This window comes from Papio anubis, chromosome 8 (genome assembly GCF_008728515.1).
Source record: "Papio anubis isolate 15944 chromosome 8, Panubis1.0, whole genome shotgun sequence".
Taxonomy (NCBI): domain Eukaryota; kingdom Metazoa; phylum Chordata; class Mammalia; order Primates; family Cercopithecidae; genus Papio; species Papio anubis.
This window is the reverse complement of record NC_044983.1, coordinates 59835044-59907132: the sequence shown is the minus strand read 5'-3', so window position 1 is coordinate 59907132 and position 72089 is coordinate 59835044.

Here is a 72089-nt window from a genome sequence, read left to right as displayed (position 1 = left end):
TCATTTGTTGCTATAAATTTCCCTCTTAGTACTGCTTTTGTGTATTCCATACATTTTGGTATGTTGTATTTTATTTTTACTGGTTTTATTTGTTTAAAGACATTTCAAATTTTTTAAAAATTTCTTCATTTACCCTCTGGTTCTTCAGGAGCATAATGTTTAATTTCCATGTGTTGGAGTAGTTTCTGAGGCTTTATTTGTTATAGATAACTAGTTTTATTCCATTGTGGTCAGAGAAAGTACGTCATGTGATTTTTATATTTATGAATTTGTTCAGATTTGCTTTGTGGCCAAAGATATGTTTTATGTGCTGATGAAAAAAATGTGTATTCGGCAGCAGTTGGGTAAAATATTCTGTAAGTGTCAGTTAGGCCTATTGAATCTAGTGGTTAGTCAAATTCTGATGTTTCTTTGTTGATTTTCTGTCTGGGTGATCCATCCATTACTGAGAATGGGGTGTTATTGTCGCCTAATATTATTGAATTGCAATCTATCTCTTTATTTAAATCTATTAATGTCTGTTTTATATACTTGAGAATGCCTCTATTTGATGCATAGATGTTTATAATTGTTATACTCTCTTATTGAATTGACCACTTTATAGTAACCTTGTCTCATTTTATAGTCTTTGATTTGATTAGTAGTCTGTTTTGTCTGATATACATGTAGCTACTCCTGCTCTTTTTTGTTTCTGTTTGCATGAAATAGCTTTTTCCATTCCTTCACTTTCAGTCTGTGTCTATATAGGTGAAGTGAGCTTATTATAGGCAGCATATAGTCAAATATTTTTCTTTATTCTTTCAGCCACTCTGTGCCTTTTAATTGGAGAATTGAATCCATTTACTTTTTTGCTTTATTTCTTGTGGATTCATAACCTCTGTCTTCATTTCTTCCTTAATGTCTTTCTTTGTGGTTAAGTTACTTTTTCTTGGTATCATTTTTTAAATTATCTCTTTCCATTAGAGGTTTTTGCATTGTGATTACCATAAGGCTTCCAAAAAATATCTTATAGATAATAGCATGTTATTTTAGAGATGACAACTTACCTTAGATCACAATGAAAAGAATAAAAACAAAAACAAAATTCTATATTTTAATTCCATCTTCCCCACACTTTAGTTTTCTCAATTTACATATTTTTATATTGCCTATTTATTAATAGATTGCTGTAGATAATATAGTTTTTGATAGTTTTGCTTTGGGCTTCATAATAGAGTTATGAATAGGTTTCATACCACAATTCCAGTGTCAGAGTATTCTGGTTTTGTCCATGTACTTAATTTGACCAGTGGGTGTTATACCTTTAATTTTTTCTGTGTGCACATTAGTGTGTTTTTCTTTCAGAATGATTAACTCTCTTTAGCATTTGTTATAAGATGGGTCTGGTGGTACCGAATTCTCTCAGCTTTCATTTGCCTGGAAAAGACCTTAATCTTTTTTGTAGTTGAAGGATAACTTTTTTGGATATAATATTCTTGGATGGCAGTTTTTTATTTTTAGGTATTTTGAAAATGTTATTCCTCTCCATTCTGTCCTATGTGTTTTCTACTGAGAAGTCAGTTGCCTGGCAAATTGGAACTCCTTTATGCGTTATTTATTTATTTTCTCTTATTGCTCATCGGATTCTCTCTTTGTCCTTGACCTTTGGGAGTTGATTTATTTGGCTTGAATTTATTTGGTGTTATTTGACCTTTCTGTACCTGGATATTTATATTTTTTCTCTTTATCAAATTTTGGAAAATTTTCTATTATTGCTTCTTTAGATAAGATTTCTAGGCTTTGCTTTCGTTCAGTTCTCTCTTAGACACCAATAATACTTAGATTTTTTTTCTTCTGAGGTAATTTTTATTATCTTGTCAGTGGTCTACAACCTTTTAATTATTTTTTCATTTTTATTCTTCACATATTTTTCAAATAGTCTGTCTTTGAGCTCACCAATTCCATCCTCTACTTGATCTGTTATGGTTTTGAGAACCTCTAATAAATTTTTCATTTAAGCAAATGTGTTTCTTAGTCCTAAGATTCATGTTTGAATTTTTAAAATTATATCAATCTTGTAGTTAAATTTCTCTGATAAACTTTCAAGTTGCCTTTGTGTCTTATCCTGGAGATCGCTGAATTTCTTTAACATAGCTCTTTTGGATTTTTGGTCACAGAGCTCACGTATCACCAACTCATTAGGGTCAGTTACTGGTTTCTTGCTATGTCTGTTTAGGGAGGTCATAGTTCTCTATTTACTATTGCATTTTTTGGATTTATGTCTGTATCTTTGCACTGGAAGGTGAATTATTTATTTCAGTCTTTCCTATTTGGCTGTTTTAGTTTTTACTAGATATATTTCCTTAGAGAGTCTTTACCCCTATCTGCTGCCTCCTTTTAAGCTTAAGTTTTGATTTAATCCCAGGTTCTCCTCAGATCTAGTGAACAATGAAAGCACTGTTTGTTCCAAATGGGGAGGTTCCCAAAGCGGGGTATCCCAGTGGCTTGAAAAGGCTGACTAGGTGTTTGTGCACCAGGAACCTGTGGGAATTTACCTCCTACAGCACAGTGCTGCTAAATGGCCACTGTAATTTGACATCTCCTTTGGCTGAGTTATAAGGCAGAATTTTAAAGACTGGGATGGCAGTTTTACCACTTCTTTTTGTCTCTGGCCATCCTCAAAGATATATCTCCATTTAAGCACTTGTGATGCTTCCTGTGGGTTCAGACAAGGACGAGTTTTTGCCATGGAACCTGAGGTGTTGAGGAAGCTGGTTGTCCACCTCAATCTCACTTTTTCTACAGTGGAAACCATGAGTCAGGGAAAAATTTTTGCACACTTGGTGCCGAGCAGATTGGGAGACAGATGTCATGAATATGGAAGTCTGGTTCTCTTATTGTATACTTGAAGTTTTTTCACTTCTCTGTGATCCTGAGAACTGTCTCTTCGTCATATTTGAGTTCTGGGATATTGCTGGTGACAATCTTGGCACTCTATATTTGTTTTTTTTTTTTATTTTCTAGAGGGTGGGAGGAATGAAGTCAGCTTGTTTCTACACTGCCATTTGGGAACCAGCAGTCTATTCACTTTTACAACAATGAACCATAACCATTGTATTGTGACTAAATATATATATGTATATGTGTATAAACACGTTTTATGAGTCACAGTGCCTCCAGTTCCAGAAACTTAACTCTGTTAGTTTGGGTTTGTTTTGTTTTTAATGGACCTTAGAAAACATTTACAAAATAAAATTTATTTTATAACATAAAAGAAAAGCCATATGTAAAAGATAAGTAAAGTAGGCATTAAAAGGCAAGATACTGTAGTATTTAAATGTCAGTAATTTTTAATTAAGAATCTTATTTATTCTGCAAATACTTAATAATTCTTTGGTGTAATTAATCATGCAACTTTGTGCAAAATGTTTTATGACTTACAGCCAGAATGCATACTTTAAATTTCACATGAAAACTGGCCGGGCATGGTGGCTCACGCCTATAATCCCAGCACTTTGGGAGGCCGAGGTGGTCGGATCACTTGAGATCAGGAATTCAAGACCAGCCTGGCCAACATGGTGAAAACCCATCTCTACTAAAAATACAAAAAATAAATTAGCCAAGTGTGGTGGTGGGCACCTGTAATCCTAGCTACTCGGGAGACTGGGGCAGGAGAATCACCTGAAGCTGGCAGGTGGAGGTTATAGTGAGCTGAGATTTCACCACTGTACTCCAGCCTGGGTGACAGAACAAGACTCCTTCTCCAAAAATAAAATAAAATAAAATAGTAAATAGATACATAAATTTCATATGAAAACAAACAGAAAAGTAAATATGTTTTTTCAAAATATACAAAAGTAACATCAATTATCTATTTATTGTGAGATATTTTGATAGTAGAAAAAGAAAACTCTTCTATGCTATATCAGGTAGTTTAACATTTTATTTTGAAAATATAATGTCACAAATAAAGACTTAATAACATTTTTAAATGCATTGCATCATGCCTCTCAACATAGCACTTGTAGAGAGCAGTAAGTGGCTTACAAATTCTCGTGTATAATGCAATTGTAGTGTTCATTCTATCAGTTCCAGCTTCTTTTTATGATCCATAATGTAATAATATGGAAAAGCTAGGTTACCATCTCCCAAAGTGTGTTCCTGGGAGTACCCATCACAAGTGTTATCAGAAAAGGAGGTTCTATAAATAATGTTAATTACTGGGAACTTCCAATATATAAAAATTGTGCATTGTAAGTTTTCTAGCATATGACACAGTTTCTAGCTTGCTAAAATTATTTTGCAGTGGAATCTCTATTTTTTAGAAAACATATTTAACAATGCATACTTTAGGAAGACTGAACTAGAGAGTAAGTTAAATCCACTTCTGAAATATTAGTATTACTCGTCTTTAACTTTTTTTGGAGTTTTCACTAGTAGCAATGCTTTTACTAAGCATAGCATAGCTAAAGCCATCTTTTCTGTCTCCTTAGGTCACACTGTTACTTCATTTACTACTAATAACACTAACCAGCACTGAGGCATTGTTGATTCAAAACTGAAGAAATTAACTGATGATTCACTCTTTAGGTAACAGAACCTACCTGTACAAATAGCTTTACTGGATGGTGTGATGGCTCCATGAAATAGTATCCTGCAGGTGAGTGAGAAAGGAAGAGCAAGCATGCCTGTAGCTGATGGATGACTAAACCAAGAGTCTAATCGAGAGAAAGAATTAAGTCTGCTTTTGCTTCTGGGGAGAGAGAGACAACTAAATCTGTCATGGGGTTTCAAAAACTACAAGGCAAGCATTGTCAAGCAAAAAGCAAAGCAGGTTATGAAATTTCAGCTTTTGACTTTAGATGCTGAATTGCTAATAATATGTAGGACTGAGTATATGTTATGCATATTTAATTTTTTTAAAAAAACCATGTGATTATAGCTACTGAGTTTCATAAGAAACATTTATTTCATGTTTTAAAAAATTATCCAGGTACTTCAATAAGCTGATTGATTATCCTCATCCCTTGGAAAAGTTTCCTCAAAGTTACCCCATATATTGTAAAATATTACAGCTTTAAATATTATTCTTTGGTACAGACTGATTAGGCAAGTCAGACTTCATAGTGATGATTTCCCGAAACATTTAGTGTCCACTGACCCAGTTTTCTTCATCTGTGAATGAGGATGCTGGGGAGGAAAAAGGAGAGGAATAAAACACAAACAAGGAGAGATTCTTAGGTAATTATTAGCCAGACTCTGCTGTGGCAGAGTCAAAGATAAAAATCACGTGGTTCTTGCCCTCAAGGGACTTTCAATAAAGTAGGTGGAATCAAATACGACACAAAAGTAAGAATAGCATGCTATGAAAATCCAGAGAGAGGAATGATTGTGTACATGGGGGCTACTTGGAAGGGCTTTCTATAGGTATGATATAAATGACATGAAATTTGAATGATTGAAGGAGAAAAAGTTTAGACTAAACAAAATATCTTAGTTTGGGTTGCTATAACAAAGCGCCATAGACTGGGTGGCTTATAAACAGCAGAAATTTATTTCTTACAGTTATGGGGACTGAGAAGTCTAAGATAAAGGTGCCTGATCAGGGCTGCTTCCTGGTTCATAGAGAGCTGTCTTCTTGCTGTGTCCTCCACAACAGAGAGGGCAAAGGACCTCTGCTATACTTTTTTTTTTTTTTATAACGGCACTAATACCATTCATGAGGGCTGTCCTCATGACCTATTCACCTCCCAATGGCCCCACCCACCCTCTGATTCCATTGCCTTAGGGTTTAGGATTTCAACATATGAGTTTTGAGGGACACAAACCATATCACAACCCATAGAACAAGACACTAGTAATGTTGTCTTTCTCCTCATTTAGCTTGAGACTAAAGTAACCTATGATTTGACGGTAAATTTCTCCAACTTTTGCCTTCTACCCTACACTGAAGGTATTTATTATTTTCTAGCCTAGACTGCTATCCCATCTGTCTCTACAAGGATTTTCTATTTCTGCTTAACCTATTCAGATTGACAATATTCCACTAAGCTTTTGGTGGCCTCACATCTCATGATGTTGCCTCTTGTATGGTATTGCCTGTACTTCCACTCTACTTTGCCTCTGCTTCTAAACATCTGGGACACTACTGCTTGCCTGGGAAGTCTAATTAGACAGGTGGTCATGGACTTGAGCAATAAAAAAATACCAGGAAAGAGAGCTGTCTTCTAGGGAGAACTACTGTTGCATTTGGCCAAAAATCATGGCAAAGAAAAGGGACTAATGGTGTGAAATAAGGTCTGGAGGACAGATGGGAGCCCTCTCATGAAATTCTTGAATGTTTGTTTAGCTAAAATGTCAGAATTTTTTTGTAAGAAATGGGAGCATATTTAATATATTTTATCAAGGAAGTAATGTGCTCTAGATGTTTTTTATTATGAAGGTTAATTTGGTGGCTACGAATAAAGTGGATTGGCAACAGAACAGGCTCATGCAATAGTTAATAGAAGTTGATCTAGAGTCATAAAATTAGAAATAAGACAATTTTGGAAGTAAAGCCATAGGATATTATGATAAATTAAAAATGAGTCTGAGGAAGAAGCAGCACTTATGTAATTCCTAAAAACTGTTGGATAATAACAGGAGTAATTGAGACCCAGCAGATAAAACTATTAAAGAGATACAGGGAAGTTCACGTGAAGGACATGGTTTAATGCCCATAAGAGTTGATGTGAAGTGGTAAGAAATAGGCTAAATTTGGAAAGAGAAGCTGAGGTTTGTGTCTCACCTTGGACAAATTGTAACTTTTGTGAATCGAATTTGTCTCAGATAATACCTCTCTTGCAGACTGGTTAAATGAATAATATGAAAGAGTTATGGAAGTTCCTTCACATAGTTGGTGCTTTACAAAATTCTGCCTGAAGTTCAATCTCTGGGTGGGAAGGGGCCTTTTAATTCCGGTTCAGCTAGATCAGGTACCCTTCCTATGCTTAAATATGTTCCCCAGCTTCTGTACTGTGGCCATTCTGCTCACACATGGACTCCTCCAGAGACAGAGAGCTTCACACCTTGCCGTTTAACTCATTTTGCCCTCAGACAGTCTTGTATGCAAACAGTTTTGTACATGATGTGAAATGTCTTCATAAAGACAGTTTAGGAAGTGTCAATTCTCAAACCTTACTGTGCATGAGCACTGCTCCAGCAACTTAAGGTCCCAGTGAGATCTGTGCTGCGTTCATCTGTGGAACTGCACAGGAATTTGTATTTTAAAGAGTTTTCTAAGTGATTCTGATGATGAAGTTCTTAGATAAACATTATCCCAGAACTTCCCCCAAATGTCCTATTTTGGCCTCCAAATGTTATATAGAATAAACTTATAATGATTCAAGGAAATTGCTAGTCAGTCTCCAGCGACTTTCTTTTCCAAGTATAGTGTGAAATTATATGTAAAAGTACTTTGGAAAAACAAAAGAAGCACATAAAATTACTTAAAATATTATCATGAGGTGGAAGAATATTTTAGTGAATGTATAAATTGCAATTCTTATCATCACAGTTAATATTTATTAATGGTTTCTATATGCCACCTGTATTGCATACCTTATTCTGCCTAACATTCATATTTCATTATTTTACCATTATACAGTTGAAAGTTAGAAAAGTTATCTTTCCCAAGGTCACAAAATGGCATGGCCAAATTTTAAACACTACATTTCATTGCCTTATTTAAAAACCAATGAGATTTTTTTTTCTTTTGTAGCCAAGACCATCCTCAAGGAGGTTAATGAATGTGGCACCACAAGAAAAATATGCATCAACATTGAAAAGTAAGATGAATTATTTTACCTGGTAGTATTTCTTTTGTTAATTATACTTTATTTGTTTACATTAATATCCTTATGTTGTCAGAGGTGCATTAAGACAATAACAGTTTTGCTCCGAAGAAAAAGTCATTGGTGCTTTCTCCTGGAATATTTTCCTATGACCTTAGTTCTCTGGAGAAGCTTGTGTGGTGAGCCTGTAGTAATGAGATTTGAGAGGTAATGGGAATGGAATGTGAAGCAAGGGAAGAGTAGGGTACCGAAGATTCATAATCTGAAAATTTTGCTTTGAACTAGCTGGGACCTGAGTATCTACACATAAGGTCACACCAATTAATTCTGAATTTACCAAGAGTTGTTTTACATACTGCAAAGTTTAGAATAATAATATATATATATGTGTATGTATATAAAAATAATTTTATTTTTACAATGGTATGCTTCTTTTCAAGTGTCTGCTTTTTAGAGACTTGAGTCAATAACAAATTAGAAAAAGTGACCTGACTTCTAATTTTTCAATTCTGAAATATTCCTATTGTGATGATTATTTTTATGGGGTAAAAGGGAACTGAGATCTAACCTTCCCAATCCTAGATACATTTTAAAATCATTTGAAGAAATTCAATACTTATTCATGCTAAGATTTTACTGAAAACCAGTTATAATCAGAATTCCCAGAAGATTTTAGTGTGTAAAGATGGAGTTGAGAACTACAACATAACTCCATGTTTGGAGTCAAGCACAAAATTGGATCCAAAACTGGATCCTCCACACTTATTTATGAAAAACAAGAACAACAACAAAACAAAACTGAGCTATCAATAACTGTAATCATTAATAGAAGTACTGGCTATTGAGGGTAAACTGAACACTTTATTTGGGTCCACATAATAAATTTATAAGATTTATGTGATGAGGAAACTATTTTTAGGTAGAAATGTGAATGCTTCTCAGAGAAAGAAATGGTGCTCAGACAACTCTTGAGAATCTGAGGACAAAATTATCACTGAAACTTCACCTGGTAAAATCTAACTTTTTAATATCTTCATAGTAATGAATTTGAGTTTATTTTAAACCTGATTCTTAAAAAGTTACAATTTTATTTATTGTTATAATTTTATGGAAGCTCTGTTTCTCATTATAAACTGTGTAAATTTTCTTGAGGAACTAGATTGTGGATATTTTTATCAAAATAAGTTAGCGTGGTTATTGCCCTGAGTCAGTTTCATGACCAAAGAAAGTTGGAAAATTGAAGAAAAAATAGAAAAGGTACATTATGTATTTGATTGATTCCTTCAGTTCACATTTGTGGGGATTATTTTTGTTTATTTTTATTTTTTTTTTTTTGGCTTGTGAAGTTCTGGTCACAACATACTACTTAGCTTCACTGAAAATGAGAGTATTTTGGATATGCCAAAATCAAAATGGATTCTTCTACACACGATAGACTGCTTGTGGAAGTTGCTTTCAAGTCTTAGTTGAATGTTGAAACTTTAAAAAATATCTCACCAAGGTTTGCTTGAGTTAAACTTATGTGAACTAGCTCTTAGGCAACTGTTCACGTTGTGAACACATCCTAACTATCTCAGCATGCCAGTGGTACATCATAATGGCCACTGTAAAGTCACACAGCCTGGAATTATTTTGATAATGGGGAGCGGTTCCCAAGGAGTACCTGTGATTGACTCCCACAAAGCTAAGAACCGTCTCCACTGCTGAGAGCATTTGCTATGATGCACTCTTTAAGTGGTCACAAAAGGACGCTATGGGACTGAAAGGGTGTTTAGATTCTCTCTTGCCAAGAGCCATTTCTAGTTTCAGTGTCATTATGAAGACCCTTAATGCTCCCAGTCTTTTCCTCACATACATCCTTACTTTTGTTATCTACTTTTACCTCATTTATTGTCAAGGAAAATTGGTTTGGTACCATTTGATTTCCTAATTGTTAAACTTTGTTCCCATTTTTGTCATAGATTACCTCCTCCTCTTCCTCCCTTTCTCCTTTGCTTTTCCTTTTCTCCTTCTTTCCTTTCTCCCTTCTTTCTTTTTTCTCTTCCTCCCTCCAATTGCTGGTAGTAATTAGAATATGACTTAGTCTAGGAGTATCTATTGAATGCTTTAAGTCTACAGTACTGACACTTCCCAGTTGTTAGGTTTGTTTTGAAGGGCATAAATTGAGCTATTAGTTCAGAGTGTTTGAGCTTCTTTCCTTTTTTTTTCTGATGCTTTTATCTAGCTTCTGACTTTTAGATCCTTTTGCATCATTTTGCAAGGTTTTTATAAAGTCATCCCTTTGTGAAAATGTACTGCTTTGTTGAGTGTCGTGGAATTTTTATTGATTTGTGGTTCCTTCATCTTGGAACAAATCCTCAGTTACCTCAGATGATATATGTTTTGTGTTAGCATTCTTTTTATTATTTGCTATGTATGTTCTCTTTGACATTTTGATTTTTCATTTTTCAAGCAAAGGTTTTATCTTGAGTTCTCTGTGTAGTTTCCAATACTTTATGTTGGAATACTTTTCACTGAGGTTAAATTTTTTTAAATAAAATTATTAATAGCCCTATGGCTCTTTCCTTAATTGGTACTATTGGGTAGAGTTTACAAAGCTTGTGACAGCTGGCTGTGTTTCTCTTTATATGGCTAATGATCTGGATTTGTCCCTTTTTAAAAAAATTTTTTGGGGTGTGTGTGTGTGTGTGTGTGTGTTGAGATGGAGTCTCTCTCTGTCACCCAGGCTGGAGTGCAGTGATGTGATCTCGGCTCACTGCAACCTCTGCTTCCTAGGTTCAAGTGATTCTTGTGCCTCAGCTTTCTGAGTACCTGGGATTACAGATGCCCACCATCACACCTGGCTAATTTTCATATTTTTAGTAGAGATGGGGTTTCATCATGTTGGCCAAGCTGGTCTCTTAACTCCTGACCTCAAGTGATCCTCCCGCCTCGGCCTCCCAAAGTGCTGGGATTACAGGCGTGAGCCACTGCTCCCGGCCTGGATTTGTCCCTTTCTCTGATACTGCATCTTGACGCCTGAGTTGTTATGTAAGTCAAATGCCTTTTCTACATATTTCACAAGTTTGTTTTGAATCTTAAATGGTACATTATATGATAACTCTTTGTTGACTCTAAAGCACTTTGCAAAAGTGAAAGATTGCTATTACCTGAAGAAAATACACAAAGATGTATTTTACAAATCTTAAATTTAAGATTTTACAAATATCAAAAAATATAGTGAAATTATAGTGTTTTGTGCAACAAAAAAAAAAAGAAAGAAAAAGATATATAAAAACTCAGAAAAATGAAAAAAGGTGAATAGTACTTTCTGAGAAAATGTCTAGAAATGGATTTGGATGTGATTCAGTTATAGTCTGTGATGACAAAATTCATGGTAAGAAGCAGAGAAGAAATTTATGTGTTATTTTAAAGAATATTTCCTAACTAGAGAGAGATTATAGAAGAGATGAAGATAGCTGGAGCAGATATAGAGGAACTGGTAACAAAGTGATGACACATCTAAATGCACACATCCAGGAAAGTAAACAAGCTTTAGTCTGAGAGGAAAGCTTTCTTTTGAATTCTAATTTCATCTGGTTGAAGACATACACCTAGCACATATGTAGACATTATTTAAAACTAAATGGTAATTTATTATGAACAGTAATTTCCTATTACTTAGGCATTACCTTCTGCAGAACTGTGTTTGGGCAAGCTGGTGAATGAGGAAAAGGCATGTGGGTAGGCTATCTCATGTTACTCTGTAAAGAGAGCATATTAGATGTAGTAGAAAAATACTAACATTAAAATTAAAAAGTTGGGTTTAAAGCCTAGCTCGTTCACTTTAACAATGAGGAATATTGACACAGAGCAGTGTTCCTCAAAGTTTTATGTGCAGGTGAATTGCCTGGAGATCTTGTTAAAATGTGGATTTAGATTCAGTAGGCCCAAGAGTCTCCCAGGGGGTGCTTGATGCTCCTGCTTTCCCATGGACCACACTCGGACTAGCAAAAGGCCAGAGTCTTTTATTTATTTGCATTCTGCCACACAGTTGACAAGCGCTAGCATTGAAATTCAGTATTCTTCGTATTACAGTCCACGAAATAGGCATTGACCAATCATAAACTTCTTTATTTTCCCTTGAAGTATGGATTCTCATCGATAAGCAAAAACAAATTCATAAAGCATTGCCCCTTATCATTTGTGTTCCATGTGTATGTTGAAACTTGATTTATGTAGGGTACATTTATTATATAATCTAACTGTAACACAAAATACATTCTAGGCACAAGAAAATTATGCTTTCACCTTTTGTACACCTGTAGTTCATTTACATAAAGCAATTTGGTAGAGATTTTTCTAGTAATTTCTCCCTTTTTAAACTTTTTTTTGAGTAAATTTATATAACATAAAATATACAATTTTAACTCTTTTAAAGTGTACAATTCAGTGGCTTTTAAGACATTCACATTGTTATGCAACTATCACTATTATCTAATTCTAGAATAGTTTTGTCATTCCAAAAAGAATTTCTGTACTCACTAAGCCATCACTCCCTGTTCCCTCTTCCCCTAGCCTCTGGAAAACATGCATATTATTTTGTTTTTGTGGATGTGTCTATTTTGGGCATTTTATAAATATGAGACCACACAATGTGTTGCCTTTTGTATCGGATTTCTTTATCACTTAAGAAATTTTCGAGATTGATACACATTTTGGCATGTATCATTACTTCATTTTTGTGGTTTAATAATATTCCATTTTATCAATAACTGTATTTTGTTTATTCCTTAATCAGTTGGTAAACATTTGGGTTCTTTTGTTTGTCAACTGTAATGAATAATGTTGCTAGAATAGTTGTGTGCAAGTTTTTGTTTGTTTGTTTGTTTCGTGTGCAAGTTTTTATGGGGACATATATTTTTATTTATCTTGGGTATATACCTAGAAGTAAAATTTCTGGGTCATATTGTAGTTCTATGTTTAACTTTATGAGGAATCACTAAAGTGTTCTCCAATGTAAGTGTCACATTTCAAATTCCCACTAATGATGTTTGAGTGTTCCATTTTCTTTACATTCTTATCAACACTTATTATTTTCTGTTTTTTCATGTTGATTGATTTTTTTAAACAGCCATCCTAATGCAATGGTATCACATTGCAGTTTTGATATGCATTTCCCTAATGACAGTGATGTTAAATATCCTTTCCTATGCTTATTTTCCATTTGTATATCTTCTTTGGAGAAATACCTGTTCAAGTCTTTTGCTCACTTAAAAAAATATTTATTTTTGTTATTTTAATAGCTTTGGCAGTACAAGTGATTTTTGGTTACATGGATGAATTCTATAGTGGTGAATTCTGAGATTTTAGTGCACCTGCCATGCAAGTAGTGTACATTTGATGTGGTTTGACTGTGTCTCCAACCAAATCTCACCTTGAATTTTAATAATCCCCACACGTCAAGGGTAGAGCCAGGCGGAGATAATTGAATCATGGGGGTGGTTCCCCCATACTGTTCTTGTGGTAATAAATAAGTCTCATGAGATCTGATGGTTTTATACATGGGAATTTCCCTGAACAGGCTCTCTTGCCTGCCACCATGTAAGATGTGACTTTGCTCCTCATTTCCTTTCCACCATGAGTGTGAGGCCTCCCCAACCATGCAGAACTGCGAATCAATTAAACCTCTTCCCTTTATACTTTACCCAGTCTCAGGTTGTGATGGTTAATACTGAGTGTCAACTTGATTGGATTGAAAGATGCAAAAGTATTGATCCTGGGTGTGCCTGTGAGGGTGTTGCCAAAGGAGATTAACATTTGAGTCAGTGGGCTGGGCAAGGCAGCCCACCTTTAACACGGGTGGGCACCATCTAATCATTGGCCAGCAAATATAAAGCAGGCAGGAAAATGTGAAGAGGTGAGACTGGCCTACCCTCACAGCCAATATCTTTCTTTCATGCTGGATGCTTCCTGCCCTCCAACAAATCAGACTCCAAGTTCTTCAGTTTTGGAACTTGGACTGGCTCTCTTTGCTCCTCAGTCTGCAGAAGGCCTCTTGTGGGACCTTGTGATTGTGTGAGTTAAGTATTAAGTGTTATTTATTAAGTATTATGTATTATTTTATTAAGTTTATTAAGTATTAAGTAAAAGATATAATCAATCTATCTATCTATCTATCTATCTATCTATCTATCATCTATCTATCTATCTATCTATCTATCTATCTATCTATCTATCTCTCTCTCTCTCCCATTGGTTTTGTCTCTCTAGAGAACCCTGACTAATACAGACTTTGGCACTGGGAGTGGTTCTAGAAGAACAGAATATTAAGAATTGAATTCCTTCATTGGTTTTGAGGTTTCTGGAGTTGACTGTTTAATATGATTAGACCCAAAAATACTGAAGACTGTACTTCTAATAGTATGGAGAACACTGATAGTCCTTGGCATGAACTATTTAGAGAATTATGCAAAATAAATGCATTTGACACTCCTGATTCTTTGCTCATGAGAGGCAAGGAGTTTAGTGACTTTATACATAATACCTTAGGCCATATGTGGAGAACCAAGAAACATAATGAAGCGGATTGGTTGTTCCTAAGTTCAGTGGAAAGATGAATGAAAAAAATTATAAACTCAGGGATTCTATTTCCCAGCTTCAAAGCAGAAACTGAGCCTCAAATCTGCTAAGATTGTCTTGAGTGAGTCTTTTCTCCTGTAGAAAAAGAGCTGAAATTGAAAAAACAGACACGAGCTCTTATCATGCAAGTGACTGACTTGTAATGAAAGGTGCCTGCACAGTTTTGCCAGGTGTCTACTATTAAAATGAGGGCATTGATTCAAAAAGAATGGGACCCTGCAACTTAGAATGGGGATATGTGGGAGGACCCTGATGAAGCTGGGGCACTGAGTTTGTAAACTCTGATGAACCTTGTTTGCCAGAAAAAACAGCTTTCCCATCCCCAGTAGTGGCAACATTCCCTTCCAGACCCATGCTGCCGTTAGCCTTTCCACCTTTGTCTGAGAAGATAAACCCTGTGCTGCCTAAGGCAACAGTGATAGCCTCCCCTGAGGCAGTGGACAGGCAAGATAATATTGATTCTCCTCAGTAGCCACCCCCAACACCCATGTTTGCTTCTAGACCTATAACTAGACTAGAGTCCTTGTGGACCCTTAGAGGTGAGGTTGAGAGTGTGACCCATGAAAAGGTGTGCTATACTCGAAAATAACTGCTTGAGTTTTCTAGTCTATAGAAACAGAAATCTGGAGAACAAGCATGTGAATAAATATTAAGGGTGTGGGATAATGGTAGAAGGAACATAGATTTGGAAAAGGTTGAATTTTTTTATTTGGGCCCACTAAGTAGGGACTCTGCATTTAATGTTGCAGCCTGGGGAGTTAAAAAGGGTTCTAATAGTTTATTTGCTTGGTTAACTGAAATGTGGATTAAAAGCTGGCTCACTATGGGAGAGCTAGAAATGCCTGATCTCTCTTGGTTTAGTGGAGAGGAAGGGATCCAAAGGCTTAGGGATATTGGGATGGTGGAGTGGATTAGTCACTTTAGACCTACTCATCCCAGCTGGGAGGGTCCAGAAGATATACACTTGACCAACGCCATGCAAAATAGATTTGCGAGAGCAGCCCCTACATCTTTTAAGAGCCCTGTAATTGCTCTTCCCTGTATGTCAGATCTAACAATGGGAACCACAGTCACTCAACTACAGAATTTAAATACAATGGGAATAATTGGATCCCAAGGTGGCAGGGGCCAAGTGATGACACTCAACCATCAAAGGCAAGGTGGGCATAGCTACCATAATGGACAGCAGAGTCAAAGTGCCAATCAGAATAGTCTGACTTGTGTTGGGCTCTGGCATTGGCTAATTAATCATGGTGTTCTTAGAAGTGGAATTGATAAGAAGCCTACTGCATTCCTACTTAATTTATATAAGCAGAAAACTTCTAGGTTGAACAGACAAAGCACTAATTTGGATTATAAAAACAGAGAATCACTATCCCACAATCAGTCTCCAGACTTGAGCCAGTTTACATACTCAGAACCCCTTGAATGAAAGGGATGTTGGGTCGCCTGAAGAAGGACTCCCCTACATTACCAACAATTTATGCAGTGAATCTTTCTCCCATCCTTCCTCAAGGAGACCTGCAGCCTTTTACCGGGATGACTGTGCATTGAGGAACGGGACATGATCAGACATTTCGAGGATTACTGGACATTGGTTCTGAGCTGATGTTGATTTTATGGGACCCAAAATGTCATTGTGGTCCTCCAGTTAAAGTAGGGGCTATGGAGGTCAGGTAATTAATGGAGATTTACCTGAGGTCCAACTTCCAGTTGGCCCAGTGGGTCCCTGGACTCATCCTGTGGTCATTTTTCTAGTGTCAAAATGAGTAATTGGCATAGACATATTTGGTAGCTGGCAGAACCCCCACATTGGCTCACTGTCTGGTAGGATGAGGGATATTATGGTGGGAAAGACCAAATGGAAGCCATTAGATAAGGCTCTATCTAGAAAAATCATAAATCAAAACCAGCATTGCATCCCTGGAGGGGTTGTGGAGACTGCTGCCACCGCCAAGGACTTGAAAGATGTGTGTGTCGGGGAGGGGGGGAGCGGGGAGGGTGATTCCCACCACATCCCCTTTCAACTCTCCCATTTGGCCTGTGCAGAAGACAGATGGATCTTGGAGAATGAAGTGGATTATTGTAAGCTTAACCAAGTGGTGACTCCAGTTGCAGCTGCTATACCAGATGTGGTTTCATTGCTTGAGCAAATTAATAAATCTCCTGGTACCTGGTATATAGCCATTGATTTGACAAATGCCTTTTTCTCCGTTCTTGTCCATAAGGCCCACCAGAAGCAAAAAAGGCCAGGAATATACCTTTACTGCCCTACCTCAAGGGTTTATTCAGAGAGAATTTGATTGCATTTAACTTCCACAAGATATCACACTGGTCCATTACATTTATGACATTATGCTGATTGGATCCAGTGAGCAAGAAGTAGCAAACACACTGGACTTACTGGTGAGACATTTGCATGCCAACTAAAATTCAGGGACTTTCTACCTCAGTAAAATTTCTAGTGGTCCAGTGGTATGGAGTCTGTCGAGATATTCCTTCTTGGATTTTGGAGGCAACAGATTCCTCATTTGGGTGTGTTACTCCAGCCCATTTATTGAGTGACCCAAAAAGGCTGCCAGTTTTGAGTGGTGTCCAGAACAGGAGAAGGGTCTGCAACAGGTCCACAGTGCTGTGCAAGCTGCTCTGCCACTTTGATCATATGACCCAGCAGATCCAGTGGTGCTTGAGGTGTCAGTGGCAAATAGGTATACTGTTTGAAGCCGTTGGCAGACCTCTATAGGTGAATCACAGTGAAGATCTCTAGGATTTTGAAGTAAGCCCCTGCCATCTTCTGCAGATAACTACTCTCCTTTTGGGAGACAGCTCTTGGCCTGTTACTGGGCTTGGTGGAAACTGAACTTTTGACTATGGGTCATCAAGTCACCATGTGCCCTCAACTGCCTATCATGAACTGGGTGCTTTCTAACTGATATAGCCATAAAGTGGGTTATGCACAGCAGCATTCCATCATCAAATGGAAGTGGTATATTCATTAACCAGGATCGAATGGGTCTTGATGACACAAGTAAGTTACATGAGGAAGTGGCTCAAATGGTCATGGTCTCCACTCCTGCCACCCTTCCTTCTCTTCCCCAGTCTGCACCAATGGCCTCATAGGACATTCCTTATGATAAGTTGACAGAGGAAGAGAAGACTAGGGGCTGGTTTACACATGGTTCTGCATGATATGCAGGCACCACCTGAAAATGAACAGATGCAGCACTACAGTCTTTTTCTAGGACATCCCTGAAGGACAGTGGTACAGGGAAATCTTCCCAGTGGGCAGAAATTCGAGCAGTGTACCTGGTCGTGCACTTTGCATGGAAGGAAAAATGACTAGATGTGCAATTATACACTGATTCGTGGGCTGTAGCCAATGGTTTGGCTGGATGGTCAGGGACTTGGAGGAAGCATGATTGGAAAATTAGTGACAAAGAAATCTGGGGAAGAGGTATGTGGATGGAACTCTCTGAGTGATCAAAAACTGTGAAGGTATTTGTATCCCATGTGACTGTTCACCATGGTGGACCTCAGCAGAGGAGGATTTTAATAATCAAGTGGATAAGATGACTCATTCTGTGGACACCACTCAGCCTCTATCCCCAGGCTCACTTGTCACCACCCAATGGGCCCATGAACAAAGTGGCCACGGTGACAGGGATGGAGGTTATGCATGGGCTCAGGAATATGGACTTCCACTACTAAGGCTGTCCTGGCTATGACCAGTGCTGAGTGCCCAGTTTGCCAGCAGCAGAGACCAACACTGAACCCTTAATATAGCACCATTCCTCGGGGTGATCAGTCAGCTATGTGGTGTCAGGTTGATTATATTGGACCTTTTCCATCATGGAAAGGGCAGAGGTTTGTCCTCACTGGAATAAATGCTTACTCCAGATATGAGTTTTCCTGTCCTGCATGCAATGCTTCTGTCAAGACTACCATCCGTGGACTCATGGAATGCCTTATCCACCATCATGGTGTTCCACACAGCATTGCTTATGACCGATTCTCTCACTTTATGGCTAAAGAAGTGTAACAGTAGGCTCATGCTCATGGAAATTGCTGATCTTACCATGATCCCCATTATCCTGAAGTAGCTGGATTGATAGAACAGTGGAATGGCCTTTTGAAGTTACAATTACTACACTAACTAGGTGATGATACTTAGAATGACTGGGGCAAAGTTCTCCAGAAAGCCATGTGTTCTATGAATCAGTGTGCAATATATGGTACTGTTTCTCCCATAGCCAGGATTCATGGGTCCAGGAATCAAGGGGTGGAAGTGGAAGTGGCACCACACACCATCACCCCTAGTTATCCACTTGCAAAATTTTTGTTTCCTGTTCCTGCAACTTTACGTTCTGCTGGCCTAGAGGTCTTAGTTCCAGAGGGAGGAATGCTGCCACCAAGAGTTACAACAACAATTTCATTAAACTGGAAGTTAAGATTGCCACCTGGACACTTTGGGCACCTCCTACCTTTAAGTCAACAGGCTAAGAAGACAGTTAGTGTTGGTGGGAGTGATGGACCTGGACTGTTAAGATGAAATCAGTCTACCACTCCACAATAGAGGTAAGGAAGAGTATGCATTCAATACAGGAGATCCATTAGGACTTCTCTTAGTATTACCATGCCCTGTGATTAAGGTCAATGGGAGACTATAATAGCCCAATCCAGACAACACTACAAATGACCCAGACCCTTCAGGTATGAAGATTTGGGTCACTCCACCAGGAAAACAAAACAAAACAAAACAAAACATGACCTGCTTAGTTGCTTGCTGAAGGCAAAGGGAACACAGAATGGGTAGTAGAAGAAGGTAGTCATTATTACCAGTTAAGACCACGTGACCAGCTGCAGAAATGAGGACTGTAATTGTTCATGAGTATTTCCTCCTTTTTTTTTTTTGTTAAAAACATATTTGTGCATGTATACCCTTGTACTAAGAAAATGTCTTCATTTTACTTTCTTTTTCTTTTATCATGTGATGTAAGATTTATTGACTTCATATCATCACTTAAGTATTGTTAACTTGATGTAATAGTATTTACTTTGGGGATTTGTGCATTTCTGGTTGTATGAGGGATAGTCGTGTTATGTTAGGGGTAATTATGACATTATTGTCTTCATTTGAAGATCATGCGTGATCTCAGGAGATGTGTGTGAGTTCAAGTTGACAAGGGGTGTACTTGTGATGGTTAATACTGAGTGTCAACTTTATTGTACGGAAGGATGCAAAAGTATTGATCCTGAGTGTGTCTGTGAGGGTGCTGCTAAAGGAGATTAACATTTGAGTCAGTGGACTGAGGAGGGCAGACCCACCCTTAGTCTTGGTAGGCACCATCTAATCATCTGCCAGGAAATAAAAAGCAGGCAGATAAACGTGAAGAGGCAAGACTGGTCTAGTCTCCCAGCCTACATCTTTCTCCCGTGGTGGATACTTCTTGTCCTTGAACACTGAACTCCAAGTTCTTCAGTTTTGGAACTTGGACTGGCTCTCCTAGTTCCTCAGCCTGCAGATGGCCTATTCTGGTCATGTGAGTTAATACTTAAACTGCTCCCTTTTATATAAATATCTATTCCATCAGTTCTGTTCCTCTAGAGAACTCTGACTAATATGCGGGTATATCTTTATTAGCAGCATGAGAACATACTAATACAATATTGTACACACTATGGAGATTTTTATCCCTTACCCTTCTCCCACTTCCCCCTTCTGAGTTTCCAAAGTTCATCATATCACTCTGTATGTCTTTGTGTCCTCGTAGCTTAGCTCTCACTTATAAGTGAGAACATATGGCATTTGGTTTTCCATTCCTGAGTTATTTCACTTAGAACGACAGCCCCCAGCTCTATCCAAGATGCTACAAAAGACATTATTTCATTCCTTTTTATGGCTGAGTAGTATTCCACGGTGTATATATACCACATTTTTAATCCACTCATGGGTTGGTAGATACTTAGATTGGTTCTATATCTTTGCAATTGTGACTTTTGCTGCTATAAACGTGTGTGTGTGTGTGTGTGTGTGTGTGTGTGTGTGTCTTTTTAATATAATGACTTTTTTTTCTTTAGGCAAATACCCAGTAGGGGGATTGCTAGATAGGTAGCTATGCCTTTAATTCTTTAAGAAATTTCTGTACTGTTTCCCATAGAAGTGGTACTAATTTGCATTACCACTAGCAATGTAAAAGTGTTCCCTTTCCATGACACCCATGCCAACATCTACTGTTTATCAACTTTTTAATAATGGCCATTCTTGCAAGAGTAAGGTGGTATCTCATTGTGGTTTTGATTTGCATTTTTATGATGACTAGTGATGTTGAGCATTTTTTCATATGTTTGTTGGTTGTTTGCATGTATTCTATTAAGAAATGTCTCTTCATGTCTTTGCCCACTTTTTTGATGAGATTATTTGTTTTTTCTTGCTGATTTGTTTGAGTTCCTTGTAGATTCTGGATGCTATTCCTTTGTCCGATGCATAACTTTCAAATATTTTCTTCCATTCTGTGGGTTGTCTGTTTTTTCTGTTGATTATTTCTGCTGTGCAGAAGCTTTTTAGTTTAATTAGGTCCCATTTATTTATTTTTGTTTTTGTTGCGTTGTCTTTTGGGGCCTTAGTCATGAATTATTTACCTAGGCCAATGTCCAGAAGAGTTTTTCCAATGTTATCTGCTAGAATTTTTAAGTCTTTAATCTATCTTGAGTTCATTTTCATTAAAGTAAGAGATGGGCATACAGTTTTATTCTTCTACACGTGACTTGCCAGTTTTTCCACTTTTGCTCATTTTTAACCAAGTTATTTGCCTTTTCATTTCTAATTTGAAGAAATTGTTCTATCTTCTGGATACTTAGGTATTATTGATGTAATACCTAAGAATACAATGTCAAAATCCAAGATCATGAAGATTTATTTGTATGTCTTCTTCTAAGAGTTTTGTAGTTACAGCTCTGATATTTAGGCTTTTTATTCATTAGAGCTAATTTGTAGGGTGTGTGGTAAGGCTCTCACTTTAATCTTTTGCATGTATTTATTCAGTTGTCTCAGCAATATTTGTTGAAATGACTCTTCTTCATTGAATGATCTTGACACACTTTGATAATCAATTAACAGTAGGTATATGAACTTATTTCTAGACTCATAATTCTATTCCATTGGTTCATATTTCTGTCCTCACACCATTACCACACTGTAGTACTTGTAGAGCACTACAAGTACTTACAATTACTGTAGTTTTGTAGTGCTTTGAAATTGAGAATGTGAGTTCTCCAATTATGTTCTTCTTTGTCAAGATTGCTTTGGCTCCTTGGGGTCCCTTATACCTTCTTTTTAAAAAAATTGATACATAATATTTTACATATTTATGAGGTGCATGTGATTTATTTCTGCATGCATTGAATGTAAAATTATCAATCTGGATATTTGGGGTATCCACTGCCTTGATTATTTATCATTTCTATGTGTTGGGAACATTTCAAGTCATGTCTTCTAGCTACTTTGAAATACACAATACCTTGGCCAGGCGCGATGGCTTATGCCTGTTATTCTAGCACTTTGGGAGGCCGAGGCGGGTGGATCACGAGGTCAGGAGATCAAGACCATCCTGGCTAACACGGTGAAACCCTGTCTCTACTAAAAATACCAAAAAAAAAAAAAAAAATTAGCTGGGCATGGTGGCAGGCGCCTGTAGTCCCAGCTACTTGGGAGGCTGAGGCAGGAGAATGGCATGAACCCGGAAAGCAGAGGTTGCAGTGAGCGTAGATCATGCCACTGCACTGTGCTCCAACCTGGGCGACAGTGCAAGACTCTGTCTCAAAAAATATATATATATATATAGTGTGTATATATATGTTGTGGATGTATATACACAACAGCTTGTTGCTAACTATAGCCACCATACCCTGCAATCAAGCATTAGAATTTATACCTTCTATCTAACTATATATTTGTACTCATTGACCAACCTTGTCATCCTTCCCTTCCCCCCACGTCCTTCCCAGCCTCTAGTAGCTAACGTGTTTTGTTTTCTTTTGTTTTGTTTTGTTTTGTTTTTTGAGACGGTGTCTCACTCTGTCACCCAGGGAGAAGTGCAGTGCAGTGGCATGATCTTAGCTCACCAAAACCTCCACTTCCTGGGTTCAAGCATCTTCTGTCTCAGCCTCCCGAGTAGCTGGGATTACAGGCATGTGCCACCATGCCCAGCTAATTTTTTTATTTTTAGTAGAGATGAAGTTTCACCATGTTTACCAGGCGGATCTCGAACTCCTGACCTCAAGTGATCTGCCAGCCTTGGCCTCCCAAAGTGCTGGGTTTACAGGCATAAGCCATTGCGCCCATCCTTAGTATCTATCATCCTATTCCCTACCTCCATGAAACCAAATTTTTTAGCTCCCACATAAAAGTGAGGACATGCAAAAGTTGTTGCTCTGCCTGGCTTATTTCACTTAGCATAATAATCCCCCATTATATCTGTAATGTAATTTTATTCTTTTTTATGGCTGAATAGTATCCCATATATGCCACACTTTCTTTATCTGTTCCTCTGGAGATAGATACTTAGGTTGATTCTGTATCTTTGCTATTGTGAATAGTGTTGAAATAAACATAAGAGAGCAAGTATCCCTTTAATAAGTTGATTTCCTTTCCTTTAGATGAATACCCAGTAGTGGAATTGCTAGATTTTATGGTAGTTTTATACAAATTTTTAAGAATCTCCATACTGTTTTCCATAGTGGCTGCACTAATTTGCATTCCCACCAACAGAGTTCCCTTTTATCTGCATTCGCACCACATCAGTTATTTTATTTGCCTTTTTAGTAATAGTAATTGTAACTGGGATAAGATGACAATTCATTGTGGTTTTGATTTGCATTTCCCTTATGATAATTAATATTGACCTTTTTTTTCATATGCCTGTTGGCTATTTGTGTATATTCCTATGAGAAATGTCTATTCAAGTTCTTTGTCCCCTTTTTATTGGATTATTGTTATTTTTTTTACGTTGAGTGAAGTTCCTTCTGGATATTAGTCTCTTGTTGGATGAATGGTTGGCAAATATTTTATCCCATTGGTATTTTTTCTTTTCACTTAGCTGATTATTTCCTTCACTGTGCAGAAGCATTTTAGTTTAATATTGTCCCATTTGCCTGTTGTTGTTGTCTGTGTTGTAAAGTCTCAGCCATGAAATATTTGCCTAGACCAATATTCAGAAGTCTTTTCCCTATGTTTTCTTCTAGTAATTTCATAGTTTCAAGTCTTATGTATAAGTTTTTAATCCATCTTGACGTTATTTTTTGTGGTGAGAGATAGCGGTCCAAATTCATTCTTCTGCTGATGGACATCTAACATTCTTTCTTTCATTTATTGAAGAGAGAGTGCTTTCCCCAATATATGTTCTTGGCATTTTTGTCAAAAATCAGTTGGCTGTAAATGTGTATGTTTATTTCTGGATTCTTTATTCTGCTTTATTGGTCTATGTGTCTGTGCTTACACCAATAGTGTTCCGTTTTTGCTACTATAGCCTTGTAATATATTTTGAGGTCAGGTAGTGTGATACTTCCAGCTTTGCTCAGAATTGCTTTGGCTACTCTCAGGCTCTTTTTCGGTTCCATACAAATGTTAAGATTTTTTTTTTCTATTTCTGTGAAAAACAATGTTTGTATTTTGATACTGACGACATTGAATCTTTAAATTGCTTTGGGCCTTTTAATATTATTAGTTTATCTGATCCATGAATACAGAATGTCTTTCCATTTGTTTGTGTGTTCTTTAATTACTTTCACCAGCGTTTTGTAGTTTTTGTTGTAGTTACCTTTCACTTCTTTGGCTGCGTTTATTCCTAGGTGTTTTTATAGCTATTGTAAATGGGATTGCTTTCTTGATTTCTTTCTCAGCTAGTTTATTATTTGTATATAGAAACATTACTAATTTTCCTATGCTAATTTTGTATCCTGCAACTTTACTGAATTTATCAGATCTAAAATTTTTTTTGGTGGAGTTTTTAGGTTTTTCTAGATCTAAGATCATATCATCAACAAAGATGGATAGACAGTGTTTGACTTATTCTTTTCTAATTTGCATTGCTCTCTTGCCTGATTGCTCTGAGTAAGACTTCCAGTACCACACTGAGTAAGAGTGGTAAAAGTGGTCATCTTTGTCTTGTTCCAGTTATTAGAGGAAAGGATTTCATGTTTTCTCCATTAAGTATTAAGTTAGCTGTGGGTTTGTCATATATGGTCTTTATAATATTGAAATATGTTTCCTCTATGCCTAGATTATTGAGAGTTTTCATCATGACGTGATTTTGAAATCTATCAAATGCTTTTTCTGCATCTATTGAGATGATTATATAGTTTTTGTCCTTCATTCATTAATTTATTACATTTATCGATTTGTATACATTAAACCATCCTTGGATTCCTAGGATAAATCTCAGTTAATATGGTATATTATTTTCTTTATGTGATATTTGACTCAGTTTGCTAAGTTTGTTGAAAATTTTTGTATCTATGTTCATCAGATTTACTGATCTGTGGTTTTCTTTTTTGTTGTTGTTGCTTCCTTATCTGGTTTTGGGATCAGGGTAATTCTTGATTTGTTGAATCAATTAGGGAGAATTCCCTCCTTTTCTATTTGTTGAAATAGTTTGAGAAAATTGACATTAGGATTTTTTTTTTCTTGATATTTGGTAGAATTTGATGGTGAAATAATCTGTTCCTGGGCTTTCCTTTGTTGGTAGATTTTTGTTATTGATCCAATATTATTACTCATTATTTGTCTGTTCACATTTTCTATTTCTCCCTAACTTAATTATAGTAGGTTGTATGTGACCAGAAATTTATCCATTTCCTTTAGGTTTTTTAGTTTGTTCATGAGTTCATAACAGTGCCTAATGATCTTTTGTATTTCTGTGCTATCAGTTGCAGTGTCTCCATTTTTATTTTGTTCATTTGGGTCTCCTCTCTTTTTTTTCTTGGTCTACCAAATGGTTTGTCAGCTTTGTTTATCTCTACCAAAAGCCAGCTTTTCATTTTGTTGATCCTTTGTATTTTTTTCTCCATTTCATTTAGTTCTGCTCTAATCTTTATTATTTATTTTCTTCTACTAATTTGGGGTTTGGTTTGTTCTTGCTTTTCTAGTTCCCTAAGGTACGTTATTAGATTGTTTATTTAAAATCTTTCTATTTATTGATATAGGCATTCACTGCTATAGATTTTCTTACTAGCACTGCTTTTCTTATATTACATAGGTTTTGTACATTGCATTTTGCCTTTTTTTTTTTTTTAAGAATTTTTATTTAACTTTTTTTAACTGCCACCTCTACCTAAAGCTCATTCAGGAGCATGTTTAATTTTCATGTATTTGTATAGTTTCCAAAGTTCTTCTTGGTACTGATTTCTGCTTTTATTTCATTGTGGTCTGAGAAAATACTTGATATAATTTTCATAGTTTTTAATTTGTCAGGATATATTTTGTGTCCTAACATATGGTATATCTTGAAGAATGTTCTGTGGGCTGATAGAAAGAATGTGTATTCTATAGCTGTTGGATGAAATGTTCTGTAAATATGTTAGGTCCATTTCGTTTACTATACAGTATAAATCCAATGTTTCTCTGTTAATTTTCTGTTTAGATGATCTGTCTAATGCTGAGAGTCAGGTGTTGAAGTTCCTATTATTGTGTTAGAGTCTATCACTCTCTTTAGATCTACTAAATTTGCTTTACAAATTTGGTGTTTCACTGTTGGATTCATACATGTCTAGAATTGTTATATCCTCTTGCTGAATTAATTCCTTTATCATTAGGAATTAACTTTCATTGTCTTTTTTTTTTTTTTTCACTGTGTTTGACCAAAATCTGTTTTATCTGACGTAAGTATAGCTACTCCTGCTTTAACATTTCAACCTATTTAAAAAACAATTAATTACTTTCACTCTCATCTCTACTTCCAGCATTCGTCTTCTTTCCTTCTTTCTTTCTTTCTCCTTTCTCTTTATTTCTTTCTCTTTCTCTTTCTTTCTTTCTTTCTTTCTTTCTTTCTTTCTTTCTTTCTTATCTTTCTTTCTTCTTTCTCTGTTTCAGTTGGTGGCATTATCCAATATCCCATCACTCAAAGTAAAAACCTACCAGTTAGTCACTTAGTGCTTCTAATTTTATGTTTCATGAGAAATATTTTTTTTATTGTTTTCTTCCTGTCTCTACTACCTATATTGCTTGCTCTTATTTAGTTCCTTCTTGTTTATGCCTTCTGCACAACACTGCTGGGACAGTTCTTTCATTGGTTTCCATGCTGCCAATATTTTCAATGTCCATACATTCCTCCACAGGCCTCAGAAAAGTTCATCTAAAATATGAATCTGACCCTGTCACTACCCTGATAGGATCCTCAGTGACTCCATGTGTCCTGTAATTTAAAGGATTTCTATTCTCTCAGTGTGCTTGTAACCACTTTCCTTCAAATTAAAACTTATTCCAAAATTCAAAAGAGAATTGAAGAGAGATGCTTCTAGTAAAAAAAAAGTATATGAGCACCATCATCTAGTTTTTAAAAATGGAACAACTTTATATTATGCTTTAACAGAATTAATTTTAAAAGCTTGATGGTTCCTGAAATGGTGAATTTGCATCAAATATTATTAAGCCTACTACATTCTATAGAAAGGGATCACTGTATATTTAATTTTTCCATATACAATTATAACTCATGTATGCGGTACATTTATCTAAACAAACCTAGTTTCCATTTCTGGAAGTTTATTTTGAACAGCGCGATCCAAAACTGACTTTCCACAAGAGCAAAGTTACATATGGGAATTATGCTACTGGAGAACAACCAGAAGACTGTGCATATCATGAAATAAGGAAAATAGGAGAAGAAACATTAAAAGGAATTTGGACCGGAGCAACATTTGTCAAAGATAGTCATTAGTAATAAGTCCCATACTTCAAAAACTAGATGTTTGCTAAAGACAAAACAACAACAACAAAACCATGTGATTTGGTCAGCAGACTCACTAAGGAAGATTTACAATATTATTCTTAACAAGTTAAACATCCAGTGTTCATCTTCCACCCTTTCCATCAAGTTTGTTCCTCCTCAGTCTTCTTCATCACAATAGAATACCCATACTATCTACTCAATTGCTCAAGCCAAAAACCTGTGAATCATCTGTTAGCATCCTTTCCTTCATCCCTAATATCTAATCCATCAGCAACTATTCAGGGCTTTTCTGTTAAAAAATATCTTAAATCTATCTACTTATTTTTGTCTCTATCATCTTCTTCTAGTCCTTTCTAGGCCTAGTTCTTTCCAGATCTCCTTCTAGATTCATTCGATCCCTTAATAACTGTGATTTACTTTTTTTTAATTTTAGTCCATTTGCAACTTAGCCTATATATCAAGAAAAAGATGATATTTTAAAATGAGTGAAACTATATTATTTAACTCATCTGTTGAAAATTATCCAAGGGTGCCACCACTTCAATGGGATTCAAACTCCTGGCCGTGTCCTGCACAGTCCTATGTGACCTGACCTTGCCTCCCATTTCTGACCTTGTCACCTACCACTCTTTCCCTCACTTATTTTGTTCTAGGTACACCGGACTTCTGAATGAACCACCTTGCCTTTGAGGAAGCTCTTTTCTGTCTTCAGGGTATTTACATACTACTTGGTACACTTTTCTTGTAATTATTTACAGGACTGCCTTTGCCTCTTCATTAGTCTTGGCTCTTAGGTAGCCATCTATTACGGGCTAAATTGTGTTCCCCACAAATTCATATGTTGAAGTCCTAATCTCTAGTAAGTCAGAATGTGACTATGTTAGTCTGCTAGAGCTACTGTAATAGAATATTACAGACTGAATAGCTTAAACAACAGAAATTTATTCTGTCATAATTCTGGAGGATTGAAGTCCAAGATCAAGGTGTGAGAAGGGTTAGTTTCTCCTAAGACTTTTCTCCTTGACTTACAGGTGGCCACCTTATTGCATAGCCTTTCTTCTGTGTGTATACGTCTCTAGCATCTCTTTCTATTCTTATAAGGACACAGGCCATATTGGTTTAGGGCCCCATCCTTAGTTTTTCATTTAACCTGAATTGCTTCTCTGAGGGCTTTTTCTCCAAATACAATTACATTGGAGATTAAGGCTTCAACATACTACTGTTTTCTTTTGGAGGGGGGGCACAGTTACGTTTGTAATAGTGACTGTATTTGGAAATAAGGTGTTTACAGAAGTAATTAAGCTAAAAGGAATTAATTAGGGTGGACTTTAACTCAGTATAACTGGTGTCCTTATAAGAAGAGGGGATTAGGACATAGACACTCATAAAAAGATGATGATGTGAAGACCCAGGGAGAAGATAGCGATCTATAAGTCAAGGAGAGAAACCTAAGAAGAAACCAACCCTGCTGACACCTTGATCTTGGATTTCTAGCCTCCAGAATTGTGAGAAAACACATTTCTGTTGTTTAAGCCACTCTGGCTGTGGTACTATAGTATGGCAGCCCTAACAAATTAATGTAGCATCACAGCGAAGACTTCTCTGACCACTCAAACCAAGCAGAGACTCTTTGCTTTCTCTATCATTCCATTGTTGAAATATCATTCCATGACAGAAGGGATCTTGTTATGCTGTTCTCTGCCTCCAGTGCTCATAGTATTACACACTTTTGAATAATCAAGTGAGGGGTGGGCTGATTGATTGAATACCTGGCTGGAGAAATCATCTTACAGACAACAAATTCAGAAGAAATGGCACACGGGCTAGGTACATTTTGAAGAAAGGGACCTTACAAAGCTTTGCGTAAGAAAGAATAATGACTGCATAGTATTCCATGGTGTATATGTGCCACATCCTCTCCAGCACCTGATGTTTCCTGACTTTTTAATGATTGCCATTCTAACTGGCATGAGATGGTATCTCATTGTGGTTTTGATTTGCATTTCTCTGATGGCCAGTGCAGCCATAAAAAAGGATGAGTTCGAGTCCTTTGTAGGGACATGGGTGCAGCTGGAAACCATCATCCTCAGCAAACTTTTGCAAGAACAGAAAACCAAACACCGCATATTCTCATTCATAGGTGGGAATTGAACAATGAGATCACTTGGACATGGAAAGGGGAACATCACACACTGGGGCCTATTATGGGGAAGGGGGAAGTGGGAGGGATGGCATTGGGAGTTATAACTGATGTAAATGACGAGTTGATGGGTGTTGACGAGTTGATGGGTGCAGCACACCAACATGGCACATGTATACATATGTAACAAACCTGCACGTTGTGCACAGGTACCCTAGAATTTAAAGTATAATAATTAAAAAAAGAAGGAATAATGAGATCATCAGATTGACGGGGGGGGGGGGGGGGGGGGGCGGTGCCAAGATGGCTGAATAGGAGCAACTCCAGCCTCCAGCTCCCAGCCTGAGTGACACAGAAGACGGGTGATTTCTGCATTTCCAACTGAGATACCAGGTTCATCTCACTGGGGTGTGTCAGATAGTTGGTGCAGGACAGTGGGTGCAGCCCAATGAGCGAGAACTGAAGCAGGGTGAGGCATTGCCTCACCTGGGAAGCACAAGGGGGAAGGGAATTCCTTTTCCTAGCCAAGGGAAACCGTGACACACAACACCTGGAAAATAGGGTAACTCCCACCCTAATACTGCACTTTACCAACGGTCTTAGCAAATGGCACACCAGGAGATTATATCCTGCGCCTGGCTTGGAGGGTCCCATGCCCACAGAGCTTCCCTCACTGCTAGCACAGCAGTCTGAGATCTAACTGCAAGGTGGCAGCAAGGCTGGGGGTGGGGTGCCCACCATTGCTGAGGCATAAGTAGGTAAACAAAGCAGCCAGGAAGCTGGAACTGGGTGGAGCCCACCACAGCTCAAGGAGGCCTGCCTGCTTCTATAGACTCCACGTCTGGGGACAGGGCATAGCTAAACAAAAAGCAGCAGAAACATCTGCAGATGTAAATGTGCCTGTCTGACAGCTTTGAAAAGAGTAATGATTCTCCCAGCATGAAGGTTGAGATCTGAGGACGGACAGACAGCCGGCTCAAGTGGGTTCCTGAACCCCAGGTAGCCTAACTGGGAGAGCCTAACTGGGAGTAGCCTAACAAGAGTGGACTTCAAGAAAACTCTAACAGACCTGCAGCTGAAGATCCTGACTGTTAACTAACAAACAGAAAGGACACCCATACCAAAACCCCATTTGTACGTCACCGTCATCAAAGACCAAAGGTAGATAAAACCACAAAGATGGGGAAAAAGCAGGACAGAAAAGCTCAAAATTCAAAAAATCAGAGCACCTCTCCCCCTCCAAAGGAACGCAGCTCCTCACCAGCAATGGAACAAAGCTGGACGGAGAATGACTTTGACGAGTTTAGAGAAGAAGGTGGCAGTCAATTAAACTTCTCAGAGCTAAAGGAGGAACTACAAACCCAGCACAAATAAACTAAAAACCTTGAAAAAAGATTTGACGAATGGATAACTAGAATAACCAATGCAGAGAAGTCCATAAACGACCTGATAGAGATGAAAACCATGACACAAGAACTACGTGACAAATGCACAAGCTTCAGTAACTGACTCGATCAACTGGAAGAAAGAGTATCAGTGATTGAAGATCAAATGAATGAAATGAAGCGAGAAGACAAGTGTAGAGAAAAAAGAGTAAAAATAAATGAAGAAAGCCGCCAAGAAATATGGGATTATGTGAAAATACCAAATCTACGTCTGATTGGTGTACCTGAAAGTGACGGGGAGAATGGAACCAAGCTGGAAAACACTCTACAGGATATTATCCAGGAGAACTTCCCCAACCTAGCAAGGCAGGCCAACATTCAAATTCAGGAAACACAGAGAACGCCACAAAGATACTCCTCAAGAAGAGTAACTCCAAGACACATAATTGTCAGATTCACCAAAGTTGAAATGAAGGAAAAAATGTTAAGGTAAGCCAGAGAGAAAGGTCGGGTTACACACAAAGGGAAGCCCATCAAACTAACAGCAGATGTCTCAGCAGAAACTCTACAAGCCAGAAGAGAGTGGGGGCCAATATTCAACATTCTTAAAGAAAACAATTTTCAACCCAGAATCCCATATCCAGCCAAACTAAGTTTCATAAGTGAAGGAGAAATAAAATCCTTTACAGACAAGCAAATGCTGAGAGATTCTGTCACCACCAGGCCTGCCCTACAAGAGCTCCTGAAGGAAGTACTAAACATGGAAAGGAACAACCAGTACCAGCCACTGCAAAAACATGCCAAAATGTAAAGACCGTTGATGCTAGGAAGAAACTACATCAAATAACGAGCAAAATAGCAAAGTAACATCATAATGACGGGATCAAAGTTCACACATAACATTATTAACCTTAAATGTAAATGGGCTAAATGGTCCAATTAAAAGACACAGACTGACAAATTCGATAAAGAGTCAAGACCCATCAGTCTGCTGTATTCAGAAGACCCATCTCACGTGCAGACACACATGGTCTCAAAATAAAGGGATGGAGGAAGATCTACCAAGCAAATGGAAAACAAAAAAAGGCAGGGGTTGCAATCCTAGTCTCTGATAAAACAGACTTTAAACCAACAAAGATCAAAAGAGACAAAGAAGGCCATTATATAATGGTAAAAGGATTAATTCTACAAGAAGAGCTAACTATCCTAAATATACATGCACCCAATACAGGAGCACCCAGATTAATAAGGAAAGTCCTTAGAGACCGACAAAGAGACTTAGATACCCACACAATAATAAGGGGAGACTTTAACACCCCATTGTCAACATTAGATCAATGAGACAGAAAGTTAACAAGAATATCCAGGAATTGAACTCAACTCTGCACCAAGTGGACCTAATAGACATCTACAGAAGTCTCCACCCCAAATCAACAGAATATACATTCTTCTCAGCACCACATTGCACTTATTCAAAAATTGACCACATAGTTGGAAGTAGAGCACACCTCAGCAAATGTTAAAGAACAGAAATTATAACAAACTGTCTCTCAGACAACAGTGCAATCAAACTAGAACTCAGGACTAAGAAACTCAATCAAAACCGCTCACCTACATGGAAACTGAACAACCTGCTCCTGAATGACTACTGGGTACATAACAAAATGAAGGCAGAAATAAAGATGTTCCTTGAAATCAATGAGAACAAAGACACAACATACCAGAATCTCTGGGACACATTTAAAGCAGTGTGTAGAGGGAAATTTATAGCACTAAATGCCCACAAGAGAAAGCAGGAAAGATCTAAAACTGACACACTAACATCACAATTAAAAGAACTAGAGAAGCAAGAGCAAATACATTCAAAAGCTAGCAGAAGGCAAGAAATAACTAAGATCAGAGCAGAACTGAAGGAGATAGAGACACAAAAAACCCTCCAGAAACTCAATGAATCCAGCAGCTGGTTTTTTGAAAAGATCAACAAAATTGACAGACTGCTAGTAAGACTAATAAGGAAGAAAAGAGAGAAGAATCAAATAGACACAATAAAAAATGATAAAGAGGATATCACCACCGACCCCATAGAATTACAAACAACCATCAGAGAATACTATAAACACCTCTATGCAAATAAACTAGGAAACCTAGAAGAAATGGATAAATTCCTGGACACATACACCCTCCCAAGACTAAACCAGGAAGAAGTTGAATCCCTGAATAGACCAATAGCAGATTCTGAAATTGAGGCAATAATTAATAGTCTGCTAACCAAAAAAAAGTACAGGACCAGATGGATTCACAGCCGAATTCTACCAGAGGTACAAGGAGGAGCTGGTACCATTCCTTCTGAAACTATTCCAATCAATAGAAAAAGAGAGAATCCTCCCTCACTAATTTTATCAGGCCCACATCATCCTGATACCAAAGCCTGGCAGAGACGCAACAAAAAAAAGAGAATTTTAGACAAATATCCCTGATGAACATCAATGCAAAAATCCTCAATAAAATACTGGCAAACCGAATCCAGCAGCACATCGAAAAACTTATCCACCATGATCAAGTGGGCTTCATCCCTGGGTGCAAAGCTGCTTCGACATACACAAATCAATAAACATAATCCAGCATATAAACAGAACTAAAGACAGAAACACATGATTATCTCAATAGATGCAGAAAAGGCCTTTGACAAAATTCAACAGCCGTTCATGCTAAAAACTCTCAATAAATTCGATATTGATGGAATGTATCTCAACATAATAAGAGCTATTTATGACAAACTCACAGCCAATTTCACACTGAATGGGCAAAAACTGGAAGCATTCCCCTTAAAAACTGGCACAAGACAGGGATGCCCTCTCTCACCACTCCTATTCAACATAGTGTTGGAAGTTCTAGCCAGGGCAATCAGGCAAGAGAAAGAAATAAAGGGTATTCAGTTAGGAAAAGAAGAAGTCAAACTGTCCCTGTTTGCAGAAGACATGATTGTCTATTTAGAAAACCCCATCATCTCAGCCCAAAATCTCCTCAAGCTGATAAGCAACTTCAGCAGTCTCAGAATGCAAAATCAATGTGCAAAAATCACAAGCATTCTTATACACCAATAACAGACAAACAGAGAGTTAAATCATGAATGAACTCCCATTCACAATTGCTTCAGAGAGAATAAAATACCTAAGAATCCAACTTACAAGAGATGTGAAGGACCTCTTCAAGGAGAACTATAAACCACTGCTCAATGAAATAAAAGAGGACACAAACAAATGGAAGAACATTCCATGCTTATGGATAGGAAGAATTAATATCATGAAAATGTCCATACTGCCCAAGGTAATTTATAGATTGAATGCCATCCCCATTAAGCTACCAATGACTCTCTTCACAGAATTGGAAAAAACTAGTTTAAAGTTCATATGGAACCAAAAAAGAGCCCACATTGCCAAGACAATCCTAACTCAAAAGAACAAAGCTGGAGGCATCATGCTACCTGACTTCAAACTATACTACAAGGCTACAGTAACCAAAATAGCATGGTACTGGTACCCAAACAGAGATGTAGACCAATGGAACAGAACATAGCCCTGAGAAATTATACCACACATCTACAACCATATGATCTTTGACAAACTTGACAAAAACAAGAAATGGGGAAAGGATTCCTAATTAATAAATGGTGCCGGGAAAACTGGCTAGCCATAAGTAGACAGCTGAAACTGGATCCCTTCCTTATTCCTTTTACAAAAATTAATTCAAGATGGATTAGAGACTTAAATGTTAGACCTAAAACCATAAAAACCCTAGAAGAAATCCTAGGTAATACTATTCAGGGCATAGGCATGGGCAAGGACTTCATGTCTTAAACACCAAAAGCAATGGCAACAAAAGCCAAAACTGACAGATGGTATCTAATTAAACTAAAGAGCTTCTGCACAGCAAAAGAAACTACCATCAGAGTGATCAGGCAACCTACAGAATGGCAGAAAATTTTTGCAATCCACTCATCTGACAAAGGGCTAATATCCAGAACCTACAAAGAACTCAAACAAATTTACAAGAAAAAAACAAACAACTTCATCAAAAAGTGGACAAAGGATATGAACAGACACTTCTCAAAAGAGGACGTTCATACAGCCAACAGACACGTGAAAAAATGCTCATCGTCACTGGCCATCAGAGAAATGCAAATCAAAACCACAATGAGATAACATCTCACACGAGTTAGAATGGCAATCATTAAAAAATCAGGAAACAACAGGTGCTGGAGAGGATGTGGAGAAATAGGGACAAGTTTACACTGTTGGTGGGATTGTAAACTAGCTCAACCATTGTGGAAGACAGTGTGGTGATTCCTCAAGGATCTAGAACTAGAAATACCATTTGACCCAGTCATCCCATTACTGGGTATATAACCAAAGGATTATAAATCATGCTGCTATAAAGACACATGCACATGTATGTTTATTGCGGCACTATTCACAATAGCAAAGACTTGGATCCAACCCAAATGTCCATCAATGACAGACTGGTTTAAGAAAATGTGGCACATATACACCATGGAATACCATGCAGCCATAAAAAAGCATGGGTTTGTGTCCTTTGTAGGGACATGGATGCAACTGGAAACCATCATTCTCAGCAAACTATCACAAGAACAGGAAACCAAACACCATATGTTCTCATTCATAGGTGGGAATTGAACGATGAGATCACTCGGACACAGGAAGGGGAACATCACACACCGGGGCCTGTTGTGGGGTGGGGGGAGGCGGGAGGGATAGCATTAGAGATATACTTAATGTAAATGATGAGTTGATGGGTGCAGCTCACCAACATGGCACATGTATACATATGTAACAAACCTGCACGTTGTGTACATGTACCCTAGAACATAAAGTATAATAGAAAAATAAAATAAAATAAAATACAAAGAATAATGAGATCATAGAGTCGTTAAGGTTGTATTTCAAAAGGTTAGTAGGGCTTGAAGATCCCAGTAGAATATGCATGAGAGGAAAAGTGGTAACAGAACAACTACAATGACTATGACTACATAGTTGAAAAACCACAACTGTAGAGTTGTAAATACAGTGTAGTCGTCCTCCCATGAGAGTGCAGCCTATAGGAGGTTATTAGTTCAGTGACTTTATAGGAAAGAGAAGCAAGACTCTCACAAAACTTTCTAAAAATTTTACCCAGTCATTCTGGCTGTAAGGAGGCCACATCTCCCTTTTGAATGCAGCCCATCTATCTGTCTCATTCCACATGCTCAGGGCCTTCTTTTTTGTGCGTGAAGCACGATGACCCCAAACCTTGTTTAAATCTGACAACTCTCAGCTCCACTTGCCACACAAACTTTCTCCATATAGCCCAGATACCTGGCAATGTTTGCTATAACTGTGTTTAAATTCCCCCACTTTGACTGCTTGCTATCTAATTCTTGCCCAAGATGGCTCATATGCTGCTTTTCACAGATCTAATAGCAAGAACTGACGTTTCATTAAATTTATAGAGAGACTGATCTTTTCCCAAGTCTTGGGGATAAGATAGAAGATTGAAAAATCATGAAGCTACCAACTAGCAAAATATCTAAAGAAGAATTGCTCTGGATATTGAAAAAAATATAATCGAAGCAGTAAAAGCAGTTTGAAAAGCACATATTTGATATTGCACAGCTATTAAACACATACAGCCTATTTTAGCCTATGTGTTTATGTCAGGTAAAATTTCTAATCCAGTATGTTTTATTGTCCACATGAGCAAAATGAGCAAAAGAGTGTTAATATGAGCTAAAGATGGAACCAGATGTTATAATGGCATTATTGAAACCTGATTGGACTTGTATAAATATACTGATAGCTTTGAAGATCAAAGTTGTAAATTTTAAATATATATATTAAATAATATATATTAATAATATATAATAATTTTAAATAATATATATAATTTTAAATTATATATATATTATTTAGAGATTAGAATAAATCAGAAAAACCAAATTCAGTTTCAGTGACTATCATGATGTATTCATTAATGGAATTAAACTTTCTGAACCAACTTTTATTTCTAAAAACCTTCAATACATTCTATTTTCTGAATAGTGATAGTGAGTTTATCAGTTTTAAGCATTACTTCATTAAATTTTTATAACTCTGTGAGCTGGGCACTATTATTATTATTTTTGAGAGAAATTCTTACTCTGTGGCCCAGGTGGAATTCCAGCAATGGCGCAATCTCTTCTCACTGCAATGGCGGGATCTCTGCTCACTACAACCTCCACTTCCTGGGTTCAAGTGATTCTTCTCCCTCAGCCTTCCAAGTAGCTGGGATTACAGGTGTGCGCCACCACCCCCAACTAATTTTTGCATATTTAGTAAAGACGGGGTTTCACCATGTGGTCAGACTGGTCTCAAACTCTTGACCTCAAGTGATCTGCCTGCCTCAGCCTCCCAAAGGGCTGGGATTACAGGTGTAAACCACCATGCCCCGCCATAGGCACTAGTATTATCTTAATTTTGCCCATGAGAGAAATATTTAAATTTTGTCCGAAATTCAATCCATAGTTTGTAGAGTGAAGAATTAGACCCTAGAAATTTGATTTCAGATAAGGTTTCTTTACTCAGTACATTTATTGAATTAGAAGGAAAACTTTTGGTGTTCGCAAATTATTTACACGATTCTAAATCAAAGTTTATTTTCTTTACCTTTATAATTACAAATTTTGAATGCTATCTTACATATGTGCATGTATAATCTATATGCATTGGACAAAATATTATGTACATAATATCTGCAGCATAGGCAAAAAACACATATTATAGTAACATATGTGTATGAAACTTTATTGCTTGATTGATTTTTGCCCCGTACCTGCTTTGGTTTTATAATTCAAACTTTTCACTGGTCAGGACCTTGACAAAGGTAAATCGAGAATGGATTTAAGTTCCTGCCTTTAATCGCTGCATGTGTAACGAGATGTTATTTGTTTTGTAGAGTTGATATTCAGACACAGTTCCATTTCTCTTTTGTTCACATTATTCTGCTTTTCAGAGACAGTCCAAGCTTTATAGTCATGTTTTGATTAAGAGAGTAATGCTTTATTAAATTTTGAATAGAGTCTGTTATCGCTGTGGTGTTATTCTTATTGAAATAGCACCATAATATTCTTCAGCTGCTTTGTGAAAGGAGAGCAAAATGTGATTTCTATCCTTACTTTGATTCCTAGTTGTTTACAGTGCTTAAATAATTCTTATTGTAAAAGGCTCCCATTTTAGTTGGAGATGATACTGGGCTGTCTCACTGATTCTATTATCTTCAAATACATTGGAGGTGTGGTCCAGCTATTCCAACTTTATTACTTCTTGAGAGATGGAGATATATTTACATGAAATACTAATTTCTACTCTGAATTCTGCTTCGTGGGTCCAAGATATTCAGTGTATTTCTGAGAGTCAAATGATTATTTCAAAGTTTTCCTTTTATCTTCTAATTCTTGCCATATTACTTGGTCAGTAAGACACAAGACCTGTGAGGACTTTTTACAAAAGATGTAGGGAAAAGCTTGAGTTTGAAATTTATGGCACTATCAGATATGCAAACCACTCTGAAATGATTCACGTTCATGTGTATAGGCCTCAGTTACAGAGTTTGTGAAAGGAAGGGGTGGGACTAGATAATTTTTAATCCTTCTAACACATGATTTTATACTGAATAATTTTATAAATTTAGTCTTCTATGTTGTAGTGGCTTCTCTATGTACATTGACAACACATCCATAGATTATGTTTACATCTAATATGCTAGTAATTGCTGATTTGAGCCTTTTAACCACTTTCTGATGGCAAATGCTTTACATGCATGAAAAATGTTGATTCATTCAACTAATGTATATTTACTGGATATTGTGTGCAAAGAACTGTACTAGAAGAATACATATAGGAAGAATAATAGACAGCAAATATTCAAGTTGCTTCATGATTGATGAGAATTTGGAGAGTAGCCTATGTCCATAACAACCTAGCAAAAACAAAATGGCAAAAATAATGTTTAAACTTACGGTCTTAACTTCATCATCAGTGGGCTATATTTAGCTGAGCTAAACATTTGACATCTTGGTTTTATTGATAATTAATATTGTAGAAGGGATTTACTTGACATTGTAGAAGGGAGTTTTCTAAAAACTTCCTTGCAAATATGCATAAAAGAAATGCTGATATAAAATTTTGTGGGACATTATAAATTTGTTTCCTATTGCTGGTCACAATACATTGTCTCAAATTTAGTGGCTTAATACAATAGAAAATTGTCTTCCAGATTTGAAGGCCACAAGTCCATATTATTATTTTTAAACAAATCATACTGATTCATGTAACAGTTATGATAATGTGGCCATGATGGCTTAAAGTATTCCTACGATGTCTACTTGGCAACTCTTGGTCAAATGTAGAATATATTCTTAACAGGTCTTCATCTTCCAAATGTCAAATGTAGTTTTGTATATACTTATGATATTTGGAGTTCAAAATCGATCAACAAAATGTTGCTTCTAAAAGATACTTTGATTTTTAACAAAGGAAAACCACTGCCAAAGAAATTATGCTAATTTTATTGTATAATAAGTATTATTGTTATTGAATATTTACTAAGTGTCAGGACATATTGTAAGTGCTTGTATATATATTAATTCATGTAGTCCTCAAAACAACACAATGAGTTAGATCCTATTATTATTTCTACTTAAAGGTGAGCACACTGAGGCTCAGATGTTAAATACTTGTCCCAAATTATGCCTAGGAAAAGGCAGAAGTGGGATTTGAGCCCAGGTTCTGTGCCTCCAGAGTCTGTATGCACTCTCTAGGAAGTTCCAAAATCATTTTTGGAGCCCAGTGCCCTTCAGGAGGATTCAGTGTATTCATTCTTAATTTGTAGTTGGGGAGCTAATATGGCAGAGAAGTCAAAACACCTTCCCTTGCTTTTATTCTGAGATGCTCATTTTGAATTTTAAATGATTTCTCTCTGTTATTAAGCTTTGTTGTGGGATCATTCCTCACTTTAATCTTTAGGTATATGTTGACTTCTAATATTCTAAAAGACCACTAAGAAAATGAAAACAAGTATTGTGATTTTAATAATTTTGAACTTTCTAGGTCACACTTCTTGTAATCAGACATGGTGCAAAATGTTTCTACAAGGTTATATGACTGACTTATACCAAACATTATGGAGCCAACCTGTTAAAATGAGTTCCTTTCCCATTATGGCCTCACAGTTTATTTATTAGGATTGGTCCACAATGCCAGTTAACTATACTTTTTCAAATTCAATTTACTCTCAGAACAAAATGTCATCTACTTACAAAGCTCAAAAATACACACCAGAGGCTCTGAACATAATTCCAGAAGTTATTTTTCTGCAATGGTTTGGGCAAAGCCATACTTCCCCAAAACTGTATCTCCTCTCAAGATGACCATTCTGAAATCATTTCGCATAGTAGCTGGCATAATGGATAGCATGCCATCCCAGTTGTTTTCTCTGTCAGGAATGCTCTTACTTGATCTACTCATGATGGGTGTAAAACTTTTGACTGTAGTAGTTTATTTACAATCTTACCTGGGGGAATTTTTGTCTCTGAACATTACGGACTAATTAGGTTTGACTGAGTAAAACACAGTTTAAAATGACTACATATAATTGATTTAAATATAGTATAGAATAAGCCATAAATGATATAGGAGGGTTATGAAGTCATTTTCAATTTTCCCTCATTAGAAACCGATGAAAAATATTCCTTAGCCAAGCCGAGCTTGAGAAAGATTCCTGTTTTGGTTCAGACTTCTTCAACTGTTCACATCCTCTTAAATGTGTTCTGGGTGACTGTTTCTAACCATTCTGTTTTGGTCTAGTTCCTTCCTTTCATCATCATTGAGCTTGTCCTTATTTTCTAATTACGGATTTCTTCAAAACTCATCTCAATTGTGGGATATTATCACATACTGTACTTCTATTGTACTCTTCAAATTGCTTGCTCCTATGTGCTTTTTATTGGGAAATAGCTTCTGTTTTATTTTGTTGTTTTTGTTTTTGCTTTTGTCCTATAGCTTTAATCTTTGCATCTGTCTTCATTCCTATGTGCTGTGGTCAGCTTCTGTGATGGTTGTAAAGGAAGTGTTTTTAATTCATTTACTTCAGTAGGAAGAGTAAGTTACTAATGACATGCAAGCTGACACCTAAGCACATGCTTATATGCACATGTATGCATACACACATGTATGAGAGCTTTAATGCCACCAAATTTCTTGTGTAATAAAAATCAGCATCCCTCCTGGTTTCCAGTGCTCAGAAGTGTTGTTCTTTATCCATTTGAGGTCCAGCATCATCCAGAGGGTGCCTTTTAGAGGGTGTCTTCTCTCTATTTCATTGCTGGTGGACATTGCTTTCAGTTCCCTATAACCTTTAATTCTATCTTAAATTGCTTGGCTTAGCTTTTCTGTAAGCTAGTGACTTAGGCAGTGACATTTCTCTGAGTATTACAATCTGGAAGCCCCTTAACTAAAGCTGTAGTACAGAAACCCTTGTAAATCCAGAATTAACTAGGAAAGTTTGTCAGGAGGCTGAGGTCTGGTTCTGCCACTAGCTAGAAGATTCTGCTTTCTTACAGAGTGCCATGGAGGTATTTTTCTCAGGAAAAATGGCTCATCAGCTTTCAAAAGTGAAAATAAACTTATATAATATTGTACCTTTAAAGGATATTAACCAAGTTCTTACTGATTCCTTTTTTACATGCAGATAATACCAAATGTGATCATAAACACCAAGAAATTTGGATTAAAAAACAATAAATTACAAAGTCAAAAATATTAAAAAATTTGTAGGGATGTGTATATGAAAAATGTATAATGTATATCATCAAAATATGAATAATTCATTAAACTAGCAAGTATTTAAGTTTCTAAAATGCTAAAGTCTATTAAAACATAAAAAGAAATTTCTAAAAAAATCTTGATTTTCCAAACATTGAACACAAATTTCTAAATTATTTAATATAATTTCTTCTTATGAGCATGCAGCTTATTTTGAGTTATACTAAGGCTTTGAGTCCTTAAGCGAGAAATCTAAAATAAAATTGCCTGGACAATGTTCATTAGAATGGACCGCAAATGCTCATCTGCTAACATTTTAAAATATGGCAGCTCATTTATTTTAGATTAGATTTTTGCCCTTCTAAAAATGGTAGGCATTTTATACATGTCTAAAATATTTTTAAAATTTAGTTTGAAATGATTTCAGCATCCCCTCTTTACCATCGTATTAATTATTTTTATCATATAAAGTAATTACTAATGTTAAAAATATGCTTATATTAAGCAAGAATAAAAAATAGAAAGTTATGAGGAGTATTATTCTTAGACTTATTTAATGAACCTGGAAAAGAATACCAGGAGTGCTGTTAATGCTCATAGCACAAGGGTTGGTCAAGCATTATTAAATAAAGTTGAAAATATAATAAAATTGTCTCAATGATGCAATCAACTTACATTTTAGTTCTCAAAGAAATAGAAATAGTAGTTTCTTCCTATATTTTAAGTAAACTTAATAAATTCTTGTTGGGCAAACTAAGCATGTGTTGACTAGACATTAGCCATTTTAAAGAGATCTAACATGCTGTAATAAAATACTTTATAACACCTATAGCAGCAGTTTTCCTAAAGATCAAGACAATTACTTTGACATTATGTAAAGAAAATGACCAAATCAGTATAGCTGCTTCAGCAGTAAGTTTCAGGATGAAACAGCTGTTTACAAAGGCATCAGAAAATTTCATCAGATGTTTTATTTGTATTAGAGGTTAAATGAAACATCTGGACATACCTGATAGCAAAGTTACAAATGAGCATCACCATTGACCTGATTTTGTAATCAAGACAAAGGTGGGGCCGGAGAGGAGACTTTGAAAGGTAGCATCAGGTAGCCCTAACTATGGTTAAAGAATTATTTCTTTTCAAAAATCTGTTTTATAATTTGGCTTATGCTTATGTCAGACTTAGCCTGTTGCATATATATCTCCAATGTATCATAACATGTTCAAAGGGTCTTAAACAAATTCATTAATGTGAATCACTATTAGTAATATTTTGTATTTGTTTATATGTTTTCCTCCATCACATTCTCATCTTTAAAATGCTACTTGAAAAATTTATTGTCTGATTTAAGGGAATGCCATGAAGAATGCAAAATCTATAATTTAGTAAGGCTTATACAGGAAGTTTAAATTTTCAAAAGATAATAAACACTAAATCTATGACATAATTCATAATAAAGTTACTAAATAATTTAAATATTGAGGAGCAAAGATGGCGTTTTAAGGTCCATTAAGGTTCAATTTTAAGATGGTTAGTATATTTAAGTGTAACCCTATCAGAGAAGGGCAGAGTCAATAACAAGTTTTTTGGTTGATTGGTCTAACTTGTGATTTTTGTTTTCTTCTTGCCTTTCACACTGTGGAAAACTAGATGTTCACTGGTGATTGCAGGAGAAGACAGGAGGAAAAAAATGGAATACATTTGTCTGATGTTTGCTTAGACAAACACCCAGAGGAATTTCTGAAGAATTTGCAATCTTCCTTAGACTCTCTCTTCTCCATATTCCCATGACGCTTTTAACCTCTTCCTGATTGTGACCCATCTTAGGCTCCAGCTTGTTGCAATTCCGGACTAAAAGGGAAAAGGAGCTGAAAGTCCTGAGGTAGAAGGTGCAGGAAGATAGTAGGGTATAGTAGTGAGGGGTGGGGTTGGGAAGAAAAAAATGATTCCATTATGAAAACCATACATTAAAAGAAATAATATTCAAATAATTTTGTCAATTTAGATTTTTGAAAAAAAAAAATCATTGTCAGTTCTGAGTTGCCAAGTATTTGTATGAAAAACTTTTGTTACCAGAAAGAACATTGAAATGTAATTTTTGGCATGATTCAGGCCTCACTGGATAAATACACTGATCCCTTTCCTCCCAGTAATGCATATCAATAAGCAGTACTATAAAATGCATTTTGATAAACTCAACAGTATTTCCTTATCAGGAGTTATAAGTATAGTTTTATTCCCAATCAAGTACTCAGAACCAAACAAATAATAGATTTTACACATAATATGTCATAAAAGCAACTCTAAAACAACTATAAACATCTATAACAACACAATATAAAAATATGATGCTACTTCTATAAAAAAGCGTAAATATCTAGTGGACATTACTTATAAAATGGACCCTAATGTCCAGTAAAGTATACATATAAAAATTTAAAACCTCTAATACTTGATAATTTGACTCATAACTAATAATCTTGATAAAACAGTATTCATATTAATTTTTTAAAAACCTGTATAAATATAATAGTCATTTTGTTTATTCTTTTAAAATTTAGAATATATTTTAGAAAGCAATTTTGTTAATCCAAATTTATCTGGATTAAGACAGGATGTTTGAGCAGATTCTTTCTTTTCTCTCAAATGTCTTGGAAGATAAGAGAAACATTTGAAATTATTTTAATTTTAGAACTGTCTGAAAAAAATACGGTAAGCGAGCTATAATTGATTATCTAAGAAATGTTTTCTACTTAGAATATTGTAATTAGCCAATAACAACATCAACAATAATACTGGATATCTTTTATTTTAGCACTTGTGTTGTACCCAGACACGGAGCTGAATGTTTTCTTTTTTACTTCAATTTACTCTTCCATTGTCTTCTATCTCAGCAAACTACTTGTGTCTCTGAGTAAATCATCTTAGATAACATCCGAGAACATAAGTGATAGCTGTAAAATGCCTTATTTTAAAGAATAAAAAATATTTTTGGTCATCAGGAAACTCAAAATAAAGTTTTCAAACCTCTCATCTAATTTCAAAAGCAGGCATTAGATAAGCACCCCAACTTCACACGTGGCATTCGAAGATTAGTTAAAACCATCTACCAAGAAGTGTTAGTTCAGTTGGAAGTGAGCCATGGCATGTTTTAAAGTGCTTCCATTCCCATACTCTCCATATGTAATAAAAAACCTATCAAAACATTTAAATGACATAATTTTCTTATTTATCTATGATATCCAGTGAGTTTTTGTTTGTTGCTTTTGCTTTTTTTTTTTTTTTTTTGGCAGGGTCTCACTCTGTTACTCAGGCTGGAGTGCAGTGGCACCATCTCAGCACACTGCAACCTCTGTCTCCCAGGTTCAAGTGATTCTCCAGCCTCAACCTACCAAGTAGCTGGAATTACAAGTGCGTGCAAATGCGCCTGGCTAATTTTTGTGTTTTTAGTAGAGGCGGAGTTTCACCATGTTGCCTAGGCCGGCCTCGAACTCCTGGGTTCAAGTGATCCACCAGCATTGGCCTTCCAAAGTGTTGGGATTACAGGTGTGAGCCATCACTCCCGGCCCACAGTGAATTATTTATTTAAGCAGAGTCAGGCATCCTTACAGAGAAAAGCAATCACCTACCCCTTTCACCATCTCTACTAATATTGTACTAATTTATATTGCTGAATTGAAAAAAATTGATTTCCACTGAATTTTTATAATTACAATATTAGAACATTTGTATTAATATTGATTGTTGTTACACGTTCTATCTGCTATTAAAGAAATGGAAATCTTGAAATAATCTTACCAGTGTCTAGCAGGAGTAACAATGTTGAAGGCAGAGTTTTCATACAAATTCCTTCCACTTGGAGACAAGCTCCTTTTCTTTGGGAGTCTCAAGAACATCTTGACTCTAAGATTTGTTTTTGTATTTTCTCAGATGGAGGCCAGTTGTGAGTTCTAAATATTCAGACTTACAAATTGGTAGGAAATAGAGACGGAAAATTAAGGCTGATATATCTAGTGAGCAGACCATTCTCTGAAAATAAGTTATTTCAGAAAATGTGTGTTAGTCACCTCTATTATGCTATATAAATAGCACTTTAAAACAATAGAATGAAATAGATGTTTTATTCTCATGTTTAGCATTATGCTTGTGTAGCTGTAGACATTCTAAAGTCACAAAGCTTGAAAATAAGTTTGACATATTTTTCTTTGTTTTTCACCCTGAATTCTTCCTCCCATCTTATTTTAGAAATACAAGCACACAGAAATATACATATATTTCTCTCTATATATATGAACTATATACCATATATAGTATATATATTTAGAGATAGTCTTCACAAATATGGTTCATATATATAAACTGATATTGCAAATAAAGCTTTAGCAGAAATAATTTTGTGTGTGTGTGTGTATGTATTTAACTATAAGGGCAATGTTTAACAGTTTTGTAAATGGCACCAAAATATAATATGCAGAATGGCTAACACACAGAGTAGAGAGGCAGTAAAGCTTGATAATTTGGCTAGAAAACAAAGATAAAAGACCAGTATACTCCAGAGGACATCATACACAATCACTGGATATTACAGATGTAATATTAAACACAATTTTATAAGATTTGTATCTATCTTTTTAATGACTAATTCTACTTTGTTTACACAGCTGTCATCCCTTGAAATGAAACCAGTTGAGGTATTAGTAAGTCAATAAAAATAATTATGCCACATCCAAAGAGTCATAAGTCATGTAAAACTTTGCAAACTCAACTCTCAAGGGACACCTGTATTAGCAGTAATATAATAATGGTATGTACTAGAAACATTACTCTAATTATTGTTATTTAAAATACTAAGCACACATGTGATATGTTAAATACTTTATACACATTGTCTCATTCAATCATCTAACAAACTTATCATATTTTTATTTTATACATGAGGAAAGTAACATAAATAGTTATATCATTTGCCTAAAGATCACACAATTAGGATTATGCAATTATTTTAAATTACATAACATGATATAGAATACAAAGCACTTTGATTTTTATTTTTGCTTTGAAATAATCTTGTGATATTATTATCCCACTTTTAGATTTACGAAAATTGAGGTTTGGAAAATTTAAATGACCTGCTCAATGTCAGTCAGCTGGAAAAGTCAGAGTGAGCTAGGGCCAATGCAGAGCATTGTTGGTGAAATGCAGAAAAATTGCCCTTTCACTAGGAAGACACCGTTATTAAATGACAACCTACAAACCATTTATACATCATTCCATTTGATCTTCAAAACCGCTCTGTGTGATGAGCTGGTTAGATACAGAAATTCCATTTTGTAGGTGAGAAAACTGACATGCAAGAGACTGTGACTTGCGAGTCACAGAGACAAGGACCCACGTATTCTGCTTTCTAATTCAGTGCTTCCCCATTACACAACATGTCCTCTTTTTAGGAATCAGCAATATGGTTGATATGATAATGAATAAATAAATGAAAGATATAATAAAGTGAGCTTTAGTATGAATGTGTTGTGATTATAGTGATTAATACAGAAATTGAGAGTCTAGGGAGATCCATATGGAATTATAATAACCTATAATTTGCTCCTTGCTTACTTGGCTTCCCAAACATGCTAATCTCAGCAGTCTTTCATTTTTCAAAAAGTATTTTGCCCAATTTGGTCTCTAAAGGATCTTTGGATTAGGGATAATCTGGAGTCAGTTATGGACAAATGGATATTTCACATATCTATTTATTTATATTAACAATTGAGCTATCTATGTGCAAGCACTGAGAATATACAAAAGTATCCATCCTCGAAGAGACCACAATTTCATAAGGGAGTAGTTGTAAACACGTTTTTAAAATCAAATGTACTGAAAGTATAAATAAGGTCTATACAGCAATAGTATAAAAAATCATATGGTTAGCATAGTCCTAGAAGGTCAAATGTTTCACTGAGAAGACCCTTGTGTGAGTTATCTGAATATGAGTAGCAGTTTGCTAGGTGGTCTGGGGAAGGGGTTAGTCTGTGAAGAGGCAACCTTATGTTTTATGAAACAGCATGGCAGGTTAGAAGAACTGCAAGTGATTGTCTAGATCATTGGCTGTGTGCCTATGTTTGGCAAGAAATGACACTGGAAAGACAAGCAGGAACCATAGGGCTCTCTGTGCCATGCCAGGTACTTTGAAAGTTATCCACTAGACAGAGATAAGCTTTGAAATGTTTTGAGCTCAGGAGAGAATTTATCCAGATTACCTTTTGAGAAGTTCAGCCTAAAAGCACTGTGGATAAGTAATCCAAGAGTGGTGAAATAGAAGGGAGATTTTTGGTAGTTGTATGACTCTGTTAGAGCTGATTTAACAGAATACTACAGACTGAGTGCCTTAACAAAAATTTATTTTTTCAATATTTTGGAGACTGAGTCTAAGATCAAGGTGTTGGCAGGTTTGAGTCTCTCCTGAGGCCTCTCTCCTTTGCTTGCAGATGGCCATCTTCTCACTTTTCCTTACATGACCTTTATCTCTGTGTTTGCATACCCCTGCGTCTTATCATCTTCTTATAAGGACACCAGTCCAATTGGTTTAAAACTCCACTCTTGTGACCTCACTTAAACTTCATTACCTCCTTAGTGACCCTGCTTCAAAATATATTCCCATTGATATTAGGACTTGCACTAATGAATTTGGGAAAAACACAATTAATTTCATAATATTTGTCCTGCTAGACCTCCAAAATTCACATTCTCTTCACATGCAAAATGCACTCACTTCACCTTGAAACTGTCCCACAGTCTTACTCGGTTCAGCAGCAGCTCTAAGTCCAAAATTTCTTCTAAGTATTAACCTAAATCAGGTGTGAGTAAGACTCAAAGCTATGGTTTATCCTGGGGCAAAATTCCTCTCCAATTGTGAATCCGTGAAACCACACAATTATGTCCTAAAATACAATGATAGAACAAGCGTAGGATCGACATTCCCATTCCAAAAGGGACAAACTGGAAATAAGTGAGGTGTGATGGGTCCTAAGCAAATGGAAAACGTAACAAGAAAAATTCCATTAGATTTTAAGGCTTGAGAATAATCCTCTGACAAGATGCTCTGTCCTCCAGGTTTACTTGCGCAGCAAGCAGTGTTGCTCCCACAGCCTTGGGCATTGCCTCACCCCCTCCAATGGCTGTGATTGGTTGCATGGCTCCTAGGGCACTGATGGGCTGCAGCCTTGTGCACTGAAAGGAGGAGGAGACAGCCTTGCCACAGATTTGTGCATTGTGGACCTGTGGTAGCAGGGGCAGCCGTGCTGATTTGTGTATTGTCTTCTTTATTGTTCTTGAATGACAAGGCATTTTCACAGCCTGATGGTTCTATTGTTCCATCCTATAAAATCCTCCTTTATTTAATCCCATCTCTGCCCCCTTTAGTTCAAACTGGCAGTGTTTCAGCTAGTATAATCCTATCTCTATTCTTGGGTTCTGCTGAGATGTTTGATTAAATCCATGAGTAATCTCTTCATGAAGTGATTGTTCAGCCACACCCTTGATGGTCTCTCCAGAGCACACTTTCCCTTCCCTTGCAATGTGGATAGACTGAGGGTTTTCAAATATTCACATTTTAGTTCCTTTTTGTGTAACAATTCCTTTAATATATCTGTCTGTTTTCTTGCATTTTACTATAAGCAGTTAAGAAAAACCAGGCTGCACCTTTAACACTTTGCTTAGAAATCTCCTCAGCTAAATATTTAAGTTCCTCCACATTTAACTTCAACTTTTCAGAAAATACTGATATTTACTAAGATAAAATACTATGATAAAATTTACTAAGATAAAGTACCAAGAACTCAGCCAAGTTCTTTGCTACTTTTGAACAGGATCACTTTTCCTCCAGTTTCCAACAATATGCTCCTCATTTCCATCTGAGACCTCACCAGAATTATTTTTAATGGCCACATGCTTACGAACCATCCCATCAAGGCAATCTAGTGCTTTTCTAACATGTGCCTTAAAACTCCTCCAGCCTCTACCAATTGCCTAATTCCAAATTCATTTCCACATTTTTAGGCATATGTTACAGCAGGACCCTGCTTCTTGCTACCAAAATCTGTATTGGTCAGGGGTATTCAGAGAAACAAAACAAATAGAATGTGTATTTGTTTCACATGATTAGGTAAACTGGCAAGTCTAAATTTGCAGCATAGGCTGGTGGGTTTGAGATCCAAGATAGTTGATGGTACAGATAAAGTCTGAAGGCAGCCTACTTAAGAATTCCTTGTAGCTCAGAGAGGCCAGTCTTTTTTGTGCTATTCAGACCTTCAACTGGTTGGATGAGACCCACCCACATTATGGATGGCAATCTTTACCCAAAGTTTACTGATTAAAATGTTAATCTCTTTCAAAATACCCTCCAAGTTGATACCAATTTAACTATCACAGAAGTGTATTGATGAATGTATGTGAGAGATGGTTACAGTTTGAACTATAGCAGTTATGTTAATATGAAGTCAAGGATGACTTCATTTTCAAACAATTTTGACTGAGTAGATGGTGCCATTAAAACTGAAATTGAAATGTTTGAAGAGAAATAAGTTTTGTGAAGGTGATAAAAAATTCAGTTTTGAACAGATTAGGAAGTGACTATGGAACACAAAATAATAGATCCACCCTAGGGAGAAAAACTATGACAGAAATTTGGGGATTCTTAACTGTGGAAAGCAGTGGAAGCTATTTAGGCATGGACAAAATTTCACTGAAAATGGAAAGTTATAATAAAAGCAAAAGATGGCCGGGCATGGTGGCTCACGCCTATAATCCCAGCACTTTGGGAGGCTGAGGTGGGCGGATCACTTGAGGTCAGGAGTTCGAGACGAGCCTGGCCAACATGGTGAAACCCCATCTCTATTAAAAATACAAAAATTAGCTGGGCATGGTGGCAGGTGCCTGTAATCCCAGTTACTCAGGAGGCTGAGACAGGAGAATTGCTTAAACCTGGGGGGTGGAGTTTGCAGTGAGCTAAGATTGTGCCACTGCACTATACCCTGGGCAACAGAGTGAGACTTCATCTCAAAATAAATAAATAAATAAATAAATAAATAAATAAATAAATAAATTTAAAAAAGATAGGTCTTTGATGAGTTTGGATTCTAAGGTTTCTGGCAACAGAAACCTACTTGAATAAGCTTAAGCAGAAAGAGAGGATTTGGTTTAAGGATACATGAGTTTTTCATGGAAGCCAAGGGTTCTAGGTCAAGATTACATTGAAATCTGCTCTATTTATTGTTTGTTTGTTCATTTATTTTATGTTTAAGATCAGAGAAATTTAAGCTTGTTTATATACAATTTAGAAGGAGTTAGTGAAAAAGGAAGATTGAATATACTTATTTTAGAAAATAAATAGTTAATAACAATAGATTATGAAAAGAATGGCATCTAGCCAAGTGTTCCTCAGACTTTCATGTGCATAGGAATCACCTGGGAAACTTTTATAAAATTCATCAGGTGAAGGGTGGGATCTGAGATTCTGCACTTCTAGCAGGTGCTATGGTATTGGCAAGTCTGCTGGTCCACAGACTATACCTTAAGTCATGAGGATCCGGGCACAGTTGGGAGACTTTTCAATAAAGTGTGTATACCTTTTTATCTAAAACATAAAGAAATTGCCCAAGAAGGAATCAATCTTAAAATCTGCTCAGCTTCATTCTTTTTTTTTTTTTTGTACACTTTGTAGATTTATTTATTGATTTATTGACAAGTATTTTCACTCATTTAAAGATGGCACCTTATATTTGTTATATTTACAAACTGCTTTTGCATATGCTATTTCATTTCATTGTTGCCCTTTTCACAGTGGCAACAAAGACTCAAAAACTTAACTGAATTTGCAGAACAGATAGTGGTCTTGGCATATGAATCTCAAGTATTTGAGTCTGTCTAGTGTTTACAACATTCTACTCACTATCTGATGAAAGTGACTTTCAGCACTTTCTAACTTAATTCCTTGAGACTTTGGGTGTCATATGTGGGTTGGTTTTTAGACATTCTTCATCATGTTTAACATCCTCGAAGCCTCTCCTACAAAGAATGCACTGCTTCTTCTGGATTTATGTTGTAAAATATGTTGTAAAACTAAATTGAATTCTTATACTTTCTTGCCTATTTTCTATTCAGAAAAAAACAAGGGAACTGATACATTTGTCTGCATAACTGCGAGTTGTTAGAAGCCAAATAATCAGCATGAACGGTATACCATGCTGTATGAATGGTTGTTCCGCAGTCCATAAATTTGGTCTTCTTCTTGAGGGTAGGAGTAGTGTTTTTTTTATGGTTCTTAGCTATTAACTAAGTACCTTGCATTTCACAGGGCTTTAGTAAATTTGTGATGTTTTTAGTTATTGAATCTGATTATATCTTAAGCTTAGAAAAGAAGTGAAACCTGTAGTTTTCATTTAATTTTTAAGTTAATCTCACATTGATAAGTGTAACTATTAACTATGTTATAACCTTAAAATGAGTCATTTCATGAGTCTCCAAAGGCTCTTTCCTTGTCTCTAAAATGAGGGAAAAAAACAAACCAAAATAAAACCACAGATAATGGCAGAACTTTTAACTTCGGGAGACTGAAGAATTGATGGGAGTAAAGAAAGTTACAATTTGAAATATCAAACTAATTTAACTTTCTACCAATTAAATGATGTACTACTGGAAAGCATGGCTTTTAAAATACTGTAACTAGTTAACAAAAATCAGCTACAATGACTGAATCAATAATCTTCTTTCCCCGAATTATAACATTAACTGCTTCACTTCCTTGGTGAAACCCCAGCTGCCTTTCAGCTCTGAATCTGGTAAGGCTCACCATCTCAAACCATCTTTATCTTTTAATATTTTAGTCAACGAAAATCAATCTCCATTTCATTTGGCTATTTAGGCTGACACTTACATTTGTAAATCATAACACAATTGTGATTATACTGAACAATAGTCTTTTTTCTGGGATTTTACAGGTAAAGTAGTAATTTCTTAATAGTTTTCTAATTTATGGAACCAGGTTGAGTTTAAATACTTCAATAAATTAACTCATTGTGAATTTTCATTGGGTTGACTTTTAGATATTCTGTATGAGGAAGGTGAGCAAACAAAAATAAACTATCACATTTCATGGTTCTAAGCACATTTTTAACATCTCTGAAATCAGGATTTAATCTGATAGTATAAGGTTTGTCATCTTCTAGTTAGCAGCATTTTGTTTTTTCTCTCTTACTGGTACATAGGAGATGGCGGTGCATCTTTTATTCATTGGTTTGTCCCTTAGTTTTCATGAAGTGTGGTCATTTAGGTGACTCTAAGCAGGAATCTTTTCCATTCTGATTTGCGTAATTCTTTTTTAGGAATGATTACAAAGCAGGCTTTAGAACTTCTCCTTTCTCAAGATTTTCTTCATTGATGTATTTTTTTGAAGTATGGCTCTTCATTATTATTATTATTATTATTATTATTATTATTATTTTATTTTGATTATACTTTAAGTTCTAGGGTACATGTGCACAACGTGCAGGTTTGTTACATATGTATACATGTGTCATGTTGGTGTGCTGCACCCATTAACTCATCATTTACATTAGGTATATCTCCTAATGCTATCCTCCCCCATCCCCCCACCCCACGACAGGCCCTGGTGTGTGATATTCCCCACCCTGTGTGCAAGTGTTCTCATTGTCCAGTTCCCAACTGTGAGTGAGAACATTCAGTGTTTGGTTTTCTGTCCTTACAATAGTTTGCTCAAGATGATGGTTTCCAGCTTCATCCATGTCCCTACAAAGGACATGAACTCATCCTTTTTTTTTGGCTGCATAGTATTCCATGGTGTATATGTGCCATATTTTCTTAATCCAGTCTATCATTGATGGACATTTGGGTTGGTTCCAAGTCTTTGCTATTGTGAATAGTGCTGCAGTAAACATACGTGTGCATGTGTCTTTATAGCAGCACGATTTATAATCCTTTGGGTATATACTCAGTAATGGGATGACTGGGTCAAATGGTATTTCTAGTTCTAGATCCTTGAGGAATCGCCACACTGTCTTCCACAATGGTTGAACTAGTTTACAGTCACACCAACATACTCTCCAGCACTTGTTGTTTCCTGACTTTTTAATGATCGCCATTCTAACTGGTGTGAGATGGTATCTCATTGTGGTTTTGATTTGCATTTCTCTGATGTCCAGTAATAATGAGCATTTTTTCATGTGTCTGTTGGCTGCTTAAATATCTTCTTTTGAGAAGTGTCTGTTCATATCCTTTGCCCACTTTTTCATGGAGTTGTTGATTTTTTCTTGTAAATTTGTTTAAGTTCTTCGTAGATTCTGGATATTAGCCCTTTGTCAGATGGGTAGATTGCAAAAATTTTCTCCCATTCTGTAGGTTGGCTGTTCACTCTGATGGTAGTTTCTTTTGCTGTGCAGAAGCTCTTTAGTTTAATTAGATCTGGTTTGTCAATTTTGGCTTTTGTTGCCATTGCTTTTGGTGTTTTAGTCATGAAGTCCTTGCCCATGCCTATGTCCTGAATGGAACTGCCTATGTTTTCTTCTAGGGTTTTTTATGGTTTTAGGTCTAATGTTTAAGTCTTTAATCCATCTTGAATTAATTTTTGTATAAGGTGTAAGGAAGGGATCCAGTTTCAGTTTTCTACTTATGGCTAGCCAGTTTTCCCAGCACCATTCATTAAATAGGGAATCTTTTCCCCATTTCTTGTTTTTGTTATGTTTATCAAGGATCAGATGGTTGTAGATGTGTGGTGTTATTTCTGAGGGCTCTGTTCTGTTCCATTGGTCTACATCTCTGTTTTGGTACAGTACTGTGCTGTTTTGGTTACTGTAGCCTTGCAGTATACTTTGAAGTCAAGTAGCATGATGCCTCCAGCTTTGTTCTTTTCTCTTAGGATTGTCTTGGCAATGCGGGCTCTTTTTTGGTTCCATATGAACTTTAAACTAGCTTTTTCCAATTCCGTGTAGAAAGTCATTGGTAGCTTCATGGGGATGGCATTGAATCTATAAATTACCTTGAGCAGTGTGGCCATTTTCACAATATTGGTTCTTCCTATCCATGACCTTGGAATGTTCTTCCATTTGTTTGTGTCCTCTTTTATTTCGTTGAGCAGTGGTTTGTAGTTCTCCTTGAAGAGTCCTTCACCTCCTTTGTAAGTTGAATTCCTAGGTACTTTATTCTCTTTGAAGCAATTGTGAATGGGAGTTCACTCATGATTTGGCTCTCTGTCTGTTATTGGTGTATAGGAATGCTTGAGATTTTTGCACATTGATTTTGTATCCTGAGACTTTGCTGAAGTTGCTCATCAGCTTAAGGAGATTTTGGGCTGAGATGATGGGGTTTTCTAAATATACAATCATGTCTTCTGCAAACAGGGACAATTTTACTTCCTCTTTTCCTAATTGAATACGCTTTGTTTCTTTCTCCTGCCTGATTGCCCTGGCTAGAACTTCCAACACTACGTTGAATAGGAGTGGTGAAAGAGGACATCATTGTCTTGTGCCGGTTTTCAAAGGGAATGCTTCCAGTTTTTGCCCATTCGGTATGGTATTGGCTTTGGGTTTGTCATAAATAGCCCTTATTATTTTGAGATATGTCCTATCAATACCTAGTTTATTGAGAGTTTTTAGCATGAAGGGCTGTTAAATTTTGTTGAAGGCCTTTTCTGCATCTACTGAGATAATCATGTGGTTTTTGTCTTTGGTACTATTTATATAATGGGTTGTGTTTATTGATTTGCATATGTTGAACCAGCATTGCATCCCAGTGATGAATCCCAGTAGATCATGGTGGATAAGCTTTTTGATGTGCTGCTGGATTTGGTTTGCTGGTATTTTATTGAGGATCTTTGCATCAATGTTCATCAGGAATATTGGTCTAAAATTCTCTTTTTTTGTTGTGTCTTTGCCGGGCTTTGGTATCAGGATGATGCTGGCCTCATAAAATAAGTGAGGGAGGATTCCCTCTTTTTCTATTGATTGGAATAGTTTCAGAAGGAATGGTACCAGCTCCTCCTTGTACCTCTGGTAGAATTTGGCTGTGAATCCATCTGGTCCTGTACTTTTTTTTGGTTAGTAGACTATTAATTATTGCCTCAATTTCACAGCCTGTTATTGGTCTATTCAGGGATTCAACTTCTTCCTGGTTTAGTCTTGGGAGGGTGTATGTGTCCAGGAATTTATCCATTTCTTCTAGGTTTCCTAGTTTATTTGCATAGAGGTGTTTATAGTATTCTCTGATGGTTGTTTGTGAATTCTATGGGGTCGGTGGTGATATCCTCTTTATCATTTTTTATTGTGTCTATTTGATTCTTCTCTCTTTTCTTCCTTATTAGTCTTACTAGCAGTCTGTCAATTTTGTTGATCTTTTCAAAAAACCAGCTGCTGGATTCATTGAGTTTCTGGAGGGTTTTTTGTGTCTCTATCTCCTTCAGTTCTGCTCTGATCTTAGTTATTTCTTGCCTTCTGCTAGCTTTTGAATGTATTTGCTCTTGCTTCTCTAGTTCTTTTAATTGTGATGTTAGTGTGTCAGTTTTAGATCTTTCCTGCTTTCTCTTGTGGGCATTTAGTGCTATAAATTTCCCTCTACACACTGCTTTAAATGTGTCCCAGAGATTCTGGTATGCTGTGTCTTTGTTCTCATTGATTTCAAAGAACATCTTTATTTCTGCCTTCATTTTGTTATGTACCCAGTAGTCATTCAGGAGCAGGTTGTTCAGTTTCCATGTAATTGAGTGGTTTTGAGTGAGTTTCTTAATCCTGAGTTCTAGTTTGGTTTAACTATTGTCTGAGAAGTGGTTTGTTATAATTTCTGTTCTTTTACATTTGCTGAGGAGTGCTTTACTTTCAACTATGTGGTCAATTTTTGAATAAGTGCATGTGGTGCTGAGAAGAATGTATATTCTGTTGATATACATTCTTTGGGGTGGAGAGTTCTGTAGATGTCTATTAGGTCCGCTTGGTGCAGAGTTGAGTTCAATTCCTGGATATTCTTGTTAACTTTCTGTCTCATTGATCTGTCTAATGTTGACAGTGGGGTGTTAATGTCTCCCATTGTTATTGTGTGGGTATCTAAGTCTCTTTGTAGGTCTCTAAAGACTTGCTTTATGAATCTGGGTGCTCCTGTATTGGGTGCATATATATTTAGGATAGTTAGCTCTTCTTGTTGAATTGATTCCTTTACCATCATGTAATGGCCTTCTTTGTCTCTTTTGATCTTTGTTGGTTTAAAGTCTGTTTTATTAGAGACTAGGATTGCAACCCCTGCTTTTTTTTGTTTTCCATTTGCTTGGTAGAACTTCCTCAATCCCTTTATTTTGAGCCTATCTGTGTCTCTGCATGTGAGATGGGTCTCCTGAATACAGCACACTGGTGGGTCCTGACTCTTTATCCAGTTTTCCAGTCTGGGTCTTTTAATTGGAGCGTTTAGTCCATTTACATTTAAGGTTAACATTGTTATGTGTGAATTTCGTCCTGTCATTATTATGTTAGCTAGTTATTTTACTTGTTAGTTGATGCAGTTTCTTCCTAGCATCAATGGTCTTTACAATTTGGCATATTTCTGCAGTGGCTTGTATTGGTTGTTCCTTTTCATGTTTAGGGTTTCCTTCAGGAGCTCTTTTAAGGCAGGCCTAGTGGTGACAAAATTTCTCAGCATTTGCTTGTCTGCCAAATATTTTATTTCTCCTTCACTTATGAAGTTTATTTTGGCTGGATATGAAATTCTGGGTTGATAATTCTTTTCTTTAAGAATGTTGAATATTGGCCCCCACTCTCTTCTGGCTTGTAGAGTTTCTGCCAAGAGATCTGCTGTTAGTCTGATGGGCTTCCCTTTGTGGGTAACCTGTCCTTTCTCTCTGGCTGCCCTTATCATTTTTTCCTTCATTTCAACTTTGGTGAATCTGGCAATTATGTGTCTTGGAGTTGCTCTTCTTGAGGAGTATCTTTGTGGCATTCTTTGTACTTCCTGAATTTGAATGTTGGCCTGCCTTGCTAGGTTGGGGAAGTTCTCCTGGATAATATCCTGCAGAGTGTTTTCCAGCTTGGTTCCATTCTCCCCGTCACTTTCAGGTACACCAAACATACGTAGATTTGGTCTTTTCACATAGTCCCATATTTCATGGAGGCTTTGTTCATTTCTTTTTACTCTTTTTTCTCTAAACTTCTCGCTTCATTTCATTCCTTTGATCTTCAGTCACCGATATCCTTTCTTCCACTTGATCGAATCAGCTACTGAAGCTTGTGCATTTGTCACGTAGTTCTCTTGCCATGGTTTTGAGTTCCATCAGGTTATTTAAGGTCTTCTCTATGCTGTTTATTCTAGTTAGCCATTCATCTAATCTTTTTTAATGTTTTTAGCTTCTTTGCAATTGGTTTGAACATCCTCCTTTAGCTCGGTTTGTTATTACCAATCGTGTGAAGACTTCTTCTCTCAATTCATCAAAGTCATTCTCCGTCCAGCTTTGTTCCATTGCTGCAGAGGAGCTGCAGTCCTTTCAGGAAAGGAGACGCTCTGATTTTTAGAATTTTCAGCTTTTCTGCTCTGGTTTTTCCCCATATTTGTGGTTTTACCTACCTTTGGTCTTTGATGATGGTGATTTTGGTGTGTGTGTCTTTTTTGTTTGTTCATTTTCCTTCTAACAGTCAGGACCCTCAGTTGCAGGTCTGTTGGGGTTTGCTGGGGGTCCATTCCAGACCCTGTTTGCCTGGGTATCACCAGCAGAGGCTGCAGAACAGCAAATATTGCAGAATGGTAAAAGTTGCTGCCTGATCCTTCCTCTGGAAGCTTCATCTCAATGGGGCACCCAGCTGTATGAGGTGTCATTTGGCCCCTACTGGGAGGTGTCTCCAAGTTAGGCTGCTTGGGGCTCAGGGACAACTTGAGGAAGCATTCTGTCCATTCTCAGATCTCAAACTCCATGCTGGGAGAGCCACTACTCTCTTGAAAGCTGTCAGACAGAGACGTTTAAGTCTGCAGAAGTTTCTGCTGCCTTTTGTTCATCTATGCTCTTCCCCCAGAGGTGGAGTCTACAGAGGCAGGCAGGCCTCCTTGAGCTGTGATGGGCTCCACCCAGTTCGAGCTTCCTGGCTGCTTTATTTACCTACACAAGCCTCAGCAATGGTGGACACCCCTAGTCCAGCCTTGCTTCCACCTTGCAGTTCAATCTCAGACTGCTGTGCTAGCAGTGAGTGAGGCTCCATGGGCGTGGAACTCTCTGATCCCAGGTGCAGGATATAATCTCCTGGTGTGCCATTTGCTAAGACCATTGGAAAAGCACAGTGTTAAGGTGGGAGTGTCCCAATTTTCCAGGTACCATCTTTCATGGCTTCCCTTGGCTAGGAAAGGGAATCCCCCAAACCTTTGCACTTCCTGGGTGAGACAATTCCCTGCCCTGCTTTGATTCATGCTCCGTGGACTGCACGCACTGTCTGACAAGTCTCAGTGAGATGAACCTGGTACCTCAGTTGGAAATGCAGAAATTACCTGCCTTCTGCATCACTCACACTAGGAGCTGTATACTGGAGGTGTTCCTATTCATCCATCTTAGAACTGGACCTAGACAGCAACTTTTATTGAACTGACAGTGTATAGCAGCAGCAGAGGTACTGTTCTTTGTGGAGCAGGGCTAGCCTATAGGCAGTGTGCCTAGAGCAGCAGCTCAGGAACAGTTCTGCAGTCATATTCATACCCACTTTTAATTTCAGCTTCATTCTTAATCTCATAGTAGGTAAGTAATCAAAGATAACTCCAGTTGGAAAATGAATGATTATCTTTTTGATGTAAACTTTAATATAAAAATGCTCATACATGCAGATGAAACCCAATATAGCCATCAACCAATTTTGATAATTATCAACATTTTGCATTCTTGTTTCATCTTTCATTATAGCTTGTCTCATTTCACCCGACTACTATAGCATTTTTTTTTTCTCGAGACAGCATCTCACTCTGTCGCCAGGCTGAAATGCAGTGGCATGATCTTGGCTCACTGCAACCTCCAACTCCCTGGTTCAAGTGATTCTCCTGCCTCAGCCTTCCAAGTAGCTGGGATTACAGGCACGTGCCACCATGCTCAGCTAATTTTTGTATTTTCAGTAGAGATGGGGTTCACCATGTTGGCCAGCATGGTCTTGATCTCCTGACCTCGTGATCTGCCCACCTTGGCCTCCCATGCTATAGTATTTTTAAGGGAACCCACCTATCTATTATTTTTCTCATAAATACCTAAATATATACTTCTAACAAAAAAAAATTTAAAAAATAAACACAGTGTCATGATTGCAAGGCCAGAATTGCTACTTGTCTCAAAGTATATTTTTACTTTTTCATCTTGATTCAATAAATGTTAATTCACTTGAATCAGTATCTCTCAATATTCTTACATTTTTTTTGTTCACTCACCTCTTAAGTATGTTTTAATATGTAGCAGTTATTCTTCCCCTACTATGTTTCAAAGCATTCATTGCTTTGAAAACTGGCTTATTTTATTTTATTTTTAACATTCTACATATTCTGGACATGCTTATGGCCTCTTTATGATGTCATTTAACATGCTCTACTATCCCCCATGTTTCCTGTAAAATGGTAGTCAATCTAGAGACTGGATTCAACATGGTAAATTGTTTATTGACCACAGTAGCTCATGGATAATGCTCTGTGATTCCTTGCATCACATCACAAGGCATGGAATTTCTTACCATCCCAGTTTGGTCATGTTACTATTAATTGGTGAGTTCAGATGTTGTCAACCTCATCCAATGATTAACTTCTCACATAATGAGTTTAACAGCCATTGATGATTGCAACTTAGATACATCATTTGAATAGAGGTGTGATTTTTTTCTAATTCTTCCATTTATTCTGCATTTATTAGGTATAATTCTTTTATAGAGACAAATTTTCTGTAATCAAATATTCCAGGCTAGAAAGGCATCAGCTAGATAGATAGATAAATAGATAGATAGGTAGATAGATAGATAGATAGATAGATAGATAGATGAAATTGTTTCATTTATTTAATACTTTTCATAATAATTATTGTGACCCTAGTAATTCCAAAAATGACCACAAAAGTGCAATTAGCAAAATTGCATCTGTGGGAAAATCTATAGAATAAAATTATCCAGTTTCTTCAAGTAATAAATTGAGAGCAGTAAAAACAGAAGGTAGAGAAGAAGAGAGAACCTATAGATTAAAAGTATGTCAGTCTTATTTTATCCTTATTTTTAAAAATTTAGTATGATATTTGAAAATCCGTTTCATTTGTGCCCTCATCAGCTATTTGATAATATTCATGGATTATTATTAATTTTAAGTGTGATAACATTGTGGTTCTTTTTCACAGATATATACTGAGATATTTATAAATGGAATAATAGGGTGCCTGGAATTTTCTTTAAAACAACATGAAAGAAGATAGAGATAAACAAGATTGCCATTAGTTGATAATTAATGAAACTGGTGATACATATATGTGAATCCATTATGCTATTCTGTCTTTTTTGTATATGTATGAAATTTGTCATACTGATAATTTTGAAAGACTATCCAGGACAGGAAAATTAAAGTAGCAGTCAAATTAAAGTTATAAGATACATTTTTCTTTTCATTTTAGATCCTTAAACATTTGCATGTATTACTCTGATATTTAGAAATAGCTTTTGTCATATACTCGACTTTATGTCTATTTAGTTGTTTCCTGCTTTAGCCATTTAGTAACAACAGGATAACAACTGTTTTTTGGTTTTTATGTTTACAGCAACTAACACAATTTATGGTACATAGAGGCTTCTCACCAAATATTTGTTTAATAAATGGCTGACATTTCAATACTATTCTCATAGGTAATCAGAAAATTTCCAATAGAGAATTTGCCCTTTGAAAGACCACATGCATATGATCAAAACCCAAAAGGGTTTAACCCAACAGGGTTAAAGCAAGTCAGGCAGTATCAAAAATTCTAAATTCTAAATTTACTTGAAATTCCTGGAGCTATTGTGACTGTCTCATATCCTAACATATGAAGACATGACATATTTATGTTTTAACTATTATCTTTTTCCTTGGAAATTGTTCATTAGGAATTTTTACAATTATAAATTGTGATGGAACATGAGTATATTTTACTGCTGAGAAATCACCGGATTCTTGCAATAATCAGAAGTTGAGAATGAGGACTGATTATTAGTTTCCCTAATGCTCAACTTATTTCATATTTGTTCTCTCTGCAAAGCAACTCTCAGGGCAGATTGGAACTCTAATTAGGGGTCTAGCTTCCCTTTGATGTTGACAGCAACTCTTATTAGTATTAATGTATATGGAAGAGAGAATAGATCTTTAAATAATTTAAAAACAGCTTTGTGTATTATGAATAAAGACAAATAAAAGATTTAATGATGTGACTTTTACATATTTATACTATGTGCACATAAACACACACTCCGTGTATTGTATATAACTATGTCTTAGGGACTAAATGAAGCTCATAAAATCTTGCCATTAATTATGTTGACAGAGAGAATATCCTTTTGTGTTTATTCATTCATTCCTAGAAATGGCTGCAGCTTCTTTTAACAATGATCTGCCTAATTTTCAAGTCTCAGTCTGTTATAAGAACCCTAACTTAGATTTCCATAAGTTAAGGAACACATATTTTGCAGCCATGCAAATTGAAAGAGAGGTAGCTTCAGCTTATGTCTTTATATGTCAGGTGTATGAGAGTAGACATTTCTTAGTAAAAATGTTTTACAATAGTTGACATTTTCTCTTTGTGAGTGCGTGTGTTTCTTTCATAAATATTGTGAGCTACAGCTGTAATCCTTCTTTGGGCAGAAGTGACCTACAGTGTGATTGTACTGTATTGTATTTGTAAGTCGTAAGTGGTGCTTGACATGGCAGTAAGAATAGCTTGTCTGTGACTTCCATGGGGAGAGGCACTGGGGTTTTGTTGGTTCAAAGGTGTATTTTTCAGTTATTATGGCACAGCTTCTGTATTTCAATGGTCCAGTTACATTTAACACTCAGATCTTTATGTATGGCTTGCTTAACACCTAAATTATATCTTAAAGAAACTTTCAAAAGCAAAAAGGATAAAAATAATGCTAAGTAAGTGTTCATTCAGGGATCACAGAAACAAATGTAAGAACAAAATTCTTCTGGGGTTTATTCTATTTGTTTAGTTTTAAGGCCAGAGCGTTTCAAACTTTCTATATGCATACATAATTTTTCTCTTTAGAAAATCCTGCCCCTGGAAAGCAACCCTGAAATGGTTTCAGTAAAGCCCCTTTTGAAGGACTCTCTGCACAGGTCAAGGAATAAACAATGCCAAGGGGCAAGGTCTTTGTTATGCATGAAGCCGCTGGCCATTTCAGAGCAGCTCTGGGTGTCAGGGAACCCAGTTGATGACAGATGGTGTGACTGTCCTTGCAAATTTTTCACCTTAAAATGACAGCCTATGTGGAAATACCCTGTAATCACTGGGGAGAGATACTCTAAAAGCCCCTTGATAATTACATAAAGGAAAACAGTTTTTATTTCAGGTATACTTCTGGGCTCTTTTGATATTTAGGAAAGTTTAGATGCTTGTAGTAAGAAAGAGGAAGGAAGAAAAATATCTCAGTTCAAAGGGTATTATCCCCCTACACACAGAATAGTAAATGGCACACACACACACACACACAAAGATAATCAATATACTTTTGGATTCTGCCTTTTAAGTGCATATATTGTTTGGTGTTCTGCAAATACCAGCAGAAATGGCCAGAGAGATTTCTCAAGTATATGCCAGGCCAAATGCGTAATATAAAATTAAGCAATAAATTGAATTGAGCAGCTTGCTTCAAAAATTGTCAATGTATCAGTAAAGGATTAAAGAATATACATTTCCCTTTTATTCATTTGTTCTCACTGAATCCACAAAAGAACACAAAGATGGGAGAAAATTCTATAACTTTGGCGACAATTTGGTATTTTCCTCTGCATATTTTTAATTTTTAATTATGTGTGTTTGTTTAAAATCATTAAGGAAAGGTTGCAAAAATTCTGAGTGACAGTGAGGGGTTTCTAGCTTATATACTGTATAGATTTCCAGTGGCAGTCAGTATTAGAAAATTAAGACATATTGAAAATGCTTGGTTAATTCTGAATGCAAACATTGTTTTAGGCTGATTTTAATGAGAAAATCATAGCTGTCATTTCTTCTTCAAATTCAACTTCGTGTACTATAATTTGCTCATATAATGCACTGTGGCCTCAAAGTATATGTCAAGGAATGGAATGAATTCACAACAAAAGAATCAATAGTTCATTATTTTTTGATTCAATTATTTGTATGTCCCTTTAATAACTTCATTAAAATTAGAGGATTGAAAATTTTTAAAAAATTGGGATCAATCCAGTAAATTGTTAGTATATGTTCCTAAATGGGATTTTGCTTTAAACTTTGTATAGGAAGAATATTATTTTTTCTTTATAAAATATGAGACAGTAGCAGTTACTAAGAGAGGTGCATTGGTGATGGGGATGAGTGGCTTTCTCACTTATTCCAGGTTGGCCAATTTTATAAATTATGCTCTGCCTTTGTTCATTAGTTACTTTCATCATAAATCCCTGTAATAACTAAAGTCTCTTGTGGTTCACTATTATAATTACATTTCTTGAGATATGGATGGAGTTCAGTTGTATTTTGCAGGTTACCATGATTTTTAGGAAATATACAAATGGTTGGATCAATAAATTAAATTTGGAGGATTTGCCTTTTATATTGGCAACTATATTACAAAAATGTAAGAAAGAACAAGAAAGAAAGGAAGGAAAGAAGGAAGAAGGGAGAGGGGAAAGTTAAGAGTGAAGGAAAGGAAGAAAAATAAAGACTTCCTTACAGATATGGCCAATTGTACTTCAATATATTAACATTCTAAATTAGCTGTTCTCTCACATGATTTTTTTTTTGTGTGGCCACTTGTAATATTGTTTAACACAAAGGAAAATAGTATACAATTCTATAACTGCCCTCATAAAGTCCAAACATTATTTTCAGAAATGGTTACCTCACCTTTTTATTCCTATATGCAGAACTGTGCTAAGGTGACAAAAAAGCGTTGGGAACTCAAATCTCTGCTACAGTGAACCTTTTCTGTGTGTAGCTCATTACTTATTTCATTTGCAGTGGTCTCGTTTTCATTACTATCATTCTTGAACCTTCTACATCTGGAATGTAGTGCATTGTCGCATACGTTACTAATCAGGTTCAACATGTTAAAAAGCTATTCTGAAAGTTGCTTAGATTTAATGTGCTATTTAGGTGAATATACACAGGTTTCTAGTGTACAGTGCTTCTCAGAACCTTTAGTATGTGGAAGTAAATTGTAGTGTCAAAACTGGAGCTATAGTGTGAAGAATTTTTCAAACATTAACTGGCCATTGAGCTTTTCTCCCCCATTCTGGAAACAGCTTACAACACTCCTGGTTGAGAGGATACTGCAGAGGGGAAATCAGACATGTGTCAGAGTGTGCTGAAGTCATACAACTGAGATTAGTGGAGAAACGGACCTAGTAGAGTGGTAGAGACAAGCTTCATCTCAGGCCAGGTCTGAAAACCCAGTACGATTGCACTCTTTAAAAGAACATTCTGCGTGCAGAAGGAACACTTGTTTTTTAGGTATGACAAAGCTCCAAAATAGGCACCCAGGTGGTTAATCTCTCTGGGCCTAAATACTCTCAGGTATATAAGTAGCTAACACTGTCAGGCTTACTTTATAAAGTTATAATGATCAAATTATGTTTGTAAAAGCACCTTGAAAATGGTGAAGCATAGTACTCATATAAGATATTATTATTGTTTGAAATAGTCATATAGTGAACAAAGCACAGCATCTGACTCTACAGGCTTATGACTCACTTGCAATTATCAAGATGTGTAAAGTTGGGTAAATTGTGTGACCTCCTTGAGCCTCAATTTTATCACCTATAGAATGGGAATAATAATGTCTATTTCATAAGTTGTTGAGAAAACCAGATAGAATTACAGGTTTTAATGCTCAAATTAAGCAAATATGATATGCAAAATTATCATATTAGGGTTTCTCTTGTCCTGACAATTCCTGGGACACATTCAGAAGATGATAAGGGCCTTCCTCAGAAGGCTTCCAACTTTAGTCCTACTGCATTTGTCAAAGAAATCTCAAGTAATAGTCCTGGGATGAGGAACTAAGATACTAGAATTAAAGAAATAAAGAAATACTATAATTGTTGGTCTTCAAAATAACCTTGACTCTATTAATACTCATTGGGAAATGCTCTAAAAATAGCCAGACTCCTATCTGGAATGATTTTAGTCTTGTGCTATTTTGTTTGGACAGAAACTCTATTTAATTTTTTAAAAAGTTGCCTGCATTTCTTACATAACTTTTCCAAAAGACTGAAGAAGAAGAAATGTTATTCAAATTAATTACGTAGATGCCACAATGCAATATTATATATTTTATGCTTTTGTATTTAAGTTGATAGTATTTCTTTCCCATAAGCCTGTGGGAAAGAACAGAATGGCACCCTTCATTACAATATTTGTTTCAAATGGGGAGAAGCCTCCTTTACTGTAGCAGATTCACATCTTCCTCTCCACTTCCACAGGCAAGAACCTGACCCCAAGCCACAAAAATTGCACATAGGAGAGAGAATATTCGATTTGTTAAACATCCCATAGAAGTGCAGATTTTTAGTCTGATTTTTCTCTAAGGCAGTGTTTTATATTTCAAGTTAAAAACATATACATCCACAAAACTTGATTAAACATTTTCCAGTATAACTAAAGAGGGACAACTCATTAGATTTTTCCACTTCAGGGCCCATTTCCTCGTCCCCTCTACCTAAAAGAGATCTTCCCCCAAGGCTTTCCCCTTCTCATTATTGAGTTCTGACTTAAATGTCACTGCTTCAGAAGGGCTTTCTTTGGCCACTTTCTCTAATCAGCTCCCACTTCCTGTCCTCCTTTAGGCTTTACTTACTGATTACATGTTCACTTATTTGATTACATGTTTATTGTTGGTTTACCCACTAAGCCCCCTTTGTGTTCCCATATGAAGCTTGGAAAGTGTTATAAAAATTGTCAAATAGGCCGGGCGCGGTGGTTCACGCCTGTAATTGCTGGCACTTTGGGAGGCCGAGGTGAGTGGATCACGAGTTCAAGAGTTCAAGACCACCTTGGCCAAATGGTGAAACTCCGTCTCTACTAAAAATAAAAAAATTAGCCAGGCGTGGTGGTGGGCGTCTGTAATCCCAGGTACTCAGGAGACTGAGGTAGAGAATTGCTTGAATCTGGGAGGCAGAGATTGCAGTGAGCTGAGATCGCGCCACTGCACTCCAGCCTAGGCAACAGAACGAGACTTCATCTCAAAAAAAAAAAAAAAAGAAAGAAAAAGAAAAAAAGAAAAAGAATTATCAAATAAACATACATACAAATTTGGATGAATAAACTTTTTGTGTTTTATAATATGATTATTAATAATAACTATTGAATATGTAATATGTGTCAGACACTGTTTTGAGCCCTTTGTATGTAATATTTATTTAAGCCCAACAATGACACTATGAAGTAGATACCACTGTTATCACCATTCTAAAGCTTAAACAACAACAACAACAACAACAACAACAACAACAAAAAGAACCAAGGGATGGAGCTGTTAAGTTTACCTTGGTAGTTAGTAGTTGAGCTAGGATTTCTATAAGGAAGGTTGGCTCCAGTGCCCAAGATTTTTACCATTATGGTCTACATTCCTTCTGTTACGCCATTTTGGATTACATATTATTTTAATATATGAAGAATACTTTCCATTTCAGTGTTTCTCATCTACTGTAAATCTTGGGATAAAATAGTAGGCTGCCAACCTCTGCTAAAATAGTTTAATAGTATTTTTCAACTTTTGAGGAGTTCTGTTTTCATTAGTCACTTGAATTTAGTAATAGAAATATCTTTGCTGTCATCCTCCATATTTCATCATTTTTATCTATCACCTCATTTGTGAACATCCTTTCTTACTTAATTTAACATTTTTGAATGTTTGTGGAGCATTTGCTAAGAGTCCATTCCAAAGGCTAACTGAATTACCCATGTGGAATGTGATAATTTAGAATTTATGGACTCCTGCTAGAGAGATAACTTTGGGTGGAGTAGATGCAAGTCAAGGCTTTTAGACATGTGATAAAGGATTCACTATCTGTTCTCAATTAATACTTAAAAAAATGCCTGAGCCAATGTTGTAAGAGGTAAGTTCCCAGTGTTGAAAACTAAAGCTCACTCTAAGAATATGCTTTCCAAGAGCCCAGGCTTGAATGACCTGGCATTTTAGCCAGAACTTACATACCCACATCTCATCACTCAGCCATCTGCTGCTACCACTAGAAATAATCTTGTCTATATGACTTTACACAAAAAACTAAAGAGCACTATTTGAAGAAATTTCTTCCTGTCACTTGGGGATCTATTTCCTAATAGGCAACAAGGCTTAATCTAATAAACTTAACCTATAGCTATGTTAGTGGTTCAATTAAGTTGAACTTTGTGAAAAAATCTTCCTTTTATAAGAGCTTTATTAATTTATAATGCCTGTTCCAAAATAGCAATTTTAATTATATGAATCTTAGACATGAAAACACTCCAGATGTGGGAGACAGGTAAGAATTTTAATGCTACTCATATCACTTATTTTAAAGTTACTTAGGAATAAAAATGATAATAACCATGGATTTGTATTTATGATTTGAGAAAACACTTCCAAATACATTTTTTTTGTTTAATCTTTATAAAAATACTGTTGAGTAAAGACTTTCTTTATTCCCAACTTACAATTGAAAAATCTGAACCTCCTAGTAGTTAAAAACTACACAAGTTTATACAGTTGTACACTTATACAACTGGTAAGTGATCAAGTTGGGAACTGAACCTAGAGATCCATCCTAACACAGGAGTAAGTTTCCCCCTGCCTTAGCTATCTCTCATAGGGCTTAGTGCTGGTCTTGAAAAAGATCACCAGCAACAAAAGGAGTTAATTTCTAGACGTTCTAATGCTCAAGTCTGTGAATTGATCATGTAGATTCTGGGGTTAGACATGGTGCCATTGAAATCTATTTTCACTTTATTCTACCTTGTTCATTTAAAGACAGGCTATCCAACAGCTGCATTCAATAAGAATAAAAATTTCTAGAAAGTCAAAATCATCGAGTAATGATTTTCCCACTCAATAGCAGTGTTTTCTTGGACAAGTAACTTAACTTTACTGAGTCTCGGTTTCCAATTTATCTGTAAAACTCCCATGTGGGAGATAATAATATCTCCCACGTGGACTTTGCTGAAGACTGATCATAAAAATGCATAGGACTACATTAGCAGAGATAAATTGCTCTACACACAAATGAGTCTGCTCTCCGTATATTTTCATCCTCTACTTTTCAGCCAGTCTTCCTTATGATGTCATGGGAATTTGCCCAGTCTCTAGGGCAGAAACAGCCCAAGCCTGGTTACAATCCTATTTTTTATAAAATATAACTACCTGTTATGGAATATTAAATTATATATAAAATCTTACTAAATTTTATAGAACAATAGGATAATAGGCAAGATTCAGTTAAGTCAGATATTTTTAAATATAAAGAACTCTATGCTCTATGTAAGTCCTGAATTGCAGTTGATTGTTTATATAAAACTGGAGTACTAAGGAAGGCCCCCAAAAGGTGAGAATTTCCTGAGAATAGAACCTCCAAGATCTGTGCATGATAGGTAGCCAAGAACTACTGGTAGACAGCACACATGGAAGGTTCAGCAAGAGCCAGGCATCAGTGGATAAAAATGAGGCCTTAAAGCCTCTTGCCTCTGGCTTAGGATCCTTAAAATAAGCCTTATACAAGACCATATATTGAAATTGTGGCTCCAAATGTAGCTGCTGAACCATTTTGCTGAACTCAGATATAAAGTTAAAATCGTAATTCATTAGAGCTAAGCTGGTGATAAAATTGTATATAGCTAAATGTATTTATATATTTGAATATGTGTATATGCATTATGCATATGCATGTATGTCTATATATATGCATACACATATATATTTAGAAAAAGTATATTAAATATATATTTTTAAAAAATACTTGCCCAGGATCATAGTAGGATCCTGTCTGGATCCTGTGGGATCCTGTCTGTCTACTTCTAATGCTTGTTCTATGATATCCTACTACATTTTGGAGGTTATAACTGTACATACACATAGAGAAATAATTACTCTGTTTTATAAGCATTTACTTGTTGCCTTGGACCATAGTGAACATCTCCTATGAACCTCCTAATTAGTCTATAATGTAGGTGTTTTAGGTTCACTTTACAAAAGAAAAAGTGATTTCAAAGGATTAGGTAATTTATTCAAGATTACACAGTTAGTAAAATTACAGTCCCAAAGACAAACTGTGATCTCTTTACCCCAGGTTTTACCAGCATTTTTCTTTTCATTATTTCATTTTCACTACATTGATATACCCAGTTTACCAAATATATAGTACATCTGAGTTGAAAACATGCTTTTATTTCATGAAGTCCCTTGCAACATTATGGATGCTACATACTAATATTAATCATGCATGTTGTTTTCTTTCTAACTACATGAAAGTATTTGATTTATTAATGATATGGTTAGGAAAATCACAGAAAAAAACAGGTCAACAGTTTCTATGTAAACTCTACTGTCGCTTCACTATTTGCTACTTTATAGTAAATCAAATCGATTTTATATAATGAAGCTTGTTTTTATTATCCCATTATGGCTGTCTTAGAAAAGAAATAGTGTGTATGCTTCAGTTTTAGGTCATTTGTAATTATAGAAAGATAGGCAGGAAAACCATGTACTTCTTGTATGCTTTAAAATCTTCTCCCTTGGTTGTTCTGCACGTTTTTTACTGTTTTATAAAGAAAGTATTAGAAGCTGTGTTTTTATTGCCTTGCTGCCTTTAATAGTACACACTGTGAAACTAAGCTGGAGACCTGATTGATGCCATTCCTACCTGTCTAGGAAGATAATGATCAAACATCCAGGGGGCTGTTCTCCAGGTGATATGTGCATGGAACTCCCATTAATGTTAATGGGAATCCTGCAGCTAAGCACAGTGACTGGAGACAAGAGGCTGAAGGTGTGGTAGGTCCATTAATACTTATTTTTTTTTCATAGCAGCTGGTTGGAATTTAAGTGGTTGGCAGTCCTTTTGAAGCTAATAATCAGCCATATTTGAAAAGTGTTGCTTGTGCAAGATATATAGACATATTGACAATAAACTCTTTGTATAACATGTACGTATGCTAAATTTTACTATACGAAAAGATTTCTTATAAAATGTTTGCATTTTTGGAAGAATATTTCCATAATTAAGTTTCCTAAAAGAGTTTGATTAGAAGTCTATAAAGAATTTTTAAAAATTTGTGGTTAATTGAAAACTATAGATATTAATTTAAGAACCAAAAATAATAGTTAAAAAGGATTATGACATAAACTGATTGAAGAGTAGACAAGAGAAGACCAGCATACATACACAGAAAAGATGAAATTTTGTGCCTAGGCAAAGTGATATATTTAAATAGTTCAGAGATAAGATGCAGGTATGCAATCTATATACATAATTATATAAATTAATCCACTAACAAAACACTGCATATAAATATATACTCCTTAATTTATCCTGTAATATTTACTGAAGTGTGAGCATTATTTTAGACACTTGGGATGTTGCACTGACAAACTTGAGCCTAGGTTTCATGAATGTTATAATCTAGGAGGGATTATAAAAGAGAAAAAAAAAAGCTTAGAAACAGTCTTATCCAACTCTGATTTTCTGTGAACAGAAGCTCATACTCAAAGAGCTACATTAACTTGCCCATTGTAGCAAAGCTGGCTGATGGCAGCAGAACCCAAATAGTGACCCACATGTTTAACAATATATTGTATACATGTACCCTGCTCCTGTGGTTTCTGTACCTAATACAGTGTTGGATTTACAGTAGACACCTGCTAGTAATTTGTTAAATAAAAAATGAGAGAATTGCTATTTAAAAAGTGTTCTTTATAAAAGCATCAGTACTGCCTATATATTCTAAACACTGTGAAATAAGGGAAAGTCTCAGTTCTTCTATTTTTTTTTATAATTATGTAACTCTCAATAAAATAAAAAATATTTCAATTTAACAAATGATTTTATTACATTATAGTGTTTTATCACTTAAGAAATATGCAAAAAGGTAATCTGTTGCTGATTATGATGGAGTACTAATGCTT